The following is a 72,089-nucleotide window of genomic DNA, read 5'->3' as shown; positions in this document are numbered from 1 at the left end:
AATGGAATCCATTGATTCTACTTTTAGGTAGCGTTGTCATGAGATTTTTTGCCCAAGGTTTAAACATAAAAATTTTAACCTCTACATATATTGCTTAGTCACTTGTAATTTAGACAAACTACAAGAGACTTGCCTAGTGCAATAAAACATGAAGTCTAAACCACCAGCATATAGCATAGTGAAGCAAATATGGGGGCTCTCTACCTTAAAATACAATAAATTTATCATAAGTCCTTGACAAGATGAATAAATATGGTTACTTACTTTTAATTCTCTTCACAACACTTACATGAACTCACTACAAGTTCTGTAAGTCATGGGACATTTTATAACATGGTCATGAGCAGTTGATTTGGAAGGATCCCTTGAATTGCATTTCCCAGGAGCTAATGATGTGGCTGTGTACATATGATCTTCAAAGTTTTTAAGACTATTCACAAGCCAAGTCAAGGGAGTCGGAGTTACCTAGGTTAACCAAGCATAAGATATTGTATATGACTTGTAGCATTGCCTATGTGACTAAAATAGTCAAGGGAAATATAAAAAAAGGCAGCTTGAATTGCACCGCATTTTTTGGGCAAAACTCAAAGAGGCAATAGGCACCATGGAAGGAGAAGGGAAAGTGGTGTCTAAAGCTTCCACATAAAGGGGCTGATCAAGCCATCCATCTACAACTAGTTGCAGTCCACTTGACATGTAAGTGCTCCTTCTTCTATGCTTTTAGGAAAATAGAAGGCCATTCTTGGCTGAGTTAATAGGGAAAATTTGTGAATATAAAGGGCAACAGCCCATACAAGGGAGAGCTCGATTATGATTCTGAAGAAAGGTCTAGACCTAGCTTGTGTATGCTGAATTAGACCTCCCATGTCAAGAGATACATCAAATCTACTCTCTTGAGTCTTCCAAGTGCTGAGTACAAATTGTTATTGGACTTCCTATCCTGAAATTTGTTGGGCTGAAATTCTTCTTCTTGCTCCATTGATTATCTTGACCCAAAGGGCTCACCCTTGCTTTTGGAAAGCTTATTGCCAGCTCTTAATGGAGGGGTGTGTCAAGAATACTTCTAGATTTGTATTAACAAGAAATGTGGGCTGAACTGAAAGGTCCAAAAATGTTATTTAATGGCCTAAATTTCTATTCTTCAAGGCAACTCTTGTTTAGTTCATGAGGTACTTGTATTTATGAAGAACACTGACCTATGCACTTAACTCTTAATATGAACTCTCTTCTCCATGAAGAAGAGATCTTGCAAATCATAAAGGCTCTGGTCTGGACTCTTATATGCAGTCCATTACTTTCTTTATGGGCTGACTCTCTATTTTTCAAGGCATCTCTTGTATGGATCAAGAGGTACCTGTATTTGTGTAGAAGAAAAGAAGGGAAATTTCTTACATAACTATAGCTTGATGAAGTCTCTCCTCCCTACCAAGAAGAGCTCAGCAGATATTAAAAATCTGATTTTAAAACTCTCATATTCAACCCACTACAATCTTTGAGCTGATTCTTGATATTCCAAGTTTTACTCTTATGATTTATGATGAGAATATGCTCTACATAATCTTGTAAATGCCGCATCTAAACACTCTTGCTTTGGAAGGACATTGAAGATACTCTTTGGTAGTTTATTTGTAGCATCATGGTTTATTCATGGCTGCCCATAACAGGGAATTAATGAGCTGAAGCTTACTTGTTAACCACTTCCTTTATTTTGGTAGAACATGAATTGTTCTTGATTCATTCTAAACCAGGATATTCATGGGCTGAATTTTGTAAACACAGAATCTACCTCAACTCCAAACATTACAAGTACAATAGTATCTTGCTTCCTTTCATTCAAGAGAGGGTTTAAAGTAATCTTTCATAGAATTCTTGCCATAGTTTGGGATTAAATAGTTGAAGCTTTTATGCAGCTACTTAATTCAAGCTACATTGATCTAAGTCATGGAACTCATGAACTTTTCATGTAAACCCAACTACAGTTATTTATTCATAAACTGAAATAGGCAATCTTATTCTTGATCCTCTATCTTCATTATTAGTTGAAAAGAGAAGGGACTTAAAGATCTTCTTCATGCCTAGGCTGACATAGGCAACTATACTCATTGGCAAGGAAGGACAAGACTCTTCTTGTATCAATTGAAGTTATACTCCTGATTACAATTCATACTTCTATGATCAAATCTGATGTATCAATCTGGGTTTTTCCAAGATAAAGTCAAAATAAATGGTGAGTTGAAAATTGTGAAGCTCCTCTCGAACCTAAAAACAATTACCACCTATCTCTTGAAGACACATCTCCATCTATCTTGTCCAGATCTCTTGCAAAACCCCTGTGGTGACCTTCAACCTCACGCGCTACGATAGCGTCCTACAACAGATAAGTATCATTTTCAAACTTTTAGTTGATCATAAAGGGTTCTTTCTAGTTGACTTAAAATTTAGTTTAGAAAATAAAATCATCAACAACTATTGCTATCACATCAACTACATAAATATCTAGTGTAGGTATTTTAATAATTTTATTTGTTTCAACTTCATTGATAAACTAATCAAATTGCTCAAAATTTTTATAAATATCAATCTAAATTCAAACAAAAAGAATTTGGCCATTCAACACATACAAATCCTCAAGAATAACATCCTGACTTGGAACATATGGAAATGTCAACTAGATATGCAAATTCGCAACCACGTGATCCTTTAGCAAAGAAACTTCATCAAGAGCATTAATAGCTTTCCCAAAATAATGAGAAACTTGCAAATCCATCACATTCCTAACTTGAGAAACTTCTTATTATAGTAATGATTTCTCTCCTTGAAGTTAGTTGATGGTAGATAAAGCTTTAGTTGTTGCAATTTCTATTGTGTTCCTCTCTTTTCCAAGTTCAAAAAATAAACATTGAATTATCTCAAGTAATGATTGATTAAGAAAACAATTCACATCTAAATCTTTAGGAAAACCACACAATCAGACTAAGTCTTGTCTTTTTTGACTTTTAGTCAACTTTTATAAATTTGAACATTGCTAAAAACTATTCATTTTTTGTTCAAAAACATATTGTTTTGAAAATTTCTCATGTGGGTAGTCAACTTGAAATAGAACATTAGAAACTTGCTGAATTTCTTCAATTTGAATGGTGCAATCATCTGAAATAGTATCTTAAGTTCTCAAAAAATTGATATTCTAGATAAATACATCCAAAGATGATACATTTTTCACTATAAGTAGTGGTACTTCAACTACTTTGAAAAACGTCTCACTTAAATCTAATATAATAATTGCATTAGGTTCCTTAGAATCATCAACAAAACAAAGAAAACATCCACCATAGCCTCTATTTTGGCATAAATATGATCTACAAATTTGCCATCAATACATACATTATCATTTTGAACACATAACTCACCTCTCCAACATGGGCCAAGTTTTTCTAACCCTACACCTTGTTTTTATTAGTGACGGTCAAGTCTTAAGTGTGGGAATGCCAACAGTTGATCTGATGTGTGGTCCTAGGTCCCTAATATTCGGTTTACCCTTCCCTAGGGTTTTAAGTGTGGGGATGCATCCCTACGCATCTATGATGCATACCCCCTGCATATGCCTCAATTTGATTATGCATCTACGCCATGACTTTCTTTCACCTTGATGGGGTCCCCTACCCACCCACCCTTTCACTTTCACCCCACTCCTAGGGCCGTTCCTTCTCTCTTTTTCTTTATCCTTTATTTTGAAGTTTTTTCATGTGAACGCACCTTACGTTCACTGAAATCCAAATGCAACCTTACAACCCTATTCGTCCCTTTGAACTAACCATTTTTTCTTTTTACCAATCCCTGTTTTGCCCAACAGTTCTTGAGTTATTAATTTTTAACCATTTTTCATCAATTGGATGTGTTTCCATGTGAATGCATCCTTTTGCTTCGGAACAACAATCTGACATGACCGCCATGCCCTACACCTTTTCCTTGACTATTTTCTTTTTATTGCCCTTCATTTCGATGCAGGGTTTCTCGATTATTAATTTTTGTGAATTTTCGAGACATTTTCGTGCGTATTTTTTAACATTTTTCCATGTGACTATGCCCTCTTTTTTTTGGAATTCTAGTTTAATTTGACAAGTATGTCCAACCAACCTTTCCCCAATTTTTTTTTCTCCACCCTATTTTGCTCGCTGAATTTTTAGTTATTAATTTTTAAATGTGCTTTCGAGTGTCTTTTTTGTGTTTTTCGCATGTGAACCCCTCCTCTTTCCCTTGAAAATGAGTTTTGATATGACAGACCTGTGCATCCCCTTCCTCCAAACATTTTTCCTTTTTACTGCCCTTCAGTTCGGTCCTTAGTTATTCCTATATCAATTTTTGAGTCCGTCTTTTGGGTTTTTTCCATGTGAATGCAATCTATCTCGGTCGAAACCATGTTTTGACGTGATAGGTTTGTCAAGCACATTATTTTGCACATTTTTCCTTCTTTTTGCCCTACATTTTAGAGAGTGTATTTTCTGATATTAATATCTGTATGTATTTTTGAGCTCATTTTTTGTATTTTTCCCATGTGAATGCCTTGACTTTGCCTTGGACACCCTATTGCACTTTTCCATCATCTTTCCCTCGTTGCCTAGCCCATTGTTCCTTTTTCCATCATCTAGTAAGCCAGCTACTTCTGTGGCTAACCTTATGGTTGTACTTGATATTTCCACTATTAAGGAAGATGTATTAGATGATTTGGTTAAAGGCATTCAGATCTTCAATTGAAGGTTGCAAAATTAGATGAGAAATGACAAGAGGAAAGGGGTCAAGTATCACTCCCTAAATGAGGGAAAATATAAATATGAAGTGATAGTTTATTGCATAAAAGGAAGGATTATGTTTCTTATCAAGAGACCTTGGCATCATAGCTCATCTTTTAGAAAGATGGCAAGATCCAAGTAGAAGAAACAAGATTGTCTCTTTCTTTGAATTTTGGATAGCGAGATATGCAAAAGTTATTAGAAGACTTGGATGTTCGAAATGTTTATGCAGATGTACATGCTACTACTTTTAGTCTATAGTTTGATAGAATGTTTGGCCAAGTGATGGTTGGTCTGAAGGCTACAATATGGACACATGCTTTGCATGCAACTGAAAAGAGAAAGGCTACTAACAGTGAAATGTCTCATACATGGCAAGACATTTGTGACCTGAGTGGTTGGGAATCACCCATAGATGCATATTCAGTACATGAATATTTAGCAAAAGTGTAAAATACAAATGTACTTGTGAAAGAGAAATACAAGAGAAATAAAGATAATATATGGACATCTAAGAGAGTAATGATAAGAAGTATAAGTCAATCTAAAGCTACAAATCTCAGCCATCTCCTGAGCAAGTTATGGAAGACATGGGGAAAGAGTAAAAACAGGGTAGCAAACAAGAGGACAAAAAGACCAGCAAGCATTTGGGATATAAACTGCAATCTGATATTGAGAAAGCTACGGATCTCAAGAAGGTTCTTCAAGAAAATATTTTAAACAATCGAGTGGAATTCACCTTAGGAGAGGTGCTTGGCTTCGCCAAGAAAGAATTTTATGAAAAAATTATTAACAAAATTAAGAGAAAGTGTTACTTTTTTAGAGATACTACTAGTGCATTACTGCAACTTAAAGAGAAACTAGTTTATTGGGCATTCGGGCTAAATATGAGCATGATATGAGTACTCATTTGTCAATGGAGGATGCTGCTAATCAGTGGATAGCATGCGGAAAAGATAAGAAAGTGAATTAAAGTACATTGTCTTGTAACAATATGCATAGTGGAGCAAGGCAGATTCAACAATGTGGAGAAGAGACTCCAAGATTTATTCCTCGGAGTCATTCCATAAGAAAACATTGGGCAAGGGCTACCACTGAATCAGTAGTGAAAATACAAAGTGTAAAAATCCTTATATTGCTTTGCTTGACCGCAAATCTGATATTTATATTATTGAGCATGGATTGTAAAAAAATGGTACATGACCTATGGACACTGTTCAAAAATATAGGATTTTTGGATAAATTTGGTTGATTTTTTATATTTTGAATATTTTTCTTGTAAATATCCTAAAAGGTTTAGAAAACTTCTAAAATAGGATGACATGAAGAAAATAAGTTTTTTTTTAGCTAGTTTTGGGAAATCTCATGAAAAAAATGGCCTCCGGAATTCATGCAAGCACGATCATAGTCTTTAGGCAACAAACAACACTCCAAATGGGAGAAGATGCAAGAAGGAGAAATACGAAGAATTCTAAATAGGTGTCCTTGGTTTGACTCCCCTTTTGAAGCCAATGGAAATATCAAATTTACTATTTGAGGAACAAAGTAGAAGATAGTGTTTGATGTCTAGATAATCTAAAAAGCATTTGTCTTGGAGTTTAGTTGTCAAAGGATCAGCTTATGATTGTTGTAATAACCAGTACCACATAAGGTTGAAGTGTATTTGGAGTCGCATACACTACAAGAGAAAGGCCCTATAGGCGCACACTATACACACAAAATAGCGGGCGCGTTTATCAACGCATCTATTAGCGCTAGTACATAGACGCGAAAAACACATCTATATACCCGCGTTTCTGAACGCGCTTATAGATACGAAAATAAACACACATATTTTTCATTTCTCATAAAGTCCCTAAATATGATCAAACATCTTAACAACTAGAATTTTTTAGAATACACTACCAACTTTACTTCTTTGTGGTCTAATATAGCTTACCCAATCGCACTTGTTTGTGCATCTTGGTGCATTGTTCTTTGGATGTACGCATTCAATTCTAATACTATAACACAACAAACGTTATATGTATCACAAAAGTAACTTAATTGATATTTTAGTTGTTTTTGAGTATTACAAATATACATCCAATCATTCAAAGCTAATTATATGCTACAATGAATGATCAATCTCATCTTCAATGAGATCGGCCCTTCCTAGACTATCTACCTCTAGGTCTATGTTACCAATAGGCAATGAAACAAATAAGTCTATACCATTGTCAGATGTATTGCTATGCTCAATTTCTTCATCATCATCTGCAGCCATATTGTTATCCTCTTCTGCGCTTCCTTGAACATCCTCGCGGGGATCATCTTGCACTGCAGCATGTATCATCGATCATGACATCATCATGTACATCATCATTGATTGTTGGATTGTCGTCAACTATCTCTATGTTGGTAGCATTGCCATATATTGGTTTTGAACAATTAGATATGGGGATAACGTGCCACCATCGGTTATTGTTTACCATTGGGTGATACACAATCTACATTTAAAAAATAAAAAGTAAGCAACTTAGATATTTATTGTATTTTGAGAATGTATCAAGAAGTAATATATATGAAAATAAATAGCTTCAAATGTACCCGCTCGCATTGTTGAGGTAGTACGAATGTGTCATTCTTGCCTTGGTAAAATTTTGTAGAGTCAATCACTACAAAACCACTTGGATGACATCTAAATGTGCAATGCTCACCCAAAGTTACTACTTCTTTAAACAACTTTACATCTAGTACATATATAAAAAATCGCCTAAAGTTAAGCTTCAAAATATCTTGGATCAAGCCACAATAATCTTCCATGGTGCCACTGGTATCATGGAAGTTTGCAAGGATACCACAATCCTAGGTATTTCTCTTATCATCTATACGTTGAGTTCGAAAATGTTTGCCTTCACACCAAATAGCATTGAACAATGTGCACTAGTAGTACATTGTTGAGATCATATTAATGATTTTGTTAAAGATGAAACATGTAAAATTATTATATCATATATAACTAAAGATAATTTAATTATAAGTATGTCTCACCTTTGATAAGCAACCTCGTGCGTATTCCCACTCCTCTTGCGATATATCCATCGCCTGCTCTTTTTCCGTCTTCTCAATTTCTTCATGTAGCCAATCTATATCAATATGACGTGGAAGCGCACTTAAATGTTCTGGATATGGGACATTACATCCATGTCTAGTACGAAATGCTTGCCTTTCGCTTACTCTTCTTGCCCTTGCTTCTTTATATAGTGTCACCCATTTGCTCATTACTTCATTGTTAAGCACACAAAATACATTGAACTTACGAAGTTTCTCTTTCATTAGCACTTTGCTCCTTCCTTTTCCTTGAGGTATTATAGAGGTCATCCTCAAATCTTCATCATCTTTCCATAGTCGTGGTAAAGCATTAGCACTTTGCTCCTTCCTTTTCCTTGAGGTATTATAGAGGTCATCCTCAAATCTTCATCATCTTTCCATAGTCGTGGTAAAGAGGGGTCCACTTTAGTAAGATATTCAGAGATTTGTACAAGGGATGATTGCACTAACCAACCCTCAGCCATGCTTCCCTTGGGCCGTGCATTTTTCCTTGCAAAATATTTTAGGGTTTTCATAAAGTGCTCTAGAAAAAACATCCACCTTGCATGAACTACCCCACAAATCGCGATCTCATCAATCAGATGTACGAGTAAGTGTACTTGAGTAGTCAAAATGGAGCGAGGAAAAGTTTCTTCCACCAAACAAACCACCTCAATGGACAATACTCGAGCCACTTGCAACGTATTTGGATCGATTTCCTTCAAACTCACAAATCTACCAACATGCAATTGAGAATGATGATTAGTTTTGTCCGTAAATTTAAGCGGGTTTACTACGTGATGTATGTAATATGTAAACTAAAAAATAAATTTAATGTATACATACCTCGTGAGCTCACCCATCTTGTAAATGATATCACGCACATCTTTCGAAACACAATGGGATATGCTAGTAGGAAGGATGAATTGTACGTAAATATTCATACATTGTTATTTAGTCTACATAGTTACTCCACTAATTAATATGTTTATGGCTATGAAAATCCTTACCTGAATCATTTTGTGCCAATCGTGAGACTTCAAACCGGATAGTTGCTCCACACCTCTTTTCTTTTCTTTATGAAGGCTCCCTTGAGGCATCTCATATATCCTGTGGGAGTTCGAAAGCTACATATCTGTTGCTTCACCATCTTTTCTTCGGACTTCGACAACATCCAAGGTGCACGCGGTAACTCGATCTTTCCTCTAGGTCCGATGCATGGCCAAGCTCGTCTCATACGTCCAATGCTATGTAGATCCTCCCTTACATTGACACAATCACGAGCCCCGATTAAGTGATCCCATAATGTAGAGGAAACATTCTTGAATATATGCATGGGGTCCAACATGTGATTGATCTTGAGTTTAGTCCAATGTGGGAGACAAAAAAATGTAGAGAATTTAAGGCACAAACAATATATTATTTCTCATTCTCATAATGGAGTGTACTTTAAAGACAAACCAAATAAGTAAACTAGTTATCGACTCATGCCGAGTGGAGGATGATCATTGGCGTGTGTCCAAGTGTCCTTCCGATCTTGAACGGTCAGAGATTGTGGAGTTCTTCCATTAGTGGGGGGTGCATATTTGGGGTGGTCAATAGGAAGAAAACGATGATGATTGTCATAGATAACCTTCTTCAAGCGTGCCAGTCTAGAAGAAACCAGAGAGGGACCGCAAATTGGACATGCATGATATCCTGATGTAGTTAAACCTGTAGAAATAAGTGGATTAATGATGATATATATTTGATTAAGGGTAAGAATGAATAAAATAGAGTACGCATGATATCCTGATGTAGTTAAACCTGTAAAAAATGTGTAAAACTAGTATTTTAAAAATATCTTCTTTTGAACCAACACTATATGCTTATATATTTATGAGTGGCTCCCTTTCCCACCCAACCCCCCTACCCCCTCCCGTAAGATATATATGACATTTCACATGATAGTTGTGTAGTAGGTGTTACCATCCATACAACTCATAAAACTAAATCTTAAGGGGCCTCCCTCCCCAAGCTTTCTAGCTCCCATCAAGTTTTGATAATGCTTTAGTTCACATATATTTTAATTTGAAGATATTTTTCTATGATCATGTTAGTGTTATGTGTATGATATCCTTGACTTCTTCCTAAGGCTTGATGCTAAAGACTTATACTTAGCTACCTTAGTAGCTACCCCCACATTAGGTTTCACAACTTGGAAAGGGGTAGTGGTATGCACATCTCGCGAACTCCCTATAAACACTTATCTCTTACTTGTGGATGGCATTGATATTGACTAGATACATTAGTCATCTCAAGAGTATATAATTGTGAGCCCTTGCATTTGTCCATGGAGCTGTTAGGTAATAATTGTAGTCGATTTAACATCTCAACACTATATTCGGTATTTCTCCAAGGATTGAGAAGCTTTGGCCTCTTTCCAAATAAGCCACTTGAATCATTGCCTCAACACCTCAACAATACTTATAATTTACTCAACACTCAAATTTATTGTGAGAAAAGCTACCTCTAAAGGCTTAGGCATTGATTCAAAGTATTGCTCGTATGTGAGAGATGAAAGGGAAAAACCAACCTCCAACTTGACAGAAGAGGAGAAAGGATCGCTATGAGAGTCAAGCATTAGTGATGGAGTGAAATTATCACCAACATCAAATTTAAATAAGTTAATCAACACTCAAATGTCTTGTGAGAAAAGCTACCTCTAAAAGCTTAGGGTATTGATTCAAATTATACTTTAAAAAAATTGTCTTCCATAACTTAGTACTCAAGAGAAACATAGTTTGAATGTTTTTAGATCATGATAACATTCTTCAAATTACTTTCAATTAGAGCAATGCCCTATTCATGCAATGAATTATTATTAAATAAAATTTCCATAACAAAGCTCAAGAAACCAATATGTGTATGAAAATCAAACCTTAAAAGAGGTGTAAACTTATTCATTTTCTCTTTACAAGCCTTTCAATGGAGCAAAAAACATGTAAGGAAGAACAATAATTTTGATGTAGAAACCCTAAAAGTCATTTGTAGTAGTATAGCTTCAAAAATGAATTCTCCTTTCCATACCCATGTAGCTAAGAAAGACAATTCTTGTGACGAATTTCAATGTTGTAACTTCTTGAACTTCAAAATACCCACTAAGAAGACATCAAGCACACAAGGAACAAAAGACCAAAAAATAATGTAAACACAAGGCTTGCATATGACTTCCACTTTGAAAAATATATTCTCTTTCTTCAATTCTTGACTTGACAAGAAAGAAGGACACAACATAATCAAATTCACTGGAGTAATCTTTTCATCATTTTGGTTTCAACAAGGAAACTCTTCTTCTCTCCCACTTATACATTACAAATAGCAATACCATGTTTTCAAGACTTGTAAAACAAAACCTAAACAAAGAACCTTCTCCACAACTATAGAACCCATAAAACTTTAATTTGTGCATTAGTACAAGAGGCAATGCCACTAGTATGCTTAATTTTCCATGCTTCAGTCAAGATTCTAATTACCTTGCTCAAAAAATGGGTTCCACGGTCCGATACTATTTCCTTTGGCAGACCGAAACAGCAGATTATCTGCTCAAGTAGGAAACTGGCAGTCTCTTTTGCATTGTCCTATCTCGTCGCCCGTGCTTCTAACCACTTTGTAAAGTAATCAGTGGCTACTATAATTTATCTCTTATGAGTAGTAGAGGACTGAGTAATATGTGAAATTACTGCTCCTAGCTATGGAAGTAAGGATTTCCTTCTAATCTTACTTGCAAGTTTCACAAGCATCTTGTGAACCTATGCTAGCAACATTAAGGAAACCATTTGTTTTTTAAGGTATTCAAAGAATTTTTAGCATTTATTTGAGATATGTAGTGCCTTTACTAGAAAAATGCTTTGAAGATAAAAGTATGCTCAAACATTCATTTTTTCTCGTAATATAGATTTTGGAAATGATGTTATGCATGCTAAACACCTAATGTATTGTATCAAATCATGAATACATTGAAAATGTGTGTCTAACCTATTTAAGTACACATGCCCTATGAAATATGCAAGTTAAATTTTTAATTAAAGACAGTCCATTTAATCTGATTCTTACCTCTTGATTGAAGAAAAATGTTATCTCTCCTCTTCCGCCATCTCAAGCTCAAAATTCTCTTAAGAAAAAATTGGTTACACGATGTAGACCATGACAAATATCCTTGCTTTAATTGTTGAGACCCCCACATCCTTGGTTCTCACCTTCTTCCTTACCTACTCAGCATGAAATTCCTATTTGAGTGTTAGATATTCTTGTGTGCATATGCAAAAATGTATGTGCAATTTGAAGTTATTTTAGCTTTATGCACGTGTAGCTCATTGTATTATATATAGTTGTAGTAGGCTCCATGCAATGCAAAGCATAATGATGGTGCAAACGTACGTGATTGCCACATAGTTAGATGTTTTTTTGTGTTTCCCACAAGTGCATGACAACTTATCTCGTTAAGGACACACACCATACTACTAGCCCATTTTGGGGGAAATTCCCTATAAAAAGGAGTGCAAAACTCATGCACAATCATAATTAAATTTGCCACAAGGTGATAGTACCACTCAAATATGTTACCCTTCAACATTATGCTAAAGAAAATCATGTGATGCATCTTCTCATTTACTTGATAAATAAACATTAATTTTTGGGAGTCTTTAATGTGCATTTCAACATCCTAAAAATTTTGGATACACACTGCTAAGTGTAAAGTGCATGCATGATTGAGTTTTAAAGATGCAAATATTAGCTTTGGATCACAATAATTTTAATGATTTCAAGAGGAAAATGTCCTTCACCTAGAAGATTATAAATTCTCATATAGAATAGATGGAATATATGCAAAAGTAGGGGAAACATAGACATGAACCTTACAAGACTATGCTTATTAGATGTTGGTGTGGTGATTGAAACATAGACATGAACCTTACAAGACTATGCTTATTAGACTATGCTTATTAGATGTGCTTACAAGACCTAATGTTTGAACTTGCATTCAGGATGGGCCAAATTTGGGATTTAAAAGATCAAATCTTCCACCTGTGGGAAGATAATTAATTAAAATTTCATAAGCTAAAGAGGACTCGACAATATGCAATTGTTGATTTGAAGGGTTGTAGACAACCAACAATAGCACTGTTTTTTACTGGGGCTGGACTTGGACAGTCTTTTGCAGTGTGGCCTTCTCCTTTGCATCGACTGCATAAGGGCTTGTAATCCACTGACCTTCGAGGATTTGGACAATTTGGTGAAATGTGTCCCTTTTCTCCGCATCTGTAACATTCCACTTCTGATCTCTGACCACCGCCAGACTGTCTTCCTCTGTAACTTTGAGAAGGAAATCTTCTGGGTCCGAAATTAGGACCAAACTCTCTAGGCTTGGGTCCAATATCTTGTGTTGTCATTTTGGATTCCAGCAAGTTGAATCTTGCGTCTTCTTCCTTCCTTCTCCTATCATGCATCTTTAAAAACATGATAGGAGACCTGTGTCAAAATCACATGCATTTACAAAAAAATAAGCACAACTATGAATACATATCTAAACATGCAATGTGTACAAATTTATTGGAAATTTACACGATTTTTTAAATGGAATATATGTAATTTTCACATTTATTTTCATGATGTAATAAACACATATAGTATAGATTTTTAAAAAAGAAGATATTGGTTATACATAGGTCTACAACTAGTAGCTCCCTCGTTTTTTGGTACCCTTTCTTATGTGATTATTGGGAATCTTATATACAAACTAAAGCCACATTTAATTTTTTAAAATAGATAATAATACAATTTAATATAACAAAATATTGAATGATGATGTAAAATGAGAACAAATTTCTTTATATCAATTTGAAGCCACCTAGCATGATTGCTAGTATCGAACTACCTATGTACTACACTATGTACATGGATCACATCTCATGAGAGAAGGTGTCATCAAAATCTCCCCCTTGATCATTGTCCTTTTCATCATCTTCCTTGTTGTGGCTTTCATCAATTCTTATTTGTATATCTTTCTCTCATTTTTCTTCATTGTGTTGTTGTCTCTATAGATGTTGAATTGTATACTTAGAAGTGACTAAAGTATTACATTTCAAATATTAAAAGCAACAACTTAACAATAACCATAAGTTTTCACCATAGTTGCATCGTCATGATGCCCTTCTCATATAAGTATGTTCATGTAATCGAGCTTGTTATGATTATGCTTTTAAGCCATCTCACGGAAAGTGGGATTTCAACCCGCAATGTTAAAGTGTAAATCAATCATAAGTATAAGTACAAGAAAAACTTAAGATGAAATGGTGATATTTATAGCTTATGTCTTCTATTTGTGGATACCTCCTAATTCAAAATTGGAGAATCCAAATCATCCTATTGGGATTCATAATACCTTTCTCTATTATGTGTAGGGTTGGGATTTGGATATGATGATCCCATCTAGGAAAGAAGCATTTACAATTATTCTAGGAGCATTTTCATAACTTTGCCCATACTCGATTATCGATTAGCCCTATTTGCTTTTTTTTCAATGCAATATTTTTCTTTCTCTTTCTTTGCCTTGGATAATGTTTAGGAATCATGTTTATGTTAAGTTTTTTGATGTTCATTGTCCTATATATTTGAGTAGCAGGGCGAGATACACTTGGGAATTCCACCTTGATATATTTGCCTTGAGCAGATTCACACGAATATGCAAATGGTTATTGTTATACTACAAAAGTACACGATTATATTGAATGTTTCTTTATAGAAAATTCTAATATTAATGACATTTTCTAGATCATGTAAAGCATTGTCTCTTTTAGGTAAGAAATGCAAATAATTATGGCAACTATCACACTATCAACAAAGAGGATTTTTGCAAACAATCATTCTTTTCTCTAGATCTTCAATGGTGCTAGAAAACCCTAGATTGTGACGATTATTCTTACAAATATACTTGCAATTTAGGGTTTTGGATCTATATTCAAGAACCTTATATAAACAGACATGTAGCACCCCTATGAATAGGCAGTCTCCTATATAGACAAACAACTAGCCTTTCAAAACAATTTTAGACTAGTGATCCTATTGGATAGATGATTTAGGCTTGTAATCTGATAAGACAAATTAATCAAAGTAGAAATCTTGGCATAACACACTGTAGATGGCACCCTATCATAAGGTAAATGTGGTAATTGTCAGAGAGAGAACTAGGGAGAGAAGAAGAAGAGAGAGAAAGACTACAGAGGAGAGAGAAAGACTGCAGGAAGAGAGAGAAATAGAGTGACGAGGAGAGAGAAAGACTAGAATTGGAGAGAGAAAGACAGGAAAGATGTAGAAGCCATGGAAGCTTGGAGCAAGCAGGGAGAGAAAGATTGTAATTGTATTGATATGTCAAAAGATGTGAAAAATTACAACTTCTCTCCTTATATACCAGTGTCAGTGTGACATGGCATATTATTAGCATTCTAAGTATTCCCAGCTTCTTACAATCCATCCCTTCCCAAAAGTTTTTGTCCCCAAAAACAAAACTAGAAAGAGCTAAAGAAAAGATGGATGGAACAGAGTACTACTCTGTTTTTACAGCTTTACAAATAGGGAATGAGTGAAGAATTATCATTACAAGGGCTGAATTTGAAGTACGAAAAGTGGACCCTGCTATATACATGGTTTGAAGAACTTTAGAAGCCATTGGAGCTATAGAATCTTCAACAAATAGTTCCAGAAGAAAGTAGACAGCTTGCTGGAATAACAGTCCCTGCTGGACCAAATCAGCCATAACTTTTGATAGAAGTGTCCAAATGAAGTGTACCACATATCAAAACGAAGCTCTTGAAGAGTACTTTAAGCTCATGTAGATAGCTCAATTCTGAAAATGAAGTACGACAAAAACTGTTCTAAAACAGCGTGCTGTCCTGAACCAGTCTGCACCAATACTAGCTCCAAAAGCAGTAGGCTTCAGCCACCAACGTATCCTTCAAGTATGGATACTCATCCAATATTGAATCAGGTCTCCAAGAAGCCTCTTCAGAGGGTAAACCTCTCCATTTAATCAAATATTCCACAATAGAACGTGATCGAAGCTTCTTTTCACGCTGACCTATAACAGCCTCTGGGATGTACTGAACAATACCATCTTCATCAATAGGTGGCAGCTCATCAACTAAATCCACTGGATCACCATAATAGGGCTTGAGCTGACTAACATGGAAGACGTTATGAATCTTTGTAGAAGAGGGAAGCTCTAGTCTGTATGCCAAATCTCCAATCCGCTTAAGGATCCTGTAAGGGCCATAGAATCTGTAGGCAAGCTTATTACTGGATCCATCTTTCAATGTAGAATACTTGGATTTGGGCACTTTCAACAAAACCAGCTCTCCTTCCTGGAACTCTAAAGGCCTCCTCTTCTCATCAGCATACATCTTCATCTGATCTTGAGCCTTCCTTAGATTCACCTTGCATTGCTGAAGAAGGGTCTGCATTCTATCCAACTCTTCCTTCCCATGAGGGTTGATCTTTTCGTTAAAAATGACTGTGGGTAGGGGCACCTTGTAACCATACAAAGCCTCAAAGGGTGAAACTCCTATGCTCGCATGAGTGGAATTATTATAAGAAAACTCAGCCAGGTGTAACCAAGAATCCCATGAGGTTTGGACATCATAGCAAAAATGGCGAAGATAAGTCTCCAACCATTTATTAACTCTCTCTGTCTGTCCATCAGTTTGGGGATGATAAGCCGTAGATGGAGCCAACTTGGTACCCATAGATGTAAATACCGCTTGCCAAAAGTTACTCATAAACTTTGAGTCCCTATCATGGACAATCACCTGCGGTAATCCATGCAATCTGAAAATATGCTCCATAAACTGGTTGGCCACCTGAGAAGCAGTAAACTGAATTTTTGTTGGGATAAAATGAGCTGCTTTGGTGAGTCTGTCAACCACCACATAAATGCTATTCCACCCCTTCTTGGTAGTAGGTAAGCCAGTGATAAAGTCCATAGTAATATGAGTCCATTTACCCGTAGGAATAGGCAATGGCTGCAATAAACCTCCTGGCTTATGGGTGCTATCCTTATTTTGCTGACAAGGCATACACTTCATAACGAAGTCCTTGACATCTTTCCACAGTCCTTTCCAATAAAAGCTCTTGCTGATCCTGTCATAAGTCTTGAAAACTCCCAAGTGTCCAGCTAAAGGCGAAGAATGCATCTCCTCCATAATTTTTCGCTTGAAGGAAGAAGTAGAGGGAATAACAATCTTGCCCTTCCACCAAATAAGACCATTTTTAAGCTGGTAGTGCGAGTTTTCTTCCATGAGACCTTGCTGTAATTTCTGAAAGATTTGGCTGAATTCCTCATCTAAGAGATATGCCTCTTGTAGCTCTTCAATCCAATCACTATGTAATTCCGTCATGGCTGATACTTTGCAGGCCCACATACGAGAGAGAGAATCAGCCACTATGTTATCTTTGCCCCTTGTATGAGTGATGTCAAAGTCATAATTTTGTAATGTTGCTACCCATCGTCATTGCTTTGGAGTAAGATTTGACTGAGTAAGGAAATACTTGAGTACGCGATGATCACTATGCACTCTGAATCGGCTGCCATATAAGTAATGGTGCCATTTCTTGATTGCATGCAGAATAGCCAACATTTCCTGATCATAAACATTCATGGCCATCTCCTTATCAGTAAGCTTACGGCTTTCAAATGCAATTACTCCATGCTCCTGAAGCAAAACAGCCCCAATGCCACGGCCACTAGCATCACATTGTATAGTAAACTCTTTAGAGAAATCCGGGCATACAAGAATAGGAGCGGAGGTAAGTAATTCCTTTAACTGGTTGAAGCTGCTATCTGCAAGAGAATCCCAAAAGAAAGCCTCTTTCTTCAACCTGTCAGTTAAAGGGGCTGCAATTGCCGCATAATGCTTTATAAATCTGCGATAGAATGAAGATAGACCAAGAAATCCTCTAAGAGAGGTAGTAGTAGTAGGCGTTGGCCAATCTTTTATGCATTGCACCTTCTTGGGATCAGCCTGTATTCCTTTTTCACTGACTATATGTCCCAAGTATTCCACTTCAGTCTGCATGAAAGAACACTTCTTCTCCTTAGCAAAAAGCCTATGATGTCTCAACACATCAAAAACCTTCCTCATATGTGACAAATGATCCTGAAAAGTCTTGCTGTAGATCAAAATGTCGTCGAAGAATACCAAGACAAACTGAAAGAGGAAAGGTTGTAGAATCTTATTCATCAGGCTTTGAAAGGTAGCTGGAGCGTTTGTAAGGCCGAATGGCATCACCAAGAAATGGTAAAGCCCACGATCAGTCCTAAAAGCAGTCTTGACCTCATCACCCTCTCTCATGCGAATCTGATGATACCCTGATCTCAAATCAATCTTCGTGAAGAATCGAGCCCCCTTAAGCTCATCAAGCAAATCATCTATCCTGGGTATAGGATACCTGTTCTTCACTGTTATCTTGTTAAGATCCCTGTAGTCAATGCACATTCTGAAAGATCCATCTTTCTTTTTGACTAACAGGACTGGGGATGCATACGGTGAAGAACTTGGTTCAATGAATCCCATTTCAAGAAGCTCTTTGATTTGCTTGGCTACTTCCTCTCGTTCACATTTTGATAGTCTGTAAGGTGGCTTATTGATCGTCTTTGAGTTGGGTTCCAAATCAATGGGGTGATCCACCGCTCTCTTAGGAGGCAATGAAGTAGGTACTTCAAATAAATCTCTATACTCCTCAAGAAGAGCTGTCAAGGCTGGATGGTTTGCTGAATTATTGGGCTGATCCTGTGTTTCTTTGTTCAAATGCAATACAAATATCTGTGAGCGCTTCTTGTACTCTTTCTTGAGTTGTTGAATGGTGATAAGCTGAAAATCAGATCTACTAGGGATTCCCTGTAAACGGATGAGCTGTCCATTGGAGAAAAACTCCATATATAACTGTGAGAAATCCATAGTAATCCTGCCTAAGGTCATCAACCAGTCACAACCAAGTACAATATCTATGGGCCCCATTTCCAAAGTGATCAGGTTTACTTTGACTTCAAAATTTTCAGCCATCTGCAAAGAAACCTGTGGACAAATCTGTGTGCTGATTTCCTCTTCACCATTAGCCACTTGTACTCTAATGGGCTGCTGTAAGTCGGTGGGAACACAATTCAACTTGTACAAAATGGATTTATTGACAAAACTGTGGGTACTGCCACTATCTATCAGGATGAACACTGGCTTTCCACATATGCTTCCCTTCATACGAAGTGTATTAGGGTTCTTAGATCCCGTCCAAGCATCCATAGAGATAGAACAATTAGTGGCAGCAGGCAACTCATTACAAAATCCACCAGGATCAAATGGAATATCACCGCCTGGATCAAAAGGAAAAGAGTCAGATGGATCATAGAAGTACTCCTGTCCACCATCATCCTCGAAATCTTCATTTTCAGCATTGATTGGGACTGTATTAACTTCATCTATGTCATTTTCAAGGTCCTCAAGAACTAGCATACTCTGAATTTTTGGCTTGGCATTTTTGTATACACACTTTGAAGCATGGTCAGGAGTATACTTTTCTCCACACTTGAAGCATAAGCCTTTGTCCTTTCTTTCCTTGTAAAGATCCATGGGAATATTTCTAGAATTTGTATTGGCTGAAGTAGACTTAGGCTTATTGTCACCTTGCTTAAATTCAACCTTTGGACTGTTTGCTGTCCTGAAATTGCCTTGAAGCCTAGAAGCATTAAATGGGGGATAAGTTGGTATCCGTAAGCTCCCACTAGGCATATGGTTGCTGCCATAATTGTTACCAACTTGCCCTTGCTTTAAAACAGTCCTTGGCTGTCCATAACTTGACTGAAATGAAGACTCTTTCCTATACTTCCTTCCAAAGCGCTCTGCAAGCTCAATAGCCTTGAAAAGTGAAGTAGGATTTTGCGCCATAACATCAGCTGACAAGGATGGTTCCAAACCATACATGAACTTGTGTAACTTGGCCTCATCACTGATGTTTTCCACATACATGGTCAAGTTGAGGAATTGGTTTGTATATTCCCTTACACTTAGGCTCCTTTGTTCCAAGTTGTACCATCTTCGTTCTAACTTCTCTTTCTCAAGAGGTGAAACAAAGACTTCAGCCATAAGTGCCTTGAAAGCTTCCCAATTCTCAATAAGTACATTCTCTTTCTTGATATACCTCCACCAAGTGTGAGCAAATCCTTCTAAGTGGAGGGAGGCAAAATGTATCTTCATGTCATCAGTTTTAGGAAATATGTCAAAATAAGACTCCATCTTAGAAGTCCATTCCTCTAATTCTGATGGTGAAGATGACTGGCCATTGAATTTGGATAAAACAATTTTATCCTTGAACTCTCTATCATGGAAAGGTTGCTGTCCCAAAACTGGCTGATCGGAATTTCTAAGTACAGAACCCCCAAAATGAGATTGAAATCTTCCAACAGGTGGCTGAGAATTACCCTGTAATCTTCCTGTTGGTAAAGCACTCCTAGGATGCTGAGTATGCAGTCCAAAAGCTTGAGTATTGGCGCCGTTCAAACTGCCCAAATAGTCATCATGCCTTTGTGAAGCTTCTCCTACTTCATACTGACTATTGGGAATACCTCTTCTTCCAATGATTCCATCTCCATAACCATTTTGGTTGGATGGCTGAAGTGGGACTGAAGGGTCATTGTTTGAACAAGCCTTCTCATTAGCTTCTTTTGATCCTGTTTGCGATGGCATCAATTGAGAAAATTTTGTCATAAGCTGAGCATTGGATTCTACTAATTTATCAATGGAAGCCTTGGTTTGGGTAGTTGATTCCATCAACTTATCAAGCGTAGACTTCGTTTGTCCATGAGATAAAACCATTTGTTCCATTGTAGACTTTGTTTGACCAAATGATAAAACCATATGCTCCATTACTGACAAAATAGCTTCATGACGTTCCTTATGTCTTAGTTCATGGGCACACAAAGCGTCATTGAGAATACTAATCTCTCCTTGTTGAGGCTCTTCAGGGTTCTCTTGAAGTGTGCTTTCCATCATAGAATCCCTGATTTGCTGTGCATAATCCTCCTGGACCTTATTTTTACCTTTATGTCCTGCCATACTAGTGCAGTCCTGCAGTACCCCCTGTCAGTAAAACGGCTATAACTTTGGCTAGAAAACTCCGATTGCAAAACTTTTTTGTGCAAATCGAAGCTTACAATGCCCTCTTCGAGATGAGCTATAGCACGCTATAACAGGTTTAGGACAGAAAATTCTGTAACTGACTTTCAGAGTCTGAACTGTCTAGTCCTGCACCCTGTTTAGACCTGTAAGTGCCCTGTTTTGACCCTGTAATGCAAGAAAGTAACCTCCAAAGGCTACCAAACCCTGCAAAGGGGTATATAGGACCTGTGGGTACCCTGTAGTACCTGCACCTGTACTTTAGTATCAAAGGGTGTACCTGTATCCACCTGTAAATACCCTGTGGGTAACCTGAAAATGCCCTGTTTTACCCTGTTTTACTCCAATAGGTACTTGAGTCGTTGGAAAGTCTTCAATCTTCAATTCTCCACTCGCTGTACCTGTGTGAGGGATAAAACGGCAGGACGGGCTCCCTACACGGGCTCCGAATCACCGAGAGGTGGGCAAAGTTCCCCCCTGGTCGGTTGGTTGCACCCCTTCGGGATCTTCGATAGTGAGGGAGGGTCACCTCTCCTTTGTCCCACTATCTCCCCCGGCATCCACCTTTTTCCTCGGTGGGAATATCAACATGGCAGAGGCTAGGGTACTAAGCAATCAGCATGATATGCATTTGGAAAATATTCATTCAGCCTTTCATGAGATGCAATTGATTGAGATAAAAGAACTTGAGATGGGAGAAGGGTTTACCTATGCAATTCAGTGACTCACTGATTGCTAGTACTTACCCTTTTACAATATTTCAGCTTGGATAAGAGAGAATTTCAACAAAACAGATCAAGGTTATGCATCAAGCTGATCAAATGTTACCTAAGATGAGTAATGGTTTTGAATCAAAAGGAATTCAATGAAATAGGCTGAAATTGAAGAAAATTAATACTATTCTCTGATCTATTGATCAATTCAGTGAATTAATTGATCAATAACCTCTCATCAACAAGTGGAAAAGCCATTAGCAATAGGATTATTGAGAGATTTCAGAGATTAGCAAAAGAAAATACCTCCATTAAGCTTGAAAATGATGATGGATATCAGCTTTAACCCGATTGATGCAAGAGTTCTTCATAATCCACCATGAATCCAACATAAAGCTTGAAATCTCCATGAAATCAGTCCATACATGCTTCAATATGATGAAATCCTTGAAAGATCAATACTCCAGCCTTGCTTGAACACTTGAACTTCAAAGATTCAAGCTCTCTGATGAAAAGCCCCAAAATATTCCTTCCATTTGAGCTTCATTGACATGCACGGGCTGAAATCTCTTCAATGTCTTCAATCTTGAAGTCTATCCAGCTTGTATTCAGCTTTAGAGAAGCCTTGAAGGTCGGGAAAGTCCAAAATCTTGAGAAATTTGAGCTTCCATGTCTGTGGCTATGGCTGCCCTGCTGTGTATTAGGGTTTTGAACAGAGAAATGGCTGATGAGAGTTCCCCTGGGGCTGAAAGTTGATGTAATCCATTGTTTGATGAAGCCTTAAGAGTCTTTGATCAGTGAGCTGAGCATTTGGAGCAGCAGAGCAGTGAGAAGAGGGCAGGAAGATCAGCGCAATTTGCGGCGCATTTTTCGGGCAGTTCTGGGCTGGTCTTCAGCAGCAGGCATCAACAATGGTGCTCCTCCTGTAGCTTAGGCAACAAAGATTCTTTACCCTATGGTTTGGCAGTGAGATATTCAGCACAGAGAGAGAGATTTGTGAAGATTCTTGACATCCACCATGGAAGCTTCAGGCAAAAGCTTGAAAGAGAGAGAGAGAAGCTCTCTTTTGAAAAGTAACTGGAGTTTAGTCTGTAACTAAGCCCGGTTAACCATTCTTTACCCTAGTTACCTCCATTTTTGCATAAAATTTGATGACGTCCAGCCATTTAAGCCTTTACCCGCCATATCTGACCTTGGATAACTCCAGATGTAGTCATTGCTAACTGTAGTTGTCCTGCAGCACTCCACTAGTCACTGTCTTGTACCATTTTTGTCTGAAATTGGTTTGAAATAGAAAAATGAGAGTGAAAATGGAAGAAAATAATGGATCAAAGACTGAAGCTCTGATACCACTTGTCAGAGAGAGAACTAGGGAGAGAAGAAGAAGAGAGAGAAAGACTACAGAGGAGAGAGAAAGACTGCAGGAAGAGAGAGAAATAGAGTGACGAGGAGAGAGAAAGACTAGAATTGGAGAGAGAAAGACAGGAAAGATGTAGAAGCCATGGAAGCTTGGAGCAAGCAGGGAGAGAAAGATTGTAATTGTATTGATATGTCAAAAGATGTGAAAAATTACAACTTCTCTCCTTATATACCAGTGTCAGTGTGACATGGCATATTATTAGCATTCTAAGTATTCCCAGCTTCTTACAGTAATAAAGTGACACATCCCCAAAACAAAACAGACAGCACCCCAATTGAGTGACAACTTTGTAAGAAATATGGAGCTTTTTTAGTCACACAACATTATGATCTTCATGATCTCGATGGTTTTTTTCATATTAGACATAAGTTTAATGTGAGTTAAACAATTGAACCATGTAACATTTTTTATTTTTTAAATCTTATAAGATCTTAAAACACTTGAATATCACTCTCTTACCTCCTCATTGTCATTCTTTTATGAACCCTTTACTTATAACTAAAACTATTAACTTCAAAATATCCCAAATTTTTCTTTCGAGATCCATATGATATATATGGTTGGACTATTCAAAAGCATTCATGTAGCTCGCTCGGCAAAAAAGGTCATAATGGAGGATTGTTAGATGACACTCTATTGGCCCCTTTATCATATAAATTGTTTAGACAACACCTTGTATTTCAAATAGTTCTCACTGAAACAATGCATCAGACACGTGTGAAGCAATTTCTTGATTATTGGAAAGAAGAAGAAGGTTTGTAATGTTTGTTTTGAGCATGTACACACTTCAAAATATTTCCCTTATATTTATGAGCCTTATGAAGAAGCAAAATCTTGCTTGCATTTTTATATGTTTAATTTATGCAAGGATTTCAATGGTATCCATGTAAGAAGTTCTCTTTAGTTGTAAATAAATATTCAAACTCAAATATGGATAAACATGGAAAAAGTTGGATCTTTTTTAGGGTTTTAGGAAGTTTCTAAATGGCATGATGACTGTGAAGGCAAGAGAGTCAAAGGTTGCTCAAGTATTAAGCACATTTGGAGATTGCTTAGTGTAAGTGAAAAGTTCAAGGATAAGTATTATAGTGTTTTGGATTCAAATTTAGATTTGAGTGCAAGTGATGATGATGAATGGTTCCTTCCACCCATGGTCTTCCCAAAGATTGAGGCAAAGGGAATGGAAGAGGAAAAAAGCCAAAGCAGCTAAGGATTCTCAAGTTTCCTAACATCAATAATAGTGCTTGCCAATGGGAGAATGGAGCATAGTCGCATACATAAGTTGATAGTATTCACTATATTTTTATCTCTTGCAAATTACGATTATCATTCTCCAATCAAATTTAATCAATAAGAAAACCAACAAGAAGTAATCATCAAAGAAGTTGATTAATTTGAGAATCAAGAATATGAGTTATGTGTTCAAAATGATAATGTATGTATTGATGGTAAATTGATAGATCATATTTATGCCAAAATAGAGGTTATGGTGGATGTTTTCTTTGTTTTGTTGATGATTTTAAGGAACGCAATAGAAATTGCAACAACTAAAGCTTTATCTACCATCAACTAACTTGAAGGAGACAAATCATTACAATAATAAGAAGTTTCTCAAGTTAGGAATGTGATGGGTTTGCAAGTTTCTCATTATTTTGGGAAAGCTATTAATGCTCTTGATGAAGTTTCTTTGCTAAAGGATCACGTGGTTGCGAATTTGCATATCTACTTGGCATTTCCATATGTTCCAAGTCAGGATGTTATTCTTGAGGATTTGTATGTGTTGAATGGCAAAATTCTTTTTGTTTGAATTTAGATTGATATTTATAAAAATTTTGAGCAATTTGATTTGTTTATCAATGAAGTTGAAACAAATAAAATTATCAAAATACCTACACTAGATATTTATGTAGTTAATGTCATAGCAAGAGTTGTTGATGATTTTATTTTCTAAACTAAATTTCGAGTCAACTAGAAAGAACCCTTTATGATCAACTAAAATTTTAAAAATGATACTTGTATGTTGTAGGATCTTGATGGACGCTATCGCAGTGCGTGAGGTTGAAGGTCACCATAGGGGTTTTGCAAGAGATCTCGACAAGATAGATGGAGATGTGTCTTCAAGAGATAGGTGGTAATTGTTTTTAGGTTCGAGAGGAGCTTCACAACTTTCAACTCACCATTTATTTTGACTTTATCTTCGAAAAACCCAGATTGATACATTAGATTTGATCATAGAAGTATGAATTGTAATCAGGAGTAGAACTTCAATTGATACAAGAAGAGTCTTGTCCTTCCTTGCCAATGAGTATAGCTGCCTATGTCAGCCTAGGCATGAAGAAGATCTTTAAGTCCCTTCTCTTTTCAACTAATAATGAAGATAGAGGATCAAGAATAAGATTGCCTATTTGAGTTTATGAATAAATCACTGTAGTTGGGTTTACATGAAAAGTTCATGAGTTCCATGACTTAGATCAATGTAGCTTGAATTAAGTAGCTACACAAAAGCTTCAGCTATTTAATCCCAAACTATGGCAAGAATTCTATGAAAATTTACTTTAAACCCTCTCTTGAATGAAAGGAAGCAAGATACTATTGTACTTGTAATGTTTGGAGTTGAGGTAGATTCTGTGTTTACAAAATTCAGCCCATGAATATCCTAGTTTAGAATGAATCAAGAACAATTCATGATCTACCAAAATAAAGGAAGTGGTTAACAAGTAAGCTTCAGCTCATTAATTCCCTATTATGGGCAGCCATGAATAAACCATGATGTTACAAATAAACTACCAAAGAGTAGCTTCAATGTCCTTCCAAAGCAAGAGTGTTTAGATGCGGCATTTACAAGAGTATGTAGAGCATATTCTCATCATAAATCATAAGAGTAAAACTTGGAATATCAAGAATCAGCTCAAAGATTTTAGCGGGTTGAATATGAGAGTTTTAAAATCAGATTTTTAATATCTACTGAGCTCTTCTTGGTAGGGAGGAGAGACTTCATCAAGCTGTAGTTATGTAAGAAATTGCCCTTCTTTTCTTCTACACAAATGCAGGTACCTCTTGATCCATACAAGAGATGCCTTGGAGAATAGAGATTCAGCCCATAAAGAAAGTAATGGACTGCATATAAGAGTCCAGACCAGAGACTTTATGATTTGCAAGATCTCTTCTTGATGGAGAAGAGAGTTCACATTAAGAGTTAAGTGCATAGGTCAGTGTTCTTCATAAATACAAGTACCTCATGAACTAAACAAGAGAGACCTTGAAGAATAGAAATTTAGCCCATTAAATAACATTTTTGGACCTTTCAGTTCAGCCCACATTTCTTGTTAAGACAAATCTAGAAGTATTCTTGACACACCCCTCCATTAAGAGCTTGCAATAAGCTTTCCAAGAGCAAGGGTGAGCCCTTTGGGTCAAGATAATCAATGGAGCAAGAAGAAGAATTTCAGCCCAACAAAGTTCAGGATAGGAAGTCCAATAATAGTTCGTACTCAGCACTTGGAAGACTCAAGAGAGTAGATTTGATGCATCTCTTGACATGGGAGGTCTAATTCAGCATACACAAGCTAGGTCTAGACCTTTCTTCAGACTCATAATCGAGCTCTCCCTTGTATGGGTTGCTGCCCTTTATATTCACAAATTTTCCCTATTAACTTAGCCAAGAATGGCCTTCTATTTTCCTACAAGCATAGAAGAAGGAGCACTTACATGTCAAGTGGACTCCAACTAGTTGTAGATGGATGGCTTGATTAGCCCCTTTATGTGGAAGCTTTAGACACCACTTTCTCTTCTCCTTCCATGGTGCCTGTTGCCTCTTTGAGTTTTGCCCAAAAAATGCGGTGCAATTCAAGCTACCTTTTTTTATATTTCCCTTGACTATTTTAGTCACATAGGCAATGCTACAAGTCATATATAATGTCTTATGCTTGGTTAACCTAGGTAACTCCGACTCCCTTAACTTGGCTTGTGAATAGTCTTAAAAACTTTGAAGATCATATGTACACAGCCACATCATTAGCTCCTGGGAAATGCAATTCAAGGGATCCTTCCAAATCAACTGCTCATGACCATGTTATAAAATGTCCCATGACTTACAGAACTTGCAATGAGTTCATGTAAGTGTTGTGAAGAGAATTAAAAGTAAGTAACCATATTTATTCATCTTGTCCAGGACTTATGATAAATGTATTGTATTTTAAGGTAGAGAGCCCCCATCTTTGCTTCACCATGCTATATGCTGGTGGTTTAGACTTCATGTTTTATTGCACTAGGCAAGTCTCCTGTAGTTTGTCTAAATTACAAGTGACTAAGCAATCTATGTAGAGGTTAAAAATTTTATGTTTAAACCTTGGGCAAAAAATCTCATGACAACGCTACATAAAAGTAGAATCAATGGATTCCATTTGATGAAATACATTTGTAGAATCATGTAAATACGGATGTTGTAAGTAGTGTATATAGAAGTCATAGAGAAAACTGTTAATATGGTTAGCAATTTTGGAGTGTTTTGATATTTGAAAATACAATGTTAATTAGACGGGTTCTAAAATATAGAAAGCCTACTAAATGGATATTCACATTTCTAACGAGGATCCCTTTATCAAGTTTGAAAGTTTGATGTCTATAGTAGACTACATGTAGAAATGGAAAATTGCAAACTGTGGAGAGATTTTTTGGGGCAAAAATATTTAGTGTCTAACTACAATGTCTTCTAGCAAATTGTAGTTTGGAATTGGAGCTACAACTTTCCTTCAAAAATCTTGGCGATTTGAGTTACAGAGCAAAAGTTATGAGCCATTTTGTGCCTAGGTGTCCCAATTAACAAGATTTTAAAAGTCAAAGCATGTCTTTGTCACTTGTAGAGGTCACCCATGAATATATGTGTGCAGCACACGAATTCAAAACAATGTAATTTTAAAATACCATTTAAATACATTTTTACATAGAAAATTGTGTTTATATAAAGGGGTTATGTACAAATTGAATAGAAAAGTGTTATGTTTTTTCAGGAAAAATTCATAGTTAAGGATATTTATAAATTCATAGATACAGATATACATATAGTGAACCCCCCCCCAATCTTTAGTAGATGTGCTTTGAATTTTTAAATAAGAGTTTGGTTACTCTTTGTGTTCCAAACCAGGAGGTGGACTAATCATAGTGCGAGAAAATGCATAATCATGAACATCTCATCATGTGAAGACAAACTAGACAAGTAGTGTAAATGTCATTTGCTTTACTTTTCAATGCTTCCTTATAGTGAAAGTTGTGTTAATGGATGGGAGTCTCAAGTGGTAACTCATCTTCTTGCCACATGTTTTATTACTTAGTTTTTAAATTTGTCCTTGTGGCAAAAAGTGCAGTCCTACTACGAAGATTTGTAGTCCCCATGCGATAATTGAGATTGCAAGTAAAATTTTTAGGTGTTTAATGGTACCTTTGCCACTTGGTACAGGGGAGGATGTAGAGGATATACATATCCTCAACCCCCTAAGCTTTTCCAAATGTGGTTTGTATTTTTAAATAAATATCTATTCACACTTTGTGTTCCAAACTAGGAGGTGGCCTACTCATAGTGTGTGAAAATGAATAGCCATGGACATGTAACAATGTGCGGACAAACTAGACAAGTAGTGTAAATGTCATTTACTTGATTTTTCAATACTTACTTGTATTGGAAGTTTTGTTAATGGAAGGGAGTCTCAAGTAGTAACATACATGCTTATGTTTTGTTACTAAGTTTCCAAATTTATCCCTGTGGTGGGAAGTGTAGTCCTACCGTGCCAAGATTTGTAGTCCCAATACAATAATCAAGATCACGAGTACAAAATTTAGGTGTTCAACGGCACTGTCACGACCTAAAACAGGCTCGACACTGGATCTATGGCACTAGCCAGGCCTCTTCTACTCACCCAAACCACCCCACATGGCCTCATGGTAGCATGGAGTGTCTAAGGGATATACTACCCTAACCTCTACTATAAAACTTTGTATTTGTATGAGTTGTAATCCAATGGATAACCCTTCCCACACTCCTCAGAGGGATTCCGTACATTGATTGGTGTCATTTCATCCCATGCAAACACGATATCTAGAACAAAAATCCAAAAACTCATGATCTTCCTTAAAACTACAATGTTATGAGTTTTGCATGTTTATAAAGAAATTGTTAGATAACTCATTTTTTATTGATTTCCTTAACGATTTTTATAGATCACAACATTAACAACCAAATACAACCATTTTCAATCATTTACCAATGGAATTTATCATAAAACAAGTAAATTTATGACTTACTCATAGAACAATTCTTTATATTATACACATCTTATGATTGGAGACGCTCCTTTCAACCTGGATCCATGCTCCAACATCATCCCACGATCAAAATCTCGCATCTCAGCCCACCCGCTTCTCTCATAGAATCAACTATAGAAACACACAATAAAGAGGAGAGAGGAGAGAGAAAGACTAGAAACTGAAATTTTCATTGACTTAGCCATTTTTTGATCCATTTGAAGAGATGGAAGGCATGGAAAATCAACATCTCAACCCCTTCTTGCCTCTCCCTCTGACACAAATAGGCGTAAAATCCAAATTTTTAATTAAAAAATGGGGTGACAAATAGAATGACACCCCCCTCCCACACATTATGTGAATTTTGGGATTTTAGCCCTTAACTAATTCATTAATCTTTAAGTACTAAAATATCTAGTTAGAATTTTTGGTTTTCACATTGCATGAAAGTGGTTTCATCTCTGTTGAGGGTGCAAATGGCCTCGGAATTGTGCTCTAACTCGATGACGGTTGGCTTCTTTAGTATCAAAATCTATCAATCTAGCATTCATCCTACACTTTCTAGCTCCTAGATCACATAACTACTTAGAATGCCAAACCTTGTCAGGATTAAATGGGGGTCAAACGACCTCCGATTGATGAACTAACACTTGCATTGCATTCTTGGCATCGAAATCTATCTATAAAGTCTAGCTCATCGATCTTCAACTTTTTCACACTACAACAAAAAGACTCCATAGACGCGCTTGTAGACGCAATATTTGAATTGTGAAAAAAAATGTCGGGCGCGTTTATTAACGCGTCTAAAAGCGCGCTTATGATCAGCAATACACGCACCTTTAGATGCGCGTATAAACGCGCTACATAAATATATAATCATATTTTTAAAAAAGTGGATATATTCATATTGTACGTCTATACAAGCGTGTATCTATGCGTCTAAAACCGCGTTTACTCTGAAAGTTTTTGACGAAAATAGACGCGCATTTATCCTGCAATTTAGACGCGTTGATAGACGCGCAAAACAGAGGTATGAAAAACAAACCAGAGAGCATGTGGCCTGCAAGGCCACATGCTCTCTGGTTTTTTCCCCCCATCAACATCAAATTGTATGCTTAGGGATAACAAAGAAAGATTATTTCAAAGATTGGATACTGAAAACAAAACAATGTATGTAGCACACGAAATTTCATATATATAGATGAAACGTTTTTACATTATGAGTTCTAGTGCTTGTGACGTCATGGTCACAAGTACTATAACTGAAAGTAATACATATCAAAAATGAAAATTACAAGCCAAGGGGAGGCATGCATGCATGGGGCTCCTCTATATCTCCTCAGAAGAGGCATCATCATCACTACCACCACCGCAACCTGTGCCGCTGCCGTTGCCGCCACCGCTACTACTAGTTCCCCCTTGGCTATCCTCAACTGCATCAGGGTTTGCCTACACAAAGGATTAAGGTATATAAATACCATTACAAATAATAAATTAGAGTTATCTATACTTTTCATGTAAAAAATAAAACACATCTCTTGTGGTGGTGGAATCCTCATGGCGTGATTATATTGCTCCTCCGTGATGAGTCCCTCCTCGTAGAAATGCTGCCAAGTGGATGCCCAGTTATGACCTCGATGGTAGCCTACCTCTCTAGGAGTAGGCATCCTACCAACGATATGATACTACAAAATAATTTGAACATATAACGTATTAAAACACACTACATAATGAAGTGAAACAAATTACAAAATTTAATTTGAAAAAAGAAATCAAATAATACTTACAAACTCAGCCTCCCATGACTCCCTGCCACCCGATCCATAATGCGACGATCCCATGGTTGCCATCTGGATACGTCGCGCCTCTACATGCTGGCGACTGGTCATTTTCTCCGCTGCTCTCTTCTTGGCCTCTTTCAACTCCTTGCGGTGGCAACTGGGTGGTTGGCCATATCCAGGGCGCCCCTGCTCTTGTCTCCGCAATGACTCCTCGGCGCGTGTCATAAGGTGAGACCTCTTGTTATGAAGTGTGTCTCACCTTTGACCGTCCCTAATCATCTGAGAATCGTGAATTCTTGGGATTAGGGTACATTTTATGTACTGCCCGTAGCACCTCTTGGCACAAACCATTTTTCTGGTGCTTGAAGGGAATCATGCGATCTTTGTATGTGACATGCACGACACTCCTCAAGTAGGCTATCACTTCCCTCCCCTCAAAGTCATGCAAGATAGCACCAACATCAGTGATAGAGTAGTACATTTGTGGAGGCTCACCTCTCTCATTTTCCGGTGAGGGTGATCGAGAGCCACCACCTAGGCAACCCCCACAAAGCCCTCAACCTCCTCGTCCTCCCGCACCACTCTCCCTCCTCCCTCGACGTGCACTACCCTCTGCCTAACTCGATACACGTGCTTTTGCAGATGCACGTGCTTCGATCGATCCATGTACCTCAGCTGATCCCTGTGTAGGCAAAGATGTGATAGGTGTCCTAGACATCACACTGAAAACCTCATCTGTAGTGGGAGGGTGACAGAGATAATTAGTCATCTCCCCCATGAATTGCTCCTTGTTGAATGGGGTGCTGGAGGATCCAGGATTCCACATCTACACAAGAAAAATCATGTTACCCTGTGCAGATAAAACATATTACATACAGCGTCTATACCTGCGTCTCTGTGCGTGTTTATACTTGCATCTGTCAAGGCGTCTCTGTGGGCGTCTGTCAGCGCATCTATTTTCGCGTCTACAGCCGCATCTACACTGTCATCTGGACACGCTGACAGATGCGCACAATCGCACCATTTCTTCTTAAACTTGCTTAAAAGAAGGGTGGGATAGAACCTAGATGTGGACGTGATGTTTTTCCATTCATAGATTGAGTCTCGAGCCATAAAACACTGGAGTCTTCACTCGCACTTTTATCCAAGTCTAGAGTAGGAGTAACGCTGATCTTTGTTTTAAGGCCCAAGTAAGTGTACCATAGCTTAAGGGGTCTTTCATCTACCCAGTATATTTTGCTACAGACAGCTCATGAGGGTCCAGCATGTCTAGTTATTTGAACACCTCGTAAGAATCATGATGAAATTTGCTACCTACCTTGGGGTAGGATTCACTAATAATATGGTGGAATATAAAGCCTTGATCATGGGGATGAACATTGTTAAGAAAGGTGGTATTCGCGAGTTACTAGTAAAAGGGAATTTCTAGTTGGTTTTGAATCAATTGGATGGGATTCCATGTCGCTATGAACCTGATGGACAAGTTTGAGAGAGTGTCTTTTCAACTAATTTCATAATATTCGAATTAGTTTACCAATTCATTAGCAAATTATGCTTATGAAGAATACCTCTTTTTCAATTGTGGTCCTTGTTTAGATATCTCCATTGATGAGGAGATAGGACCTACTCGATTATGGAGACTTTTATCAAAACACAGTTTATCTATGGCAAGAAATGGTTAGTATGGGTAATGCAAAGAGTAGCCGAGACCCATTTACCATTGTTATATTAGAACCACAGGATGGTCAAACGATATTTTATGCATACACCTCTTGCTATATATACAGGACTTATGGGTCATAATATGATGCATCTAGTTTAGGGCTAGGAACCCTATTTTCTCCTTGGAATAGAGTGTCTTGTTCTATGTTAGTACCACTCCAAGGAGGGATATGTATATGGCTTTTTACTTTAGACCAAGAGAGTTGATTGCTTTGGATGTGTGTTATATTTCGTTAGGTCAAGAGGGTCATTTTTGCTAAATGGTATATCTCACTAGGCCAAGAGGGCCATGTATCTATTTGGTGTGGATACGTTTAATGGTCTTTTGTCCTAGTGGTATGCTAGACAGGTTTAATGGTTTAATTTACACGCACACTACAATAGTATGACTAGGAAATAAAATATTTGTTATTGTGAGTATTGAGGCTTGCTGATGCCAGGATAGGTATATTCCACGATGGATTCCGTGAGACCACGGTGCATTTCGTGAGTTTTTATTCCACGGTGGATTCTGTGAGGTTTTGCGGTTGATTCTGTAAAAATTTATTTATTTGCCAAGGCTCATACACAATGTGGATTTCTTGTGCGAGAAGTTGACGGGGACACTTGTCCTTTTTGGGCATCAAATTAATTTAATGTGCACATGGGTGATTCCATGGTGGGTGGTTCTGCAAAATACATATTTCAATTAAGAGACATTTATGAGTTTAGAGTGCACTTATATTAAATTAAAGTTAGGAGAGAGCTCCAACCTATTTATTTATTTTGTGGATGAAGGCTGCTAGGTAATCACTTTTGTCGGATTAATTTTATTATTTTCTAACAATTGTGAATAATTCAGTTGATGTGTAGAGCAGGCGGCAGTGTCGTTGGGAAGCACTGGGTGATAGTGTGTATTCAAATTATCTAGAAGAAATTATCATTTTTGATGGGCGCGTGTCTTATTATTAAAGACATGGTGCTAATATCTATTTAGGCGCACTTATTTATTGAAGCGCTTGACAAATATTTATTATTTTGTATACGCATGGATGCACGGTTTAAATATTTCATTATTGGACATTCTGTTTGGGCACAACCCAACTTTTCGACCACCCTACACACCACTTGTGTCATGCTTAATGAATAAAAATAAAACTATGGTACTTGTATTCATGTTATATTAAAGGCTAGTACTTACACTCTCGATATTCATGTTAGAGAGAGAGAGCATTGGATTATCATCCAATGCAAAACAACAAATTTCAAAGAATCAAATTACAACATGAAAATTTTCAATGAACAATAACTATCAAGATGAAAAAGGACATGCTAAAAACATATCAAGAAATATAGTAATATTATTTCTTAGATTTTATGTGCTGACAAAAAATATGTAATAATATTATTTCTTAGATTTTATGTCCTAACAAAAAATGTCGTCCAAAGTGAACACTATGGAGTATGACCTACTTGAAAAGTTGCGAGTGACACTTTACTAAACTTGGTTTTCATGTTTCCGTAGCGAAGTGGCCATCTAATGGCTTGTAGTGTATTTATCACCTCGGATAGGAAATCAATATAATGTCGGCTAAGCAAGTTTCTTCCCAAGGATAATAAAAGATCGTGAAATAAGGCGGGCGCGACCGACCGAACTGCCCAATGGACAAAATAGCAGGTACAAGTAGTTCATGATACAGAATCCAGATCATCGTGGAATAGCAGGTACAAGTAGTTCATGATACAGAATCCAGATCATCGTGGGAGAACTATGTAATATTCCCGGCGTGGAACAGATGAGCTGATCACTTATACGCTTATTATTTCTGGCCTCCTTATACCATGGCGCCCGCTCACGTGCTGTCACTTCCATTGCTGTCCGTCATATTGCTTGTATACTTGAGCTACGGCGCCGATGCGCACAGGTACGTGGTAGGAGGCGCGGAGGGGTGGCACGCGGACGCAGACTACCACAGATGGGCTGAGAACCGCGTGTTCAGGGTCGGCGACAGCTTGTGTAAGTAGTATATGAAAGACTCAATCCTCACGCCCTCTAATGTGTCTGTATTACGACCGCAATTAACTAATATGCTACCGGAATATATACTGCTTCTGCTGCTTGCATTTGGGTTGTATTGCTGTCATCTATGCAGCCTTCAGGTATGCAGAAGGGACGCACAATGTAGTGGAGCTACGCAACGCAGCGGACTACGCGTCCTGTGACGCAAAAGGCGGCGTGACGTCGTTCAGGCACAAGTCCAGGCCGGGTGACACCGTGGTGCCCCTGCGGACAGCTGGTCCGCACTGGTTCATTTCCGGGGTTCCAGGGGACTGCACCAAGCTGGGCATGAAGCTCACCATCGATGTTCTTCCGGGCGATGCTGCTCCTGCATCACATCGCCATCATCATCACCGTGATCATCGGCATGAAGCTGACGAGGCTCACCATCGTCAACATGGGGCTCATGAGACCCACCATGAAAAACATGCGGCCCCCGAAGCGGAATCTCCGGCGGCGCCCGAATATCCAGCTCACCATCGCCGCCGTGACCATAGTGATCACCATAATGCTTCCACCCACGATGATCGTGATCATGATCATCATCACCACTATCGTCAACCAAGCACGGCTCCTCAATCTTCCAAAGGAGGCCACCACCACCATGCCCACTCTCCTGCTGCATCCAACCCCGATCGTCATCGCCAGCAGCAACACCATGATGCGCCATCCCAGTACTACGGCCAGCACCAGGAACAACATGCGACCCCCGAAGCTGAATCTCCGGCTCACCATCATCATCATGGAGCTCATCGTAAGGCCTACCATCAACATGCGGCACCTAAATATCCAGCTCACCATCGCCAGAATGACCATGATGATCACCATGATGCTACCACTTACAATGATCGTGATCATGATGATCATAACCACCATCGTCAAACGAGCCCTGCTCCTCGATCTTCCGAGGGAGGCCACCGCCGCCATGAACATCACTATGCCCACGCTCCTGCTGCATCCAACCCCGATCACCATCGCCAACGCTAACACCATGATACGCCATCCCACAATGGCTAGCACCGTCTCATCCAGGCTCTGCCTTTCTCCCGACCCACCCATCATGATCATGAATGATCACACTCCTCGTGGGCCGCCTATGTGGCAGCTAGTATGGTCTCACGTCAGTGTTGTCTCTTGGCGCCGGTGAAGGCTCATCCCATTCTAAAGTTTGGAACTCGCTTCTATGCGTGACCAGAGTTTCGATTCTAGCACGACATGGTGTTTCCCTCTTCAATGCATCCATCTTAATTCTACGAAATCGATACATGATTCGTGTACAAATAGGGAAATGAGTGAAATGTTCTTGTTGTGTAACCTCCATCAATATTGGACATTTTCTTTTTGGTTATATACGTACTAGTATTCATAGCATCCAATGTACGACCTTGATTTGCATATCTTCTAAATATAACCATAATATACTTCTAGGTTTTCTGCATCTAACCATGAGCTTCCTCTTGCACTGCTTGTAGTAGGGAAAGTAGACTTAGTTGCACATCACACATCAATTGATTGATAGTGTCTTTCCTTGACATTCTTATCTCTACTCCTACTTCTTGATAAAAGGATCATTATTCTCACAAAACCCACCACTCAACAATGCGTTGTCCATACATATGGTGTATAATACATTCATGTATATGCTAGAACGTGACAAGGTTTGGCCTTCCATGAAATGAGGATCATGGACCTGGATCCCTATTTTACAAAGCTTTTATTAGTATAGATATTATAGTGAGAGTAGAAAATTACTGAAGGATTGTTAAACTTTTGTATTACTCTAGATAGTTAATGTCATATTAATCATTAATGTTAGTGTTCATAGTATGGATGGTTCAAATATATAAGATTTTTAGATAATTTCAGTCTATTTTGGATATTATTTCTTGTAAATATCTTAAAAATGTGTAGAAAACTTCTAAAATAGGATGCCAAGCGGTGTGTGATCGCAGTTTCCAATTAGCAAACAATACTTAGGAGGGGAGGAGATGGGAAAAAGAGTGATATGGAAGTATTGTAAATAAGTGTCATGAACCATTAGATTTACCATCTAAAGCACTAGAGTAGAAGATAGTATTTGGTACACATTTTTGGGTATAAGAGGGAGCTTTAGGAGATCTAATGATTCGAGATTGCTTCCACATAATAGTAGACATTATCTAAATAATTCAACAATCATTTATCTGTGAGTTTAGCCATCAAACAATCAGCTTACAACTCTTGTAATAACTAGAAATAACATAGCTGAAGAAGTATATTTGGAATCCTATATAAGGATTTTGTTTATCTTCTGATGTTCTATCAATACAACACAGTGCTTCGGAGAGAAGTACTTGGGCTTCTCCTATCAAGAAATCATCTAAATGTATTGAAATTTGGATTTCTTGGACTCATTGTCTTGTATGTACAACAGAGTTTACATGTAATACATGTAGAGTCTAAATGGTTGAGGTTTTTCTTTATCTTGTGTAAGGGTTATGGTAGACTTGGCCGAAGGTTTTATAGTTGATTCATGATGTATGTATATGTCTTGAAGAGAACTTGATTTTCAGCATTCTTGATCATTTGAATCTCCTGCCTATTCTTTTTATTCTCTTTTATCTCCTAGTATCTACTTTCTTCTCTCTTTAATCCTCGGTGGATACGACATTTTCGATAAAATCCCTTTGACATTGGTGAAGCCCATGTAAAAGGTTGTGGGAAGGGAAGGCATGATGGGAGAACATTCAAGCAAAGCTTATACTAATTTTTACAGCAATTAGTGTAGAATATGAACATGCTTACGTAGATTAAAAAACAAGAACTAGTGATGTAGACTTTTACTCAAACAAAAATTATTGTGATGAATGCTTTGTAGGCAATAGAGTGTGAGATGAAGTTGTTTAATGATACATACATACATACATATATATATATACATATATATATATATATGCTCAAAAGTTGGAGTTCTTTTGGGTGGCTTGACTTCCATGGAGCTAGTATTTTATACGAGTCACTATACATGAATTGAAAGCCTAAGTTAATTCTACATGCAGGATACTGATTGGGTAGCCTTCAAGAAGACACTCTGAGAAGAATTATACATTAAAGATTCTAGTTTGATTACCCGCAAGACTTTCCAAGAGTAGATTCTAAAATCTAGTAAGGGTCTTGTGTCAATTTGAGTACTTAGATCTTGCGGAAAAACATGCTCTTATAAGTCAAAACTTTAAATTATTTTTAGAGCTTCATGAAGAGAAGCTTGATGATTTGTTGGAGGCTCTAACTATGTAGACATGGCTTAAACTAAAGGGGAGGCATGTTAAGGATAGTGTTATTGCACTAGTGAAAAAGCATAGAAGAAGAGAAAGATTACATGTATCTAGCTTGCTGATTGTTACATGCAAAATAATTTATGTATCTAGTAAGACACCTACTTCTGTGGCTAACCTTATGGTTGTACTTGATATTTCCACTATTAAGAAATATGTATTAGATGATTTGGTTAACAGCATGCGAAATCTTCAATTGAAGGTTGCAAAATTAGATGAGAAATGACAAGAGGAAAGGGGTCAATTATCACTCCCTAAACGAGGAAAAATATTTATATGAAGTGATAGTTTATAGCATAAAAGGAAGGATTATGTTTCTTATCAAGAGGCCTTAGCATCATAGTTCATCTTTTAGAAAGATGGCAAGATCCAAGTAGAAGAAACAAGATTGTCTCTTTCTTTGAATTTTGGACAGAGAAATATGCAAAATTTATTAGAAGACTTGGATGTTCAAAATGTTTATGCAATGTACATGTTACTACTTTTGGTCTATAGTTTGATAGAATGTCTGGCTAAGTGATGGTTGGTCTGAAGGCTACAATATGGACACATGCTTTGCATGTAGCTGAAAAGAGAAAGGCTACTAACAGTGAAATGTCTCATACATGGCAAGACATTCGTGACCTGAGTGGTTGGGAATCACCCATAGATGCATATTCAATACATGAATATTTAGCAAAAGTGTAGAATACAAGTGTACTTGTAAAAGATAAATACAAGAGAAATGAAGATAATATATGGACATCTAAGAGAGTAATGAGAAGAAGTATAAATCGACCTAAAGCTATAAATATCAACCATCTCCTGAGCATGTTATGGAAGACGTGGGGCAAGAGTAAAAACAAGGTAGCAAACAAGAGGACAAAAAGAGAAGCAAGCATTTGGGATATAAACTGCAATCTGATATTGAGAAAGCCACGGATCTCAAGAAGGTTCTTCAAGAAAATATTTTAAACAATCGAGTGGAATTCACCTTAGGAGAGGTGCTTGGCATCGCCAAGCAAGAATTTTATGAAAAAATGATTAACATAGTTAAGAGAAAGTGTTAATTTTTTAGAGATGCCACTAGTGCATTATTGCAACTTAAAGAGAAACTAGTTTATTGGGCATTCGAGTTGAATATGAGCATGATATAAGTACTCATTTGTCAATGGAGGATGCTACTAAATCAGTGGATAGCATGCGAAAAAGATAAGAAAGTGAATTAAAGTACATTGTCTTGTAACAATATGCATAGTGGAGCAAGGCAGATTCAACAATGTGGAGAAGAGACTCCAAGATTTATTCCTCGGAGTCATTCCATAAGAAAACATTGGGCAAGGGCTACCACTGAATCACTAGTGAAAATACAAAGTGTGAAAATCCTTGTATTGCTTTGCTTGACCACAAATCTGATATTTATATTATTGAGCATGGATTGTACAAAAATGGTACATGGCCTGTGGACACTGATCATGGTTGGCATATGAGAGCTAGAAATCAATCTTTAAGGGAGCCCTATGCTGCATGTCCTAATATAAAAGGGAGGATTGGTGATGTACAAGAAGAGCAAGACTTTTTTGTCCAAGATAGTTCCTTATATGTTGTCATTTTGGGACAACCCTACATTACCAGAGTGCATATGAAAAGAAAGGTGCTCATTCTAGGAACTGGAATACACTTTAAGAGTCTCCTTTGTCTCCAAATGCAAGAAAACTTAGAGAATTAGATTTTCACTGAGTAGTGCATTAATGCGAGCTATAGTAGTGCTGATTAGAGGATGTACTTGCCTCTTCATGGAATGAAGCATATATTTACTACTGGTTATTCTCCGTTTACAACAAAGAGTTCATGTATTAGACAATTGGAAAGGAAGTTAGAAGCAAAGATATAGAACAAGAAATGGTTTGAGAAAAGACATAGATTGAGGCCAAAAGCCATACAAGATGGGGATTGGGTATTGGTTTATGACACTAGTTTGAAAAACCATGGGAGTACCATGTGTACTGTCTCCAAATGATGATTCGGGCCCTATGTGGTAAGATAAGTATTTGTTAATTCTACTTATGCATTAAATAAGCTAGATGGGGTAGCCATAATAATTTTGGTAGTGGAAAAAAGATATCATTAATGTTAGTGTCCATAGTATGGATGGTTCAAAAATTTAGGATTTTTGGATAATTTTGGTTGATTTTTGATATTTTGAATATTATTTCTTATAAATATCCTAAAAGGTTTAGAAAACTTCTAAAATAGGGTGACATGAAGAAAATAAGTTGTTCTTTAGCTAGTTTTGGAAAATCTCATTTAAAAAAAGGGCTCTTGAATTCATCAAGCACGATCACAGTCTTTAGGCAACAAACAACACTCCAAATGGGAGAAGATGCGAGAAGAAGCAATCCCGAAGAATTCTAAATAGGTATCCTTGGTTTGACTCCCCTTTTGAAGCCAATGGAGATATCAAGTTTATTGTTTGAGGAACAAAGTAGAAGATAGTGTTTGATGTCTAGATAATCCAAAAAGCATTTGTCTTCGAGTTTACCTGTCAAAGGATCAGCTTATGGTTGTTGTAATAACCAGTAATACACAGGGTTGAAGTGTATTTGGAGTCGCATACACTATAAGAGAAATGCCCTATAGACACACACTATACACACGAAATAGCGGGCACATTTATCAGCGCATCTATATACCCGCTGTCGAAGGGTTTTTGAAAGCAAAGTCGCGACCACAAAGGACCTTGATTAATTTCAGGATAGAAGATCAATCATACAAATAAGCAAGATGAGAGGATTTGTGAGCAGCAAAAGCACTAATATTGTGCCAGAAAAATCTGCAGAATCCACTATTCAATCAACTAAATATTTCGACAATCTCTGAAACTCTTGACCAATATATATCAGTCCTCAACTCTTTTGCTGATAGATATCAGCCCTCAATAACTTTGGAAACCATAAAATTACAGCCTATGTCTCAATATGCTGACATACAATAGCAAACTCTGTCTCTTGTTGAGTGATCTCAGCTATCTACTCATCTCTCATAGAAACTGTAGTCTCTGGATGCATAACAAGGAAAGAATCCTGCACATAACTTAAACTCTCTGTAGTACTCTCTGCGTATTCCATGTTTGAAGGTGGCTTTGTTGGGTAAAACTCCCTGGCATGAAGCAAAAACTGAAGAGTTGAAGTAAGCCCTATTCTTTATGTGCCACTCAGTGCATCCATATCCTGAGCTGCACCACCATAGCTGCTATGACGTGCATTCAGGTGAGCTCTTATGCTGAATCCCTACATTATATTTAGTTCAGAGTTTTGAAAACCTTGGGCAGGTGTCCAAATAAGCCTGTGTGTCCATATTCCTGTGGAAGAGCATACTCGGACAAGAAAATTCTGAGGGAGAGGGAAGCTGTATTGTGTATTCCCTTTGAAGCAACATCATCAACAAAGGAAGGATTGGCACAAGCGGCGGTACTGAACTCCAAAGGAGAGCTGAATCCATCCTTATTGCTGTGATTTAGCAACCTGTGAGCTTTAAATCGTTGTGCAAAGCAGAACTCGATTTGGAGTAAGCAGCTGGTAGTACTTTTGCATCAAGCTTCTCGAGGTAGTTCTGGAAGAAGCGCAGAGAAGGATCCTGAAGAATCGAAGGATTTCTTTCGTAGAGTTGGATGAAAGGCTTGAGCATGTATGACATTCTTCTTGTATTTCCATAGCTTGTCGGATACCTCACGCTCTTTAATTGCAACTTATAATTCTTCCATACTCCAGCGAAGTTCTGCACCTCCTCTTTCGATCAAACTACTATTGCCACTGTGACCTTTGCGCGAGGGAGAAAACACCCTGTCAGAGGATGTAGAATTGTGGGTTTATCATGGCTGCGATGTGATGGGCTCCGTCTCAAACTAGAATGAGATCTTTCCCCCATAGGAAATTTCTCTCCTTCCAGAGCCTCCTGTTTTTCTTGCTTTTTCTTCCCCCAGCTAGACAACACGCCTCCCAGAAAAGCGCAAAAACTGGCCAAATAAGAAGCTCGCTGCGCATAATGTGCAAGTTTGATGCATAGTCAATGAAGCTTATCCCCATGATCAATCCAGTCCCATGTTGTCTTGGCTCTGGTTTCATGCCTCACGTCACCAAGGCTGAACCATTTCAGCACATGACCATCCTTTTGAAATTCAAAAGCTCCTCCACCCTGTCCTCAGAAAAGCAAAACGGCCAATAAAGCTCTCCTTTTTTTCCACAATAGCCTCAGAAAAGCATTTCTCAGAAAAGCCTGTCGGAAGTTCTCAAGAGTGACACGCCCATCCTTATTAGGTTCTAGCAGGGTATACTGGGCACGAAGATAAACCAACTCATCTTCTGTAAGAGTCCTGGACAAAGCCTTTAAACCTGCTCGTTTCAAAGGTGACGATCGGAGATAAGCTTTCACCAACTTGTAAACCAATATATCCAAAGGAATCTTATTATCTCCACGAAGCCAGGGGTGCAAGGCATCTCATCAAAATTGGGATCAGCACGGATCACAGCCCGAAATATCCCCGACTCAGTGCGAGCCCAAAAAGGCCGACTTCCACAAAGAAGAATATAAGTAATAACTCCAATGCTCCAAACATCAGCCTCTATGCTTTATGATCGATGAAGAACTTTAGGTGCAACATAGTAGGCACTTCCCACGATGTCATTAAGTCTCTCCTCTGGCTTGACAAAATCCGACAGACCAAAATCAATAGCCTTCATTGGTGCAGCTTCATCCTTCGTTGTGAAAAGAAAATTCTCTGGCTTCAGATCCCGATGAACAACACCTTGCAAGTGGCAGAAGGATACTATGTTCAAAATTTGAACCACAATAACTTTTGCATCCTCCTCAGAGTATCTTCCGCCCCGTGAGAGAATGTGATCCAACAGCTCTCCTCCCTCGCAAAGTTCCATAATCGGCATATCTTGAAATAAGTGTAGCCCATGAGATTGCATCTCGAGTTACCAATCTACCAAAATTCCTTATTCTTCTCCGTCTTCAGCATAGAATTAAAGAGCAAACATAACAACTAAGTATGTATAAAGTATCAAATCACACACACGACTTTTGGGTGGTTTACACACCTCGAATGCGCAGCAATATGACATCCACCCCCTCTAATCCTACGCATCCTCCGGATGGGCCAACTACCCATGATCATTATCATCAAGATCCACAAACAGATCAATCTCTTCATTATGCATTTCCGGTGTCATATCATCTATTTCTTCCATTGGAATTTCTTCTCGTTGCTCTTCTCTTGAAAATTCTTCCAATGCATATTCCTCATCATCTCTTTTCTTGAAAATCTTGATTCTTTTTCCAGCAATAGGCACTCTAAGCACTGTCGCATCCAATTCTGTCAGCTCATATGTTGCATTATCAAAGACATGTTTGACTATGTATGGCCCAAACCATCTTTTCACCATCTTCCGAAGTGCAGTATGCTGATTTTCAAGGCTGCTATCAAAGACCAATACCCAATCTCTCTCTTCTATTGCTCTAGGCCGCAAGCGATGCTTGCTGTCAAACCTGTCCTTATTTCTTAGTCTAGCAACCTTCAACCTGTCAATAGCTAGCTGAATATCCTCAGGTCTCCTCTCCAACTGTCGAATCCGAAGAGCTAAGAGCTCTTCTCTCGTCAAATCTTCCTGCCAAGGTAAAGCTGACCAAGTCAAAGCACAAGTCTCAATTGGCATAACAGGTTTCTGACCATACATCAACTCTGTAGGCATATATCCTGTGGTAACACTATGAGTCGTACGATCAGCCCATAAAGCAAATGTAGAAGTCTCGGCCATTCTCCAATCCGTCCTCTGCATTCTTTGGCTAATGCTTTCACTATTGGCGGATGCCCTCTTTCACTCTTCCCATTTCCCTCTGGATTGTATGCTGTTGTTAGAGCCAACTTGATTCCTAGCTAAGAGAAAAACTCCCTAGCTTCATTTGCATCCAATTCACCATGATCTGCAGTGATCTTACCCACACAACCATACCTGCAGAAAATTTCCTCCAATAAGAACTTACACACTGCACTAGTGGTCTTCGTTCTCAAAGATCTGCCTCAACATGATTGGTAAGATCCTCTCTAGCCAAAACAATGTACCTCATCTGCCATAGACCCATAGGCATGGTAACCAAATCAACTACCCACTTATAATGAATGCATAGTGGATACGTCGGATGAAGCTCATCTCGATGACGCACTACCGAATACGTCTGGCAGTCTCTGCAAGTCTCAACAAAGTGAGAAACATCTCTGTACATGCCTTTCCACCAATATTTCTCCTTGATTTTCTCATAAGTAGCCCACAATCCTCTATGACCAGCCCAAGGACTCTCATGAAACTCCCTCATCACCTATAACTGTGTCTCTCTATCGCAGACAACCCACAAAGGTAATCCGTCTCTTTTCTTCGGATGCTTCCAAAGAAATCCTTCCTTGAGAAAATAACCATAGGCTTTCCTTCTGATCTTCTTGAACTCTTCATCTGTCCATTCATCTCTTTTGCTTAGTGTACTACGGTACCTGCCAATCTGCAACCAATCTCCAACATAAAGTTCTTCTGTGAAAGCCACAATATCATAGACATGACAAACATGATCAACCATAGTGGCTGAAATTTCTGCATCATCCTCTTTTGCAAGTAGAGTCTCCTCATCATCATATCTGGCTCTAGACAACATATCTACCACTGGATTATCCTTCCCTGCTATGTGTTTAAATTCTGGATTTAATGACTTGATGTATGCAATCCATCTCAACATGGCTATATCCGGAGTAGAGCAACTCGTAATCATACCAATCAATGGCAAGCAATCTGTCTCTACCGCAACTCAAGCTCCAATAAAGTACTCCTTGTCACATTTGAGAGCCGTGACAATCCCCAATAACTCCCTCTTGATTTGCGGATATCTCCTCTGTCTCTCGTTTTGGACTTTCGCCCCAAACCGAATAGCATACCTATTTCCATCTGCATCATCTTGACCCATAGCCCAAATTATGCCAATTGGACTAGTGTCAACTGTCAATACAATAGGCCTTTCACAATTATAATCCGCTTTCCTGAGAATAGGAGCATTCTGCAATAACTTCTTCAATTTCCGCATGGCTCTAGTGTGGCTCTCATCCCAATAGAATTTCTGCCCCTTTCGAAGCAACTGATACAAACAATCTGCTATGTGTGCAAAATGAGGTATCCAAATCATATAAAACACACAAGCACCAATGAATCTCCGTACCTCTGAAGTAGTAGAACAATACTCTGCAATCTTGCCTATAGCATTCACCTTATTAGGTGAGGGTTTTCTGCCATAATATCCACACATATGTCCAACAATGACAACCTCATTCACTCCAAAAAAAGATTTTTGCCCTGAAAGTGTCAAGTTCACTTCTTCTAACCTGGCCAAAATCTTCTCACATGCTGAAATATGATCAGCCACAAAGTATCTGCATCCCTGCTCATTTAAGCTCTCATTCTTCTCTTCTTCTGCACACCCCTTAATGGGCACATCATCCAAGAAAGGCATAGTAAGCTAAGGTATGTAATCACGAAGGACCTTATGCATGGCATTCATCATATGCGCAACAGAATTAGTGGCACCTTGAGGCAAGGTACACATCCTGACAAGCCCAATAGGAGTTCTCATGGTGGTTATGTCCCTACTTTCCAAGGCCAGCTGAAACTGATCATATTCTGAATACAAATCACCCAAAGAATAGATGGCACGTCCAGCAAATGCCTTTGCAAACTCATCCACAACTGGACCTATACCAACATTCCTGATAGTAACTCTGTTCACTGGCTGCATGTCCTGAATAAATCGAAGAGTGCCATTCTTCTTTGGAACTGTAAACCACCTGTTTGAGTATGGTGTAGATGAAGGCTCAAGGATTCCCATCCTGATTTTCTCATTCAATAAATCAATCAGCTTTGGCAAGTGTGCTTTAGGCACTGGAATAGGTTGTAGATTCCATGGGATATGAGGAATAGTAAAAATGACCATAGGAGCAACAATATCAGGATTCACACATCCAATCTCATGTGGGAAAAAAGAAAATCCCCTTCCATGACACTCAAGCATCTCTTGAAAGCATTGCTTCTCTATGGGTAACAAGAAATCACCATTTCCAATTTTCAATTCAGCAAGAGTCTCTGCTGAAAATTTATGACCAATATGCTCCGGATTCCTCAAAATTTACTGTTTAGCAGCCCTCTCTATTTGCTGATCACTGTCAGGTGGAAGCGGTACAGCAACCGGCTTCACCTTCTTATCCACAGTTTTGAATTTCGTGTCAACCCTGGCTTCATTATGCTCTTCTGCATTACATAAACCTTGCTGTAAATCAGCAATTCAGCACTCCAATGGCTGAATATTCTCAGCCCTCTGCTCTATGGACTGCATAGGAACAGCCCCAAACTTTGAATGCTGAAATATTTCAGCAGTAAACTTTGTTGGCTGAAAATTTTCAGCCCTCTGTCTCTCTAAAAGCTGATCATAACTAGCTGGAAACTCTGTTTGCTGAATTTCTTCAGCACTCAACACTCTTTGCTGAGTTTCCTCAGCCTCTAACTCAATCTGTGACATAAAATCTGCAATTTCATGAAACATGTCCAGGGACTGCACTAATACATTACCGTGACAATTCAGCATATCAGTTTTCAGCATATCTCCCATCTCTGTCATCATATCTGCACAAATCACACTGTCATACATCCCATCTATGTGCTCATCATCCTCCAAAATTCCTGCATTTTTCAAATTTTTCTCCTTCCTGCATATATACTGCCTGGCAGCTCTAGGCAACCTAGAAGTCTTCTGATAACTCATCGAACTGTTTGCTGAAATCCCAACAAAACCGGAGGAGAAAACACCGCTGCCAGGAGGCGAGAACTCCAATCTCCTCTCCTCTGTACCACCGTTGTCTCACGAAACGGGGGTACCTAATGAAAACCCGAATCCCTCGCAGTGGGCAAAGGTGCATCTCTGAGAGTATCTCTATTTCTAACATGGTTCACACATACAGTCATAAACTGAATTGCTCTCATACCATCTTTACTGCGAATCCGTGCATAAGCAGATCCATCATCCATGACCTTTGTTTCCATGCGTATCTCTGTAATGAATGGTTGACCAAGAATTATGGGATAAGAGCATGAATCCTGCACAAAGAAATGAAAATCCTCCTCCACATCACCAATAGAAACCCTGACACTAGGACAGGCAGCATATAAATCACCTGCAGTGTTATTGGCAGCTCTCATACGCCACCCATGCTCTACATCCATAGGCCATCTGTTACTCTCATAAACTCCACGAACTATGAGATTAATCTCTGAACCATGATCCAGCAATGCAACATAAGGCACCTCTTTCTCTCCAATCTTTACCATCGTCTCTGTAGTTGCCCTAGCCCAATGGCTCCGCGAAAAGTGACTACGCGGTATCATGACAGGCTCATCAATTTCAGCATAATGCATAGGCTGAACCCTCTTCTCTACCTGCGAAAAAACAGAAGCATTATCAACCATAACCTCATCATCATCCTCATCCAACTCCCCAATCAAAACTCCCTGTGTATCAGTGGTAGACAATGCATGTCTTTTCCTCTTCAAGACCTCCTGAAACTGATCCTGAAACTCTCTTTTTGAGATGCCCAAAAATCTCAGAAATAGTGAAAGTCACCTCACTACCAAGTATCTTATCATTAAAGATTTTCTTCATGTCTGTAGATGTCTCTATATCGGACATCAATCTGAATCCTGTCTGCTTTCTCTCTCTAGGCTCTTGCCTCTTTTCTTTCTTTTAAGCATCCTCCATCTGTCGATCTGGCCCTGGTCTTGAAGACGGTCCTGCAGTAGGTGGAGTAACAAACTCACCCCCTCTAGTCTTCTTAGCTGCACTTGGATTTTCTTCATCCCTCTTACGCTTCTCCTCAACAAGTACATCTGCACCATGAGACTTAGCCAAATAAGCATAAATAGAATACCTGTCAACAGGCGAGTCCCAACCTGTCTCTGATCTGATGCTAGAGCCTGCACTAGTCAAAACAATTTGCTGAATTTTCCCCTTGTTTGCAGTCTCCATAGCATATGTCCATAGCGCTGACTGAGTCTCTCAACCCTTCTCAATCTGGACTCCATATGCAAAAGCATCACCTCTAGCTGTCACATAAGAAGTACGCGCAGCCGTGTCCTCCACTAACTTCTTCATTCCACCTTTACCAAAGTTGGTAGCAAGTGGAGCTCCTGTCTCAGTCAACCAAATCTTACCATCTTGCCCCCAATATACCAAATTCTACCTCCTTGCATCCTGGAAAGAGTCACAATCCCTGCAATGCTGATGGTCCGTACTATCACACCAAATACATCTCCGATCTCTCCTAGGTGCATTAGGAGCACTCCTAGGTGCAGTAGGAGCACTAGAAGAAGTAGTAGGCATAGTCGAAGCAAACTGCTCCTTCAACTTTCCCACCAACTCCGCTTTGACTGACTCCAGTGTCAAATCTGTGATGCCTTTGATTATGTCATCAAGAGAGGTAGGCACCGATGGAGCGGATGGTTTTGGAGCAGAAGGTGTAGGCATCGGTCGTGGAACAAGAGGAATAGGTGGAGTGGAAACAGTAGGCACTGGCATAGGCCAAGAAACTGACTGAGGAAGAGAAGAAATGACAGGGATAGAAGTAGGCATAGGAGCTGATGATGGTGTAGGTGTCATGGAATCATTCTGTAGGCCAGTCTTCCATATGCTCCTCTTGGTCAAAGTCGAGACTGCATCCTGAGCATCCTGCCAATCCGTTTTAAGACCCATAGGCTTCGTGCGATCTTCAAGAAGCTCACCCAATTCTTCTTGAAGAGCAAGATCTGCAGCTTGCAAGAAAAGCTCAACTTTTTCAACATCCAATGCTCTTTGTTCAATGGCATCAAGCTGACTATACCTCTCTTCGAATTCTCGAATCAACTCCGAAGCAGCGAGACCTTTGTTTGGCATGTAGACCCACTCTCGGAATGACCGCCGAGTAGCCATACCAAAGTCCTCAAGGAAGTATTCTTCTTTCAAGGCCTTCTCAAAATCTTGCCAATGTGTATTTTGAATAAAAAGATCAGTCACTTTTGTCCTCAAAGCAGGTGTGACAAGACGAAGGAAGTACTTACTCATAAGTCCAGCAGGAACTCCAAAAAACCCCATCTTGATCTCATATGTCTTCAAATATGCTGAAACATTACGCCCGTCAAATATCTTCTTCTCATTCTCAACTGCTTCAATAGCCTTAGTCGCGCTGTTTGCATTCTCCTGCTCCGAATAGAGTTGCCTTTACTGGGACAACTACTGTTGATGCAATTGTTACTGCTGCTGCATATACAATTGTGTTTGCTGATTTTGGAGCTGCATATACATGGACATATTCTGCAAAATCTATTTTAGATCCTCTGTTGAAGTACTTGACGCAACAGTCATTGATGGAGCTAAAGTAGACGCAGCTGGAGTTGTAGAAGAAGCTGAAATAGAGGCTGAAGTATCTCCCATCCTGAAATTTCTGTGACGCTTTCACGTCGGGTTCACCAAAGATGTCGAAGGGTTTTTGAAAGCAAAGTCGCGACCACAAAGGACCTTGATTAATTTCAGGATAGAAGATCAATCATACAAATAAGCAAGATAAGAGGATTTGTGAGCAGCAAAAGCACTAATATTGTGCCAGAAAAATCTGCAGAATCCACTATTCAATCAGCTAAATATTTCGACAATCTCTGAAACTCTTGACCAATATATATCAGTCCTCAACTCTTTCGCTGATAGATATCAGCCCTCAATAACTTTGGAAACCATAAAATTACAGCCTATGTCTCAATATGCTGACATACAATAGCAAACTCTATCTCTTGTTGAGTGATCTCAGCTATCTACTCATCTCTCATAGAAACTGTAGTCTTTGGATGCATAACAAGGAAAGAATCCTGCACATAACTTAAACTCTCTGTAGTACTCTCTGCATATTCCATGTTTGAAGGTGGCTTTGTTGGGTAAAACTCCCTGGCATGAAGCAAAAATTGAAGAGTTGAAGTAAGCCCTATTCTTTACGTGCCACTCAGTGCATCCATATCCTGAGTTGCACCACCATAGCTGCTATGACGTGCATTCAGGTGAGCTCTTGTGCTGAATCCCTGCATTATATTTAGTTCATAGTTTTGAAAACCTTGGGCAGGTGTCCAAATAAGCCTGTGTGTCCATATTCCTGTGGAAGAGCATACTCGGACAAGAAAATTCTGAGGGAGAGGGAAGCTGTATTGTGTATTCCCTTTGAAGCAACATCATCAACAAAGGAAGGATTGGCACAAGCGGCGGTACTGAACTCCAAAGGAGAGCTGAATCCAAACTTATTGCTGTGATTTAGCAACCTGTGAGCTTTAAATCGTTGTGCAGAGCAGAACTCGATTTGGAGTAAGCAACTGGTAGTACTTTTGCATCAAGCTTCTCGAGGTGGTTCTGGAAGAAGCGCAGAGAAGGATCCTGAAGAATCGAAGGATTGCTTTTGTAGAGTTGGATGAAAGGCTTGAGCATGTATGACATTCTTCTTGTATTTCCATAGCTTGTCGGATACCTCACGCTCTTTAATTGCAACTTATAATTCTTCCATACTCCAGCGAAGTTCTGCAGCCTCCTCTTTCGATCAAACTACTATTGCCACTGTGACCTCTGCGCGAGGGAGAAAACACCCTGTCAGAGGATGTAGAATTGCGGGTTTATCATGGCTGCGACAATACGCCTCCCAGAAAAGCTCAAAAACTGGCCAAATAAGAAGCTCGCTGCGCATAATGCGCAAGTTTGATGCATAGTCAATGAAGCTTATCCCCATGATCAATCCAGTCCCATGTTCTCTTGGCTCTGGTTTCATGCCTCACATCACCAAGGCTGAACCATTTCAGCACATGACCATCCTTTTGAAATTCAAAAGCTCCTTCTCCCTGTCCTCAGAAAAGCAAAACGGCCAATAAAGCTCTCCTTTTTTTCCATAATAGCCTCAGAAAAGCATTTCTCAGAAAAGCCTTTCGGAAGTTCTCAAGAGTGACACGCCCATCCTTATTAGGTTCTAACAGGGTATACTGGGCACGAAGATAAACCAACTCATCTTCTGTAAGAGTCCTGGACAAAGCCTTTAAAGCTGCTCGTTTCAAAGGTGACGATCGGAGATAAGCTTTCACCAACTTGTAAACCAATATATCCAAAGGAATCTTATTATCTCCACGAAGCCAGGGGTGCAAGGCATCTCATCAAAACTGGGATTAGCACGGATCACAGCCCGAAATATCCCCGACTCAGTGCGAGCCCAAAAAGGCCGATTTCCACAAAGAAGAATATAAGTAATAACTCCAATTCTCCAAACATCAGCCTCTGTGCTGTATGATCGATGAAGAACTTCAGGTGCAACATAGTAGGCACTTCCCACGATGTCATTAAGTCTCTCCTCTGGCTTGACAAAATCCAACAGACCGCAATCAATAGCCTTCATTGGTGCAGCTTCATCCTTCGTTGTGAAAAGAAAATTCTCTGGCTTCAGATCCCGATGAACAACACCTTGCAAGTGGCAGAAGGATACTATGTTCAAAATTTGAACCACAATAACTTTTGCATCCTCCTCAAAGTATCTTCTGCCCCGTGAGAGAATGCGATCCAATAGCTCTCCTCCCTCGCAAAGTTCCATAATCGGCATATCTTGAAATAAGTGTAGCCCATGAGATTGCATCTCGAGTTACTAGTCTACCGAAATTCCTTATTCTTCTCCGTCTTCAGTATAAAATGAAAGAGCAAACATAACAACTAAGTATGTACAAAGTATCAAATCACACACACGACTTTTGGGTGGTTTACACATCTCGAATGCGCAACAATACGACACCGCATTTTTTAATGCGCTTATAGATGTGAAAATAAACGCACAGATTTTTCATTTCTCATAAAGTCCCTAAATATGATCAAACATCTTAATAGTTACTATTTTTTAGAATACATTACCAACTTTACTTCTTTGTGGTCTAATATAGCTTACCCAATCGTACTTCTTTGTGCATCTTGGTGCATTGTTCTTTGGATGTGCGCATTCAATTCTAATACTATAACACAACAAACATTATATGTATCACAAAAGTAAATGGCTCTTAATTGATATTTTAGTTGTTTTTGAGTATTACAAATATACATTCAATCATTCAAAGCTAATTATATGCTAGAATGAATGATCAATCTCATCTTCAATGAGATCGGCCCTTGCTAGACTATCTACCTCTAGGTCTATGTTACCAATAGGCAATGAAACAAATAAGCCTATCCCACTGTCAGATATATTGCTATGCTTAATTTCTTCATCATCATCTGCAGCCATATTGTTATCCTCTTTTGCGCTTCCTTGAACATCCTCGCGGGGATTATCTTGCACTGCATCATATATATCATCGATTATGGAATCATCATGTACATTATCATTGATTGTTGGATTCTCATCAACTATCTATACGTTGGTAGCATTGCCATATATTGGTTTTGAACGATTAGATATGGGGATAACGTGCCACCATCGGTTATTGTTTACCATTGGGTGATACACAATCTGCATTTTAAAAACATAAAGTAAGTAACTTAGATATTTATTGTACTTTGAGAATGTATCAAGAAGTAATATATATGAAAATAAATAGCTTCTAATGTACCTGCTCGCATTGTTGAGGTAGTACGAATGTGTCATTCTTGCCTTGGTGAAATTTTGTAGAGTCAATCACTATAAAACCACTTGGATGACGTCTAATTGTGCAATGCTCACCCGTTGTTACTACTTCTTTAAACCACTTCACATCTAGTACATATATAAAAAATCGCCTAAAGTTAAGCTTCAAAATATCTTGGATCAAGCCACAATAACCTTCCATGGTGCCATTGGTATCCTGGAAGTTTGCAAGGATACCATAATCCTGGGTATTTCTCTTATCATCTATACGTTGAGTTAAATAATGTTTGCCTTCACACTAAATAGCATTGAACAATGTACACTAGTAGTACATTGTTGAGATTATATTAATGATTTAGTTAAAAATGAAACATGTAAAATTATTATATCATATATAGCTAAAGATAATTTAATTATAAGTATGTCTCACCTTTGATAACCAACCTTGTGCGTATTCCCACTCCTCTTGCAATATATCCATCGCCTCCTCTTTTTCCATCTTCTCAATTTATTCATGTAGCCAATCTATCTCAATATGATGTGGAAGCGCACTTAAATGTTCTAGATATGGGATATTACATCCATGTCTAGTACAAAATGCTTGCCTTTCGCTTACTCTTATTGCCCTTGCTTCTTTATATAGTGTCACCGATTTTCTCATTACTTCAATATTAAGTACACAAAATACATTTAACTTACAAAGTTTCTCTTTCATTAGCACTTTACTCATTCCTTTTCCTTGAGGTATTATAGAGTTCATCCTCAAATCTTCATCATCTTTCCATATTCGTGGTAAAGAGGGGTCCACTTTGGTAAGATATTCAAAGATTTGTTCAAGGGATGATTGCACTAACCAACCCTCAGTCATGCTTCTCTCTTGCCGTGCATTTTTCCTTACAAAATATTTTAGGGTTTTCATAACGCGCTCTAGAAAAAACATCCACCTTGCATGAACTACCCCACAAATTACGATCTCATCAATCAGATGTACGAATAAGGGTACTTGAGTAGTCAAAATAGAGTGAGGAAAAGTTTCTTCCACCAAACAAACCACCTCAATGGACAATACTCGAGCCTCTTGCAACGTATTTGGATTGATTTCCTTCTAACTCACAAATCTACCAACATGCAATTGAGAACGATGATTAGTTTTGTCCTTAAATTCAAGCGGGTTTACTACGTGATGTTTATAATATGTAAACTAAAAAAAAAGTATAATGTATACATACCTTGTGAGCTCACCCATCTTGTAAATGATATCATGCACATCTTTTGAAACACAATGAGATATGCTAGTAGGAAGGATGAACTATATGTAAATATTCATACATTGTTAATTAGTCTACATAGTTACTCCACTAATTAATATGTTTATGGCTATGAAAATCCTTACCTAAATCATTTTGTGCCAATCGTGAGACTGCAAACCAGATAGTTACTCCACACCTCTTTTCTTTTCTTTATGAAGGCTCCCTTGAGGCATCTCATATATCCTGTGGGACTTTGATAACATCCAAGGTACATGTGGTAACTCGATCTTTTCTCTAGGTCCAATGCGTAGCCAAGCTCCTCTCATACGTCCAATGCTACATAAATCCTCCCTTACATTGACAGAATCATGAGCCCCGATTAAGTGATCCCATAATGTAGAGGCAACATTCTTGAATATATGCATGGGGTCCAACAGGTGATTGATCTTGAGTTTAGTCCAATATGGGAGACAAAAAATATATAGATAATCTAAGGCAAAAACAATATATTATTTCTCGTTCTCATAATGGAGTATACTTTAAAGACAAACAAAATAAGTAAACTAGTTACTGACTCATACCGAGTGGAGGATGATCATTGGCATGTGTCCAAGTGTCCTTCCAATCTTAAATGGTTAGAGATTCTGGAGTTCTTCCATTAGTGGAGGGAGCATATTTGGGGTGGTCAATAGGAAGAAAACGGTGATGATTGTCATAGATAACCTTTTTCAGGCGTGTCAATCTAGAAGAAACCAGAGAGGGACCGCAAATTGGACATGCATGATATCCTGATACAGTTAAACATGTAGAAACAAGTGGATTAATGATGACATATATTTGATTAAGGGTAAGAATAAATAAAATAGAGTACGCAACTACCTGAATACTCTCCATAGCTTGAAAAGTCATACATGGTCGACAACAACATACCCTTTAAAGTGAAATCTCTAGAGGACAATGATGCACTCACATCTTGCACCTCAATACCTCTCCATACATTTCTAGCTCCTTGATCAAAGGCTCTAAGTAAACGTCCATGTTTTTTACTTTGTGTTTTTCAGGAATCAAAAGGGACAACATTACGTGTCTTTTTTTTATTACCATGGACTGAGGGATATTATAGTTCACCAATACCACTGGCCATGCACTATATGAGGTGCTTTTGATACCAAATGGATTTATTCCATCTAATCCTAGACCAAATCTTAAATTTCTGGACTCTTCTTTGAAAGTAGGCCATAAATTGTCTATGTGTTGCCAAGCTGGTGTGTCTGAAGGAATTCTCCACTTTTCATCACTTGAATGGTGACTAGCATGCCATGACATGAGTCTCGCAATAGATTCACACTTAGAAATATGTTGAATACGTGGAATAATAGGAAAATGTCGCAAAACCTTATGAGGCACATCCATTGATTTCATCTCCTGGTTGTATCTTGGTTCACCACAAATAGGACACTGTCGCACAGATGCATGATCCCCATGAAACAAGATACAATCATTGACACATGTATGGATTTTAACGTAATTGAGACCTCCAAGAGATATCAAAAAACGCCTTGCTTGCTCCCTTCTAGTTGGTAATTTATTTCCATTTGAAAGCATTTGTGACAATAATCTACATATATTGTGTAAACAGAGTTAACAAACCGCGAATTTTGTCTAGAAGCATTTATGAACTAATATCAAATGATACATACTTCAATAATGTATTGAAGCTAGCATTACTCCATCCATAAATGGTTTTTAAGTTCAATATCTCGAGAGATACACGTAGAATGGAGTATGTGCAACCTTCGTACAATGGAGTTTTCAATGCTATGTGTAGTGGGTCATCTGTCTCTCTAGTGGTGCCCTCCCCCCGAACCTCATGGGAAAATAAATCGTGCACCATGTTGTCCAAAATCTCTTCCTCCAAAACTTGATGGGGCATTTGAAGAGGGCTGCTATTGTCGTCATTAGTCTCTACTCCTCTTGAGGACTCTACCTCCTCACGTCGACGCTTCGCAGCCTCTCGATGCCCTAGAGGGACCATTTCAGGATGTGGTACTGCATCCTGCTCAATAAGAAAAAGGAGGTTTTGTTTAATGGTGAAGACACAACATACACTATAAGGAAACAAAGCAATAGTGACGCCGGTTAGCGATACATAATAGCAGCATTATTGTTTGCGTCGCAAATGTGACGCAAATAGTGACGCCCCACAAAGAACGAGAGGAAACCTATAAAGCCTTATAAAGCCAATTCCGAAAGACGGTGCAAGAAGTCACAAAGGGAGTTTTGCGTTCGAAGGAGACAGGCCAAGATCATAAGTCCGCGACCAAGGTGAGAAGGTCGAAGTCTCGATGGCTCCTAAAAAGGCTCAAGGCACAAACGCAGGAGGATCATCTCCTAACATCCATGTGGACATTTCACCACAAGTCCAGGTTTTCCTCCTAATTTTGTTTTACGTCATAATATTTCAATTGTGCATGATTCATTTATGAAAATTAGGATGCATTTTTTTTCGATTGAAATACATTGGCTAAATTAAAGGAAATAACTTCAATCAAAGAATCGGTCATTTGTATTAAATGAATGAAATAGAAGAACATAAGATCTCTATGCATTCCTAGCAAGTGGTTTTTATGCATTGCAAAATAATGAACTTAGATTAACTAAATACCCATCTTTGCAAATCAAAATAATGATAGTACACTTTGATTATGCATGGAAGGAATAAATCGCATGTCGCATTATTGAACATCCTTTCTTCGAATTAATTCTTTAAAGAAGGTTGCTAACAACAATAGGAAATTGCTAGGCATGGAAATGGTTCTTAAATCTGCGGAAAGTAGATTAAAATCTAGTCAATTGGCTTAAATCTCAATCAACTACAAATATTTACGAAAGGTTGTGTAATACTCATTCAGCGTACGAATATCTTAGTTAGAAAAGAAGTAGGAAAAATGTTGCATGGTTCACATTAAACCCTAACACTTAGTAGCATAAATCTTGAATGCATGTTCTAGATGAATCAATAGAAGTTATGCCGTAACTTAGCATATGCTTTGATTTTAATCAGAAAATTAGGGTTTGTAAATCTACTCAAACGTCGGCAATGAATCAATGTGGTTACGAAAATGGTATCGTAAATATCTTCAAGAATATACAAGTAAATTGATTTAAACCTAAACACTTAAACCCCGGGAGGGACTCGTTTAGAAATATTTAATTCAATGCAACATATCCCAAAGAGCTAACTAGGGTTTAGCACGTTGAGGACATGACCTAATCGCTCTTATTACTAAAGTTGAAACTCTTAAACCTAAAGACTTGCCCACATTCACGGAATGTAGGGACAATAGGACGTACTTGCGAGAGATGATCTAGGTTTCTACCCTAAGGATCGCTCACTAAAAAGATGAAACTCGGTTTGAATTTGGAACCTTAGGACCGAGAATATCGGCCTAGTGCAATCAGGAACGGGTTGTTATGAAGACACCCTAACCCTGTTTCCTATCTAATCATGATTTCGTGATTAGAAGACGCCATTGGATGGGTAGAATAGTCCCATGAATTAGGTGCGACACTTGGCAATAAGTTACAGAGTCGCATGATCTTGTGATTTGATCACAAGGGAATGACCAATTCCTCAAAATGAGATTGGCAAATTCTTATGCAAGTTTATCATGCAAGAGGATGAATAATCTTCCTGATATAGTACCTTTCGTCGGTAAAGTACCCAAGATATGGGGATTAGATATTTGCTTGGAAGCAAAAGACCAATCAGTAAATTGGAATAACATATGTACTGCTATTTGAACTTAAGATATTGATTAAGTCGGGTTAATAGGGTATGGCCCTAACCCAAGGATATAGGGTTAACAAATAAACCCTTGGGGATCTTGCCAAGTTGCAATTGATCCGGATTGAGTGCTGGATGCATTTGGAAAGAAGGATTCACTCCTTAGCAGTTGGCCAAAAATAATGACCACTAGAAATGATTGTGCTTGTAACAGTTTAGAGAGCACTGTTTGCTTTGTTTGCTCAAAGAATTAAAGGATGAATGGTTATCTAATGCTTCAGGTTGAAGGCCTAAAGGGACAGGCAGCTTCACTCACCCCCGAGTACCTGCCTGACCCTAACCAAGGGGGTTGTTAACCGCGCCAGGAAGGTGGACTGAACCCGCCGCCAAAGGTCTCTCTGTTGAGTGCTGCTTGGAGCAGGAGGACGCTTGGGTGCCAGAGAGGGCTCTCGCCGCAAATCCCTCACCTTCCGGGCCCTCCACAAGAGGCCAACGTGACTCGGGATTGGATCTCAAGGCGCACATACTAGTCTACGGGTGGAATCTTGGATTAGTGATCCCTGTGGATTGCTTGATAGCCTTCAGGCGGATTATGGATAAGCCTACAGGCTAGACTTTATAAATGTATTTCAAAGATAAATATGATAAGCTGTTGAAAAGAAACTTCTTTGACATTACTTTTCTATGTCAAGTGCTATGATTACGTGAAGGAACCAATGCCTAATGGGTTGATTAAGGAAGCTGATTGATACATGTCGAACTAAATGTGGTAGGTAATTAAATAACTAAAACAACTTGAGGAAAGTGCGCTGAATGTGGCCATGGGTCTGTCGTATGGATGGGTGTTCCCGGTTGGCCGGGAACTTTTCTCAATCATGATGGACAGCAAGAAGATCGTTCAAAGAACACAAACAGCAAGAGTGTTGTCCTAGAATCTAAGTTACAATAATCCCAGTTTACGCTGTTTTAGGGGAATGGAATGGGACTATGCCTTATGGTAGAGAGGTCGAGCCTTGCATCCCTCTTGTTTCCCATTCTCCTTGAACCAAGTACAACGTGAATCCGCTTCGGACCTAGTGTTTCTGCGTAAAGTAGTTCTCTTGGGGTTCGATGCTAGTTGCCGTTTAGGAAATGACCATTAGAGAAAAACCTTGATTCAGGTCGGTTCTAAGTGGGAATGGCCAGAATACTTCCGTTATGTGGCAGACGCGGGAAGTCCTAGATTGCAAACCCCGTGACATTCCATGGGAGTGCCAAGCGGAGCTTTCTAGACATCCTTTTCGATGGACTGCTAAGATTTGTCCTGAAGATTAGAGGCGGACACGTTACAGTTGGTATCAGAGCGAACCAACGAAGGATTTGTTTTTAACAAATCTTGATTAGATGAAGTAAAGCAAATGTTACTGTTCTGAACATTTCCTTACTTTCAATGTTGTCTTGTAAAATTATGAATCATGAAACAAGTTCTTAGTGATCGGAGTCATGTTTATGACTGCGATGCATTCCCCGGATTATCAACAAAGGGTTGAGATTATGAACATCCTAGAGCGTATTTATAATTCATCGCCTTTGTATATGGAACGAAGATGGATGGGTACCTCAAGAATCTACTATATAGCTGCCCACCAGTTTGCATACCTTCAAACCAACCTAAAAAGGATCAAGTGGTTGGAAGACCTGAAGATCGTGAAGCTATTCATTTTTTTGGAGGCTCCGTAAACTCAACTTTACATATTTGAGGTCAGAGGGTTGAGCTGAACTCATATGTATATGAGGAAGTGACCCGTGTAATCCCCACCGACAGGATCAAAGTGTTGGGGCGCTATGAGAAGAATGGATTCCAAAGAAAAGAATACCCTGATCTTCCAATGACTTACCGATTCCTGAAAATCCATGGCCCAAAACCATACTATTATCCAGTTCCCGTAGATAAATATAATACAACATTATTCTCCCCAAACTAAATGTAACAGTTGCCCTATCATCCCAAGAAATGTTGTATTCCGAAAGGGCTATGCCCATATAAATGCAATAAAACTTATTTTTATCAATGTTTGTTTTGTTCATGAGAATTGATAAGAAGTTAAGTGGTTCGATTGCTTGGTTGATAGTGGAAATGAAGATGAAATATAAATCATAACATTTAATGAGTAATAACGTTAAGAAACCTTTATCCAGGCACAACCCCAAGTACAGATTCCCAGTTCGCCTCCTACATCAAGGATTGCTGTAATCCAGGAGAAGAAGTTTCTTCTCAAGCAGATTAAGCTACCCAAATTTGACGGGAAAGGTAGGACTGTCCAAGCGGATGCTGAAATTTGGATTGAGTCTATGGAGGATTACTTTGAAGTAGCTAGTACTGCACCTGCCAATAAGGCTATGCTCGCCAAGCTGAAGCTCACCGGCAAAGCCACGCTTTGGTGGAAGCAATGGTACAGAGATCAAGGAATCGTGGAAGAATCTGTTACCAGGGAGAAGTTGAAGAAATCCGTGCAGGGAAGATACTTACCACCTGCATATCGCACGCAGAAAATGAATGAGTTCTACGAGCTGAAACAACTGGGACTCACTCTTGACGCATACTACTCTAAATTCCTCTCACTTCTTAAGTATGCACCACATATGGACATGACACAGCAGGTGTCAAATTTTTTTGCTGGTTTAAACCCACCAATGAGTACCAGTCTCGAATCTATGCGCCCATCAGATCTTCAGGACGCTCTCATTCGAGCTACGCCTATAATTCAGGAGGTGCAGGTTAGGCCAAGAGGTAATAAAACTTCGTCTTTTAATGACTCGAACAGAGAAGCATTTAGGCCTCAAATGAAGAGAGTTCAAGGTCAGAATCGGGGACAAAGAAAGAAATCAAGGACTAATAATGTCGACAACTTTGTTCCTACCCAAGGCAATGGCCAGAACTTCCGTTATTTCCACTGCAACGAGCCCAATCATTTCAAGAGGCAATGTCCCAAGCTTGGAGGAGGACATCTCCAAGCACATTTTCAAGGAACGGGCCATGGCCAGGGAGCCCTACCCGAGGCAGAGGAAGAACCGCGTGTGTTGCCAACAAGGAAATGTGCGAAGAAGAAGATCCGACCATGGAAGGAGAGTTTGAAAGGGCGACAGTCCATGCCGTTCTACACAAGAAAGGCCCGAATCGCCAATTCTCGATGATTTAGACACCGTCGGATTACCAAGGTAAAGGTTTCAAGACCTTGATTGAATGTGGTAGTACACATTCCTTTATCTCACCAGCTTGTGCAAAAAGATTAGGAATAGCCACAGTAGAAGCACCTACCTTGCTTGTGGAATTATCAAATGGTCGCGAGGTCAATTGTATGGGGTAAACTGCTAAGGTGGAATTCTTTCTGGGATGAAAGACGACTTCAGTCAAATTCAGATTCATGAGCCTAGGTATCCATGAGTGTCTACTCGGAATGGATTGGTTTAAACCTAATGACGCCCACATTCATTGTGGAAAGGGCCAAATTTCCTTTTGGAACTCTGAAGGGGATTTAGTCACAACTCAAGGTGAGGCTAGAGTGCCAAAAATTCAATTAGCCAAGGCATCTTGGATTATAAAGGGAGTCAAAAAAGGACTACATGTCTACTTGATTAAGCTCAACAAGTTAGATCAGAAGCAGGAGTCTAGTGAAGGACCTTCATGGCAAAAGGAATACGCGGACGTATTTCCTAAAGAGTTAATAGAACTCCCACCTCAAAGAGAAGTGGATCATGAGATCAAGCTAGTGCCAGGAGTGGCGCCAATTGCAAAGAGACCATATAGAATGTCCATCCCAGAAGAAATTGAGCTGAAGGAACAACTCAAACAACAGTCAGTATTGTTCCAGAAAAAGAAAGATGGAACGCTTCAATTGTGTATTGATTACAGAGGGTCGATTCAATCAACTGTCGAGAACAAGAACCCTATTCCTAGAATATATGAGCTTCTTGATTATCTTCAGGGTACGAAGATCTTTTCCAAGATTGATCTCAGATCTTGTTACTATTAGATAAGGATCAAGGAAGAAGATATCCCAAAGACGACCTTCAACACAAGATATGGACACTTTTGAGTTTCTAGTTATGTCATTCGGGCTTATGAATGCGCATGCCACCTTCAATAGGTTAATGCAAGATATCTTTAGGCCATATCTTGATGACTGCATGCTCGTCTTCTTTGACGACACTCCAGTCTATTCCAAACAGGAAGAAGATCATGAACCCCAACTTCCGATTGTCCTTGAGACAATGAGGGCACACAAGCTATATTCTAAGATGAAGAAATGTGCATTCTTCAAGTATCAGATTGAGTATATGGGATTCATCGTATCAGCGGAAGGAATCTCAGTGGATACGGCCAAAGTGAGAGATGTGCTAGAATGGCCAATACCAACAACTGTCAAAGAAATATACAGTTTTCTTGGATTGACAGGATGGTATAGGATCTTCATAAAAAATTATGCTTCGATAGCAGCACCTTTGACGGATTTATTGAAGAAGCAAACATCCATTGCATGGTCAACTACCAAACAATCTAGCTTTGATAGATTTAAGCAAAGTTTGATATCAGCACCTATCCTAAAACGTCCAGACCTCAGTAAGGAGTTCGAGGTAGTAACAGATGCTAGCACGCTTGCCTTAGGATGTGTACTCATGCAGGAAGGTCATCATGTAGCATACTCTTCAAGGGAACTAAAGAGCCATGAGAAGAATTATGCTACCCATGATCTAGAATTGTTAGCTATCATCCATGCTCTAAAGCTTTGAAGACTACAAAGGTATCTATGCCAAACAATCCAATACTTGAGCTGGCTAGAGAAGAAGCATACCATGATCCAGCCTATCAAAAGATGCTAAGGGAGATCTCTATCAAGGACCAGGATCAAAAGCTATAGGCTAAGTATCATGAATTCTCTATCAATAGTGGACTTGTCTACTATAGAACGAGGTTGTGTATACCAGCAAGCCAGTCACTTAAGTAGAAGATATTGTGGGAAGCTCATGATTCCCCTTTCTCAGGACATCCTGTCTATGCCAAGACCCTCAATGTAGTTAGAAAGAGCTACTATTGGGAGAGGCTTAAAGGTGACGTTCTCAAATATGTCACTGAGTGTTTGTCTTGTCAATGTATCAAAGCTGAACATGTTAAGATGCCAGGGAAGTTGCAACCACTTGACATTCCCCAAATGAAATGGGAATTCATCAATATGGACTTTGTTGTTGGCCTACCCCAAGTTCAGGGAGGATACAACTCCATCATGGTTGTGGTTGACATGCTTACTAAGGTTGCACACCTTATTCCAGTAAAGACAAACTATAAAGCCTCAGACATTGCAAGGTTGTTTATCAAGGAAATACTCAAGCTACATGGGTCATTCAGAAGAATCATTAGTGATTGTGATTCTCTCTTCACATCACACTTTTGGAGAGCTATCTTTGAAGCTATTGGGACTCAACTCTATTTTAACACAGCTTACCATCCCCAAACTGATGGCCAAACAGAGCGAGTCAATCAAGTCATTGAGGATATGCTAAGGGCACACTGCTGTCGTGAACCAAAAAGGTGGATTCAATACTTGCCTTTGGCTGAATTTTCCTACAATGCTTCTTACCAACAAAGCATTCAGATGACCCCTTTTCAAGCATTATATGGTCATGATTGTCGAAGTCCCCAAAACTTCTCAGATCCAACCTTGAGGGTTGAAGCTTCAAGGCAGATGTTGGAAGAGATGGATGACCAAATAAAGTCAATAAGACAGGACATCCCCGCCAAGGATAGACAGAAGGCATATGCGGATTTGAAGCGTCAAGATAGAATCTTCTAGGAAGGGGACATGGTCTTCATTCGCATACGTCCAAAGAAGAGTTCCCTATCCTTAGGAGATTGCAAGAAGCTAAGTCCAAGGTATTGTGAACCATACAAGATCCTCAAGTGCCTAGGACCTAATTCTTATAGACTGCAACTCCTGAGAGCTTAAAGGTTCATAATGTATTCCATATCAGCTTATTGAAGAAGTATGTACCTAATCGTAACCATGTACTTGATGACCAACAATTTCTAATGCCCAGTCAAGGAGTCCTCGAACTAAGACCTGACTGGATCTTAGATGTTAGGGAGAGACAACTGAGATCCAGAACCTTGAGAGAATGCCTCGTCCAGTGGAAAGATTATCCCGAGGAGGATGCCACTTGGGTAGATGAAAACACTCTCAAACATTAATATCCCCAGTTTATCTCAAGATGAGGACATCTCGATTCCTCCAAGGGGAGAGAATGTAATATTTTCGTAATAATATTTCTAAACCCCATGATACTCACGAAAGGGAATACCGGCATTGTGGTCACGGACAGTATGGTCTCCACGGGCCAATTGACTTAGGACTATGGGTTAATAAAAACCCATGCTCTTCATAAGAACCTCCTCTTAGGAGGCCAAAAGGTTTTTTTTTTTGGAATAATGGCAAATTTTTTTAATTATCCCTCTCTCCCCCAGCCGACGGTCGTGCTGGAGGAGAGGGAGGGGAGGCGGGATGACTGAGCATCCTTGCTAGAGCTCATGGGAAGGATATAGCCATGCGTATGGCTGCGTGGAGGGAGGGAGGTACCTCTCCCTCATGGCTATAAAAACCAGGGCATGTGGTAGTCGTGAAGGAGGAGGAAGGCTGTGAGATAGGATGGGATGCCGCCAGTCTGAGGGGAGTTGAGAAGGAGCAAGCCGCTGCCTGAAGGATAGTGCGCCGTGTGAGAGGAGTAACCTTGCGCCAGCTGCCGCTGCCGCCAACGAACCACCATCTACCGCCTCCATCCCTTGGCCACGTGGGGCTTCCACAATTCCCAGAAGCTTTAGAAGCTTCTAGGGAACCTTTAGAAACCCCCCCCTTAGGAAGCCCCCCTTCTTGTGGGCTTCCTTAAAGCCCTTCTAAGTGGGTTTTAAAACCCCCCTCCTCGGAATTTAAACCACTTCCTGTGCCCTTTCCTATTGCCTCCTAGGTAGGTTTTTATAACCCCAACCCCCCGAGATTAAAACCTTTCCAACCTTTTTTTAAAACTTTTTTTTTTCCTCCACAAAATTCCTTAAAAGTCATTAAATCCCCCTTCCTATGAGGCTTTCATAAGGCCCTTTCCTTGTGTTTTTTTTATATATAACCCCCCAAGAATTAAGCCCCTTTTCCCCCCCTTTTTCATTCCATTAGTCGGGTTTTAAACCCCCTTTCTGTGGAGGTTTCACCTTGCATTCTTAGAAATTGAGAGGAAACCTATAAAGCCTTCGAAAGCCAACTTCGAAAGATGGTGCAAGCAGTCACAAAGGGAGTTTCATGTTCGAAGGAGACAGGCCAAGATCATAAGTTCGCGACCAAGGCGAGAAGGTCAAAGTCTCGATGGCTCCTAAGAAGGCTCAAGGCGCAAACGCAGGAGGATCATGTCCGAACATCCGTGTGGACATTTCATCACAAGTCCAAGTTTTCCTCCTAATTTTGTTTTACGTCGTAATATTTCAATTGTGCATGATTCATTTACGAAAATTAGGATGCATTTTTTTTCTATTGAAATACCTTGGCTAAATTAAAGGAAATAACATCGATCAAAGAATCGGTCATTTGTATTAAACAAATGAAATAGAAGAGCATAAGATCTCTATGCATTCCTAGCAAGTGGTTTTTATGCATTGCAAAATAACGAACTTAGATTAACTAAATGCCCATCTTTGCAAATCAAAATAATGATAGTACACTTCGATTATGCATGGAAGGAATAAATCGCATGTCGCATTATTGAACATCTTTTCTTCGAATTAATTCTTGAGAGAAGGTTGCTAACAACCATAGGAAATTGCTCGGCATGGAAATGGTTCTTAAATGTGCATAAAGTAGATTAAAATCTAGTCAATTGGCTGAAATCTCAATCAGCCACAAATAGTTACGAAAGGTTGTGCAATACTCATTCAACATACGAATATCTCAGTTAGAAAAGAAGTAGGAAAAATGTTGCATGGTTCACATAAGACCCTAACGCTTAGTAGCATAAAACTTGAATGCAAATTCGAGATGAATCAATAGAAGTTATGCCGTAACTTAGCATATGCTTTGATTTTAACCAGAAAAGTAGGGTTTGTAAATCTACTCAAACGCAGGCAATGAATCAATGTGGTTATGAAAATGGTATCGTAAATATCTTCAAGAATAGACAAGTAAATTTGTTTAAACCAAACACCTAAAAACTCAGAGGGACTCGTTTAGAAAGGGTTAATTCAATGCAACATATCCCAAAGAGCTAACTAGGGTCTAGCACATTGAGGACATGACCTAATCGCTCTTACTTCTAAAGCTGAAACTCTTAAACCTAAAGACTTGCCCACATTCACGGAATGTGACAATATCGGCCAAGTGCAATCTGGAACGGATTGTTATGAAGACACCCTAACCCTGTTTCCTATCTAATCATGATTTCATGATTAGAAGACGCCATTGGATGGGTAGAATAGTTCCATGAATTAGGTGCGACACTTGGCAACAAGTTGTAGAGTCGCATGATCTTGTGATTTGATCACAAGGGAATGACGAATTCCTCGAAATGAGATTGGCAAATTCTTACGCAAGTTTATCATGCAAGAGGATGAATAATCATCCTGATATAGTATCTTTCTTGGGTAAAGTGACCAACATACGGGGATTAGATATTTTCTTGGAAGCAAAAGACCAATCAATAAATTGGAATAATATATGTACTGCTATTTGAACTTAAGATATTGATTAAGTCGGGTTAATAGGGTATGGCCCTAACCCAAGGATATAGGGTTAACAAATAAACCCTTGGAGATCTTGCCAAGTCCCAATTGATCTCGGATCGAGTGCTGGATGCATTCGGAAAGGATTCGCTCCTTAACAGTTAGCCAAAAATAACAACCACTGGAAATAATTGTGCTTGTAACAGCTTAGAGAGCACTGTTTGCTTTGTTTGCTCAAAGAATTAAAGGATGAATGGTTATCTAATGCTTCAAGTTGAAGGCCTCAAGGAAGAGGTAGCTTCAATTACCCCCGACTACCTTCCTGACCCTAACCAAGGGGGTTGTTAACCGTGTCAGGAAGGTGGACCGAACCCACCATGAGAGGTCTCTCCGTTGAGCACTGCTTGGAGCAGGAGGACGCTTGGGTGCCAGAGAGGGCTCTCGTTGTAAATCCCTCGCCTTCTGGGCCCTGCACAAGAGGCCAACGTGAATCCGCATTGGATCCCGAGACCCGCATACTAGTCTACAGGCAGAATCTTGGATTAGTGATCCCTGTGGATTGCTGGATAGCCTTCGGGCGGATTATGGATAAGCCTACGGGCTAGACTTTATAAATGTATTTCAAAGATAAATATGGTAAGCTGTTGAAAAGGAACTTATTTGACATTGCTTTTCTATGTCAAGTGCTATGATTACGTGAAGGAACCAATGTCAAACGGGTTAATTAAGGAAGCTGATTTATACATGTCCAACTAAATGTGGTAGGTAATTAAATAACTAAAACAACCTGAGGAAAGTGCGGTGGATGTGGCCATGGTTCCATCCTACGGATGCGTGTTCCCGGTTGGCTAGGGACTTTTCTCAATCATGGTGGACAACAAGAAGATCATTCAAAGAACACAAACAACAAGAGCATTGACCTAGAATCTAAGTTACAATAATCCCGGTTTACGATGTTTTAGGGGAACGGAATGGGACTATGCCTTATGGCAGAGAGGTCGAGCCTTGCATCCCTCTCGTTTCCCATTCTCCTTGAACCAAGTGCAACGTGAATCCGCTTCGGACCTGGCATTTCTGCGTAAAGTAGTTCACTTGGGGTTCGATGCTAGTTGCCATTTAGGAAATGACCATTAGGGAAAAACCCTGATTCAGGTCAGTCCTAAGTGGGAACGGCCAGAATACTTCTGCTACGTGGTAGACGTGGGAAGTCCTAGATTGCAAACCCCGTGACATTCCATGGGAGTGCCGGGCGGAGCTTTCTAGACATCCTTTCCGATGGACTGCTAAGACGTGTCCTGAAGACTACAGGCGGACACGTTACATTGGTACTGCAACATCACATTGTCTCCAAGGACATTTTGTAGATCTTGTATAGCATACAATCTCGTCTTATTATTTCCATGCTATTATTGCTACGTCTTGTAGCCACTTCATCAATATTATCCTTGTCTCCAATATTTTCTTGAACATGCTCACTGTCATTGTGACCACTGAAGGGGCCCAAATCACTACCATATCTACCCATGTCAAATAGCATGACAACTTGGACCAATGGTGGTAGAAAGAAATACATCTATATCAAAGCAGCTACCCAAGTCAAGTAGCACAGAAGCTTCAAGCACTGCTGGTAGCAAGAAATACATCTATATCAGAGCATCCATTTCTTGAGACAAGAAAACAAAAGAAAGCTAAAAGGACTAAGGGGGAGGTCTTGATGCCCAACTATGGACATCAATTTGGGTTCCCACACGCTAAGGAGTATAGCTTTGAATGTTGTTTATAAGTCATTTGATACTAGACATGAGAAACTTGAGAGTCTAGAGGAATATGTAAATGGATACACACACACACACACACACACACACACACACATGTGTGTGTGTATAAAGCAAGAGGGATAGTTGCCTTCTTGTCGAAAAAATCATTGATGATCCTTAATGTCATATTCTGGCTGGGGTGGCCACATTATGCCATTATGCAACTGCCTAAGTAGTGTTGTCAGCTTGACAACCCTCCCTATGACCAACTCACATGCATGAGATGCTTCTAGCACTTGACCGGAGTGAGCAACCTTTCACATGAAATCGTGAATCTATTATATACCACCCAAGAGGACATAGAAGAAAGCCTTGATCAATAGCAAGTTATCCTCATTAACATCACTCCTTGCTATTCTTTTCTATTCTCTATTCATATTCCATTCTATTCATTATAGTTCCTCTTGCCCCCCCAAAGATAATGTTCCTCCTTTTTCTCATGTTGCACTAGAACAAAGTGTTAGTATTAAGACCCTTGTAATGTGCATGCCGAATAGGCATTCGCCCCTACATTGACAATGCATGTTTTTAAATAAGAAACCCCACAGTCCTTTTGTAAATGGAATGCTCCCAAAACCCCAATGGCTCCATTTTGTATAGTAAACTCTTTTCATATCATCTAGAGAGCTCATGAGTCCTCAAATGTCTTCTAACCATGTGGTTGGACCAATGGCCTTCTACCCTTATGGCAAGGGCTTAATTGTCTTAAAAAATCCAAAACATGTGGATCCTTCTCTAGACCTACAACACATTTTGTAATTGTGCTAGGTGCTTGCACTATATCTCATAATGTTCAATCGTGCTCTCTCTCATTCTCAGAATTCTTATCCATGATTATAAATGCCACTACACCCAAAAAACAAATGTAATTCTCATTAACATCGACATTCAAAGCATTCAAATGTTCTATTGCTAATTATATAATTATCAAAATAATTACAAAATGAATAAGGACACCTTCAATCTCGATATAGAACAATTAAAAATACCCAACACACCCTATCATTGAAATAGAGGTGATCAAGCCTATTTTGTGCTCCATCAATGATTAGAGTAGATTTTTCCATATGTCAATTGCCAAAGAATATTACTTGTCTACTCATCTCATGATTTAAATCAAAATTGCATCAAGAAAAATTACCATGTTGGAATCACCTACAAATATGACTTCCATATGAAGCTCCAAGAGAGCCATCTTAAGCCAATACAATGAGATGGGGCATTCATAAGAGCAACCCACACATGTTAAATAGCATTGAGGAAATGGGGCATTCAAAAGAACAACCCACACATATAGAAGGATGGGGAACACTCACCCTAGGCACTATAAATAGATCCCTTGTGAGAAAAATAGCCCTCTCTCTAGAGAAACCCTAATATGACTTGCCTTTAAGTGAGCACAAGCCCAAAACCTAATACGACTTGCCTAAAATTAAGCACAAGCCCAATATGATCTAGTATGGCCAAATGAGAGTGTTTAGAGAGGAAACATGCTTGTTGGGGAACAAACTAAACCAAAACACCAAGACCATGAGCACACGTGGACCACAATGAGCTACATAATGCTAACACCCTCTCTCAAATCATGGGTGGATACTGCACACATGTATACAATGATGTGATGAAATGGAAAATAACCTTAGAAATCTACCATCAACTAGCACCATTAGAAGAACCTCAAGATGACCACAATATGCCCTCGCCACCACAACTACCAAAGAAGATTCATCATCACCATGCAACCAACATCTCAAAAGAGCTACTAGAGAGTGAGTTGGCATAACTACTCCCTTGCTAAACACCATCTTGAAAGAAGTACTAATGTCAATGTAGCTCTTAGGCATACCTTGATCATAAAAAAGGAACATAGCACCATCTCTATCTTGCATGCAAATTGCTCCAATAGAAGCATACCATGCCATGGACTCCCTACCTTTAGCCACCTATTGAGGTCGGGCACCATGTGAAATCAACTAGGAGAAACACAATTCGTTATCCCAAACATCTCATCGTGGACCTAGAGGCAACAAGCTCCAATGTTTCCTTTCATGCCAGAGTATATCTATGTCGGTGAAATATTTTACTCCTCTACACTCACTCACTATCCCTCTCTAGCTTGGAGCATGTGAGGAGTGCATGCAACTATGGCTATGGAAGCTTCTCCATTAGGGGTTCTCCCCAAAGGTCCATATGTAGCTTCTATGATGTTGTAGCAACTTGTAAGGAATCAAAGGCCTTACCTTTATGTGTTGATTGCTTGATAATTATGGAGAGAGAGAGAGAGAGAGAGAGAGAGAGAGAGAGTCTTGCTAGATTTCCTTCATTGACATTGAAATATTGTCCCATGTTATCATCAACTGTGGTACATAAAATGCAAGATACTCACATAATTTGTCAAGGTTGTATCATGCACGAAACCTATGTGGTGATACCATATTGAAATGATAGTAAAGTTTACTACAAGCTACTTGCTTTAATTACTGCAAAAGGGTTAAAATAAAGGACTATTGCATTTTAGAATACCAAGAATCATTGAATGCAAACCACAACCAAATAGAAAGTGTAGATTAGATGAGAGAGCATCCTTGGAGGAAGCTTTGAAGAAGGAGATATGATAAAATCCATTTCTTTAATGTGTAGCCTACATGGCATAGTTGTGGGAAGACTCCATGTCATGTCTCCATATCATGAGCATGGGAAAAATATCAAATAAATTGGTCAAAGATTACTCAATAAGATATGACATTTTCATTTGAGTGGTTTGGGCTATGCTTGATGATCCATCAAGGATTTTGTTGAACTTGCTCCTATAATTGGTGGGACAAGAATGTGCAAAGGGAGAGAAACTTACCAAGATAGATGCTCATCACACTCAAACAAATATGCAAATACAAAATCATAAAGAATGTGAGATTTGATGTGGAAAGTGTACAATCTTGTAATATTGTAAGCACATACTATCTTTCTCAAGAGAAGAGATTAGTAATCAAGGAAGATAGTGGATTCCCTCTCTCTAAACCCAAAGGCCCTTTCCACAAATTTTTATTTGACCCATTGTGAAACCTCCCTTTTAGAGGATATTTTTCCATGAAAAACAATAGCACTAGCTTGACGTACTCAAGATTGGCTAGGTCTCTTTGTGAGGATGGACTCGTCACCTAAATTATGTATTTGATTGAATGTTTTGGACTTCAAAGAGGATATATTTGTTATTAATTAAACGTGTAAAATTACAAAAATTTAACTAGGTACCTTTGTAGCTAATTGTTTTTTGGTGATTCTTAACACGTGTGCCTTGAGAAACCAACCTAATTGACTTGGGGATTTGAGATCTATCCCATTTTCTATTACAATACTTCTAATCTCAATTATGCTTGATCATACATAGGATGATAAATGTCCCGTTGAACTCTACCATGATTTGGGATAATCAGAGTAAGTGCAA

The 72,089-nt window shown here is 38.9% G+C and overlaps 2 pseudogenes; both read right to left on the bottom strand.

Moving 5' to 3' along the window:
• Nucleotides 1-42,522: 42,522 nt before the first annotated feature.
• Nucleotides 42,523-43,253, bottom strand: LOC148012244 (CDPK-related kinase 3 pseudogene; annotated as a pseudogene).
• An 8,061-nt stretch (nt 43,254-51,314) lies between these two features.
• Nucleotides 51,315-52,054, bottom strand: LOC148012243 (CDPK-related kinase 3 pseudogene; annotated as a pseudogene).
• Between the last annotated feature and the right edge of the window lie 20,035 nt (nt 52,055-72,089).

This window comes from Lygodium microphyllum, chromosome 27, assembly GCF_053477565.2.
Source record: "Lygodium microphyllum isolate KBCC chromosome 27, Lygodium_microphyllum_v1.1.10, whole genome shotgun sequence".
Lineage (NCBI taxonomy): Eukaryota > Viridiplantae > Streptophyta > Polypodiopsida > Schizaeales > Lygodiaceae > Lygodium > Lygodium microphyllum.
Note: the sequence above shows the minus strand (reverse complement) of the source record. Positions and strands in the feature narration are given on the sequence as shown.